The sequence below is a fragment of the Rhinoderma darwinii genome, chromosome 8, assembly GCF_050947455.1.
Source record: "Rhinoderma darwinii isolate aRhiDar2 chromosome 8, aRhiDar2.hap1, whole genome shotgun sequence".
Taxonomy (NCBI): domain Eukaryota; kingdom Metazoa; phylum Chordata; class Amphibia; order Anura; family Rhinodermatidae; genus Rhinoderma; species Rhinoderma darwinii.
In genome coordinates, this window is record NC_134694.1 from 66,683,879 (window position 1) to 66,755,967 (window position 72,089).

A 72,089-nucleotide genomic window follows, 5' to 3' on the forward strand; every position below is an offset into this window, starting at 1 on the left:
GGGCACGAACACGCCGACTGCGGGCTCGCACGGGCCGCTCCTGGGCTGGAGAGGCAACCGGCCGTTCTGACTGGCCTGGTGCGGGCTCCTGGGGTGTCGGCTCGGGGCTGAGTGGCAGGATATTGGGAGCAGGGGGTTCGGCCACAGACTCCCCCACGTCAGTCTCCTCTGCTGTGTCCTCCAAATTGTCGGTGGTTCTACAGGGAGCAAAAAAAGTATGACTACAATATCTAACATTGCCCACAACAACACGTTGGCAGACAGGACCTTGGCAAACACACATTACACTCATGCAACGGCATAAACGCTTACGTGCGCATATCCATAATGTCCTTCAGGAACATCAGCTGCTTAGTATATATGTAGGGCCGTTTGCGAGATGCCCCATCTCCGCTGCGTCCCTTGTCACCCATCTCTCGCCTGAATTGATCACGGCAGCTCCGCCACCGTGTCTTGATATCTTGGACTGTTGGATGTAACAAAAACAAAACACGCCATCAGAACTATCACCTCTCACTTCAAAATGAAGGGCCCTGCAATGGCAATGCGGTGGGACGTGGGGAAGCACCTGCTCCACCAAAGTTTCTCGTGCTAATGAGCGCAATACACATACAGGGCCCAGGTTTTCGATAGGCATGACAGGCATTGACAGAAAATGCCAGGTACTCACCCAACCGAGTGCGGTCCCGGGTTCGGCCAGTCTCCCACTCTTGCCCAAAGAGGTTTTTGGCCACCAACTCCCATGCGTCCTCCTTCACCGTCCTGTTATGATACTCCTCACATCTGGTATCCCATATCGCGGGATGCTCCTGGACAAAAAGGATGAGGCGCTCCACATCCATCCCGCGCGGCATGGCTGTAGTATGGCTGTGAAACGCTCAAAACTATCCGCACACAACTCTCCTGGCACTGGCTAGACTTGCCCCCTCGCACTTGAAAGGCAGGCACTTCCTGGTTTGGAGTAGCTTTGTGTAGCTTTATAGACTAATTAGAATGGACATAACAGCTCTTGCGTGTTTTTCGCGCATGCAACGCAGGACCGTCCGTGTGGCATGCGTTGTTTTCACGCACCCATTGAAGTCAATGGGTGCGTGTTGCGTGAAAAACGCAAGAATATAGAACATGTCGTGAGTTTTACGCAACGCACTCACGCAGCGCAAAATTCACGCATCGTCTAAACAGCCCCATAGACTATTATAGGTGCGTACGACACGCGTGAAAAGCACGCGCGTCGCACGCGCGTATAATACGCTCGTGTAAATGAGGCCTTAGATACAGGGCCCCATCAGTAAGTATCCTTGTACTAAACCTCAGAGGAAAATTTGGCATTTCTGGGGCCCCAAGAAAAGTTATGTCTCGGGGCTCTAATCAAAGACACCTGTAGAGAGTTCCTCACAGAATGCCCCCTGTATATTTTTTGATAACCAGCCAGATATAACATAGCAGCAGCAGCAGCCTAACATTACCAGGGTGAGATGACACACTGTTTTTGGCCTTTTCCAGCCTAAGGGTATGTGCACACACACTAATTACGTCCGTAATTGACGGACGTATTTCGGCCGCAAGTAGTGGACCGAACACATTGCAGGGAGCCGGGCTCCTAGCATCATACTTATGTACGATGCTAGGAGTCCCTGCCTCGCTGCAGGACAACTGTTCCGTACTGAAAACATGATTACAGTACGGGACAGTTGTCCTGCAGCGAGGCAGGGACTCCTAGCATCGTACATAAGTATGATGCTAGGAGCCCGGCTCCCTGCACTGTGTTCGGTCCGGTACTTGCGGCCGAAATACGTCCATCAATTACGGACGTAATTAGTGTGTGTGCACATACCCTAAGGCCTCATTTACACGAGCGTGTGCGTTTTTCGCGCGCAAAAGGCACTTGACAGCTCCGTGTGTCATCCGTGTATGATGCGCGGCTGCGTGATTTTCGCGCAGCCGCCATCATAGAGATGAGGCTAGTCGACGTCAGTCACTGTCCATGGTGCTGAAAGAGTTAACTGATCGGCAGTAACTCTTTCAGCACCCTCGACAGTGCATTCCGATCACCATATCGAGTAACCTGTTTAAAAAAAAAGAGGTTCGAGAACTTCCCGGCCGTTGCCTTGGTGACGCGTCCTTGGTGACGCGCCTCTCTTGACATCTGGCCCCACCTCCCTGGATGACGCGGCAGTCCATGTGACCACTGCAGCCTGTGCTTGGCTTGTGATTGGCTGCAGCTGTCACTTGGACTGAATTGTCATCCCGGGAGGTCAGACTGGAGGAAGAAGCCGGGAGTTATCGGTAAGTCAGAACTTTTTTTTTTTTTTTACACGTTCACGTATATTGGAATTGGAAGTCACTGTCCAGGGTGCTGAACCATTTTAACTCTTTCAGCACCCTGCACAGTGACTGTCTCCTGCCGGGTTCGGTCAAAACGAGTTCGGCCGAACCCGGTAAAGGTCGGTTCGCTCATGTGTAAGACACTCCGTTCGGATGTTTGTAAACAGAAAAGCACATGGTGCTTTTCTGTTTACATTCAGTTTGACAGCTCTTGCGCGAATCACGCAGTTCGCACGGAAGTGCTTCCGGTCGACCTTCGTGGTTTTCACGCACCCATTGACTTCAATGGGTGCGTGATGCGCGAAAAACTCAGAATTTTAGAACATGTCGTGAGTTTTACGCAACGCACTCGCGCTGCGCAAAATTCACGCATCGTCTGCACTGCCCCATAGAGTAATATAGGTGCGTACGACACGCGTGAAAAGCACGCGCGTCGCACGCGCGTATATTACGCTCGTGTAAATGAGGCCTAATAATACCAGCCTACGTCTGCCCCAGTACCCGACCATCACGTCTGCCCCAGTACCCGACCTTCGCTACAGACGTACCCAGCTCTTCCTGGTTATCCTGGTGGCGGTGGGTATCGGGGTAATAATGGGGGTTAGTGTTAGCCTCTGCAGCGGCTAACACTAAGCCCTGCCTTAGTAATGGAAGCTGTCAATCAGCCAGCGGCCATTACTAAGGCGGTAGTAGTTTGAGGATGAAGTTTAAAAGAAAATACAGTGACATAGAAAAAATATATTTTATTGAAATAAAAAACCCCCACACAACAATTTTATTGAAAATAAAAAAAATCCGTCATCGAAGTAGTCCTCGAATCCCACGTAGTACATCAACTGAACCTGTCAAAAAACACAAACACACAAAAAAACAATTAGTAACACAGGTGGCAGGCTTAGATACAGGACCCCAGCAAGCAGTAATAATGTTACACTTACCCAGGTCTTCGGTACAGCGGATGTCACGACACCATCCAGCATCGTTACGTCATGATGCGAGAAGACGTCAGGACGGTAAGGAGGGTAAGTATAGTGGTATTACTATAGTAACAGGGGCCCGTGTATTTTATGACATAGGCCCATTTCTATAAATGCGGTGCGGGGGCTGCGACCCCTGTAGTGGCAGTCGCCCGGGAATCCGGGGTACCGGGCCTTGGGCCCCGGAAGTCCGGTGCTAGCGACGACCCTGCGAGAAACCGTTAATTTATTCACCTACGATGCAGTTTTTTAGTCCGCAGAATGTCAATTTAGGGTATGTTCACATGGCAGCGTCCGTAACGGCCGAAATTACGGGGCTGTTTCCAGGAGAAAACAGCCCCGTCATTTCAGCCGTAACGGCGTGTGCAGGCGCTTGAACGCCGCGTCCATTACGGTCGTAACTGGAGCTGGTTTTCCATGGAGTCCATGGAAAATGGCTCCATTTACGTCTGAAGAAGTGACATGACACTTCTTTGGCGCGGGCGTCTATTTACGCGCCGTTTTTTGACAGCGACGCATTTTTGGACGTAATTTGAGGCGTAAAACGCCCAAATAACGTCCGTAAATAAGCCGTGTGAACATACCCTTATGCTGTGGAATCGCTTGCTCTTCTGTTGCAGGTTTTCCCTATTGGAGGTAAAACCCGCAACAAAGAGCCATGTGTTGTGACTTTTGTAGTGGAAATGCTGCGATTCTGCTTCAATTGAGAAAAAAAAAAGTTTTTTTTAATTTCAAATTCATAAAATCTTCTACTTACACACTGCTGTAGTCAAAGCGACGCTATCCTCTGTTCTGAGCACAGCCTGGCCTCCGTTTATCCCTTGTGACTTCTGCAGCCAATCAAGGGTTGCAGCGGTCACATGAACTACAGCATTATCCCAGGCGGCTGGGCAGCTGTCAGAACAGGGGAACGTGTTGCCTTGACAACGCCCGGGTGATGACTTAAAACTGCACCACATTTTGGTGGGGTTTTCGGGCATAATTCCCTGCGTTTTCCAGGACGAATACGCTGTGTACCTCTATGCAACGTATCCGCCATGTTCACAATTGTGATATTTACATCAGTTCACACTGCTGCTGTTTTCCCCACAATGGTTTTTCTACTGCACTTTGTGAACAGATTTTAAATTCCATTCACTACAGTGTGACATTTGACCTCCAATATCCACTACATGTGAACATGCTGATACATCTTGGTTTCTCAAGCCAGGATCCAATCCCATTTTTTGCAATATTCAGTTTTGAATATGCCCTAAGACTGGGACTCCACAATGACTTATCGCATGTGACGTCTTTCAATACGATCTGTCAATCGCACTGCAAAATCGCATGTGATAAGCATGTTCGATTTCATGCAAAAATTCCATGCAATTTAGAGCCGGAGCCTTCTTTTTAGAGGTAAAAATTGTAAAATTGCATTTCAATACCACATAAAATCGCAATCGATGTTAATGAAACCCTATGCGGAAAAAGATTACATCCAATGTGTGATAACCACAAACAATCCAACAATGACAAAATAGATTCATGAAATCACATGTATACATGCAATTTCTTGTAACCCTATGGGAATACATTACTGTGATAATCGTGCATGATTTATCACTGTGGATCCCTGGTCTAAGGCCCCATGCTCACGGCCGTGCCCGTAAAAAGCAAAAGATAGGACATGTCCTATCTTTTGCGGTACACTTCTACGGACCAGACACCTTCCCGCAAATATAAGGGAAGGCGTCCGCGGTCAATAGAAGTGAATGTGTCCGTAATGGCAGACCTCAGCTACGGACAATTTTTACGGTCGTGTGCATGGGGCCTAAAAAAGTTATGTTAACATCCAGAAATAGGAGGTGACTGGCAGAAGGAGGGTGTGCCTCACAAGACAGTGAATGATTTGAGCTGATTGTGATAAGGATGAGGAGATCTTCTTTGCTCCAATTGTTCTTTTTCAATAGAGACCTATGAATACCCACAGTACTGGTGGTGACTTCTAGAGAGCTCTCATACAGAGGCCTATGCTGGTGCGGGCAGCCACATTAACACAATGATTATCCACGGTCAATGAGCAGGAACTTAACAGATCTGTTTCGAGAGAGCACAGGTACGTACAAAGTCATCATGTGTGAAAAGCAAGTGAAAGCTTTAAGGATATGTTCACACGCAGTAGCAAAATACGTCTGAAATTACGTATTTTCAGACGTTTTTGTAACTACTCACGTTTTTGCTGTGTATTTTATGGACGTTATTGGAGCTGTTTTTCAAAGGAGTCAATGAAAAACTGCTCCAAAAACGTCCCAAGAAGTGACCTACACTTCTTTGACGCGGGTGTTTTTTTACACGCCGTCTTTTGACAGCGAAGCGTAAAATTACACCTCGTGGGAACAGAACATCGTAAAACCCATTGAAAGCAATTGGCAGATGTTTGTAGGCGTATTAGAGCCGTTTTTTTCAGGCGTAATTCGAGGCGTAAAACGCCCGAATTACGTCTGAAAATAGGCCGTGTGAACATACGCTAAGTGTTTAATTGTATTAATTTAGAGTGTGTGTGTGTGTATATATATATATATATATATAATATATTCACACAGACACACACACATCTATGAGCTTGGTGTTTCACTTGCATGCTGCATAGATAATACAGCAAGACTTACATTTTACATTCTAGTTCCTTTACTTGATTTAAACAATCGCAATGCCCTGCGCCATACCACCTCATGCTGGAACACCACATTGACTTTTTAAGATTTAAATCCCTTCTTAAATGTCCTTTAAACTAAGATTGTGCGATGAACGAAGTGCACCGTGCACAAAATGTCTAATGCTAAAATTTGCAGGGTTTTTTCCACGCCATTATACAGTCAGGTGCTGCTCATGCAAAACCTCTACTCAGACTTTTGCTGTCATTTACTTGTATATATTGCATATGTGTATCACTCAAGGGCTTATTCAGACGAACGTATAATACGTCCGTGCAACGTGCGTGATTTTCACGCGCGTCGCACGGACCTATGTTAGTCAATGGGGCCGTTCAGACTGTTCGTGATTTTCACGCAGCGTATGTCCGCTGCGTAAAACTCGCGACATGTCCTATATTTGCCCGTTTGAAGTCAATGGGTGCTTGAAAACCGCGCACGGCACACGGAAGCACTTCCGTTTGCCGCGCGTGATGCGCGCTACAGTAGTCAAAACTATGAATGAAAACCGAAAAGCACCACGTGCTTTTCTGTTTACAAACATAAAAACAGAGTGTCCTAATGATGGCGGCTGCGCGAAAATCACGCATCATATGCTGCTGACACACACAGCTTTTATGGACCTTTTGTGCGTGCAAAACGCAGATGCTCGTGTGAATCCGGCCTCAGTTGGAATCCGCGACAAAAAATGTCCGAAACCGCCTGATGGTTTTTTTGCGGCGCTCAATGGCCGCAGGTAAAAAATGGCTTGAAAATTGTGGCACTAAGTTACAGACAGGTCAAAATCTGCCTCAAAATTCCTGTAGGATTTTTGAGGCCGAATTTTTATTTATTTTTTTCGTTTTTTTTCTGCCTGCAAAAAAATGTGTGAACGGGGCCTAAGGCCCCATTCATATCGTGTTTGTGCTATCTGCCGAGCGTATCGTTTTTTTTTTTTTGTTTTTTTTTATAAAAGCGTAGACCATTGAAAGTGTATACAAACATGTACCATTTTCTGTTTACGTCTGTTTTTTTATAGCGTGTACGTTTATAGTATACTCATACGTCGTTACCCGTTTTTTCCATTTTTTACCTAAAACAATGTATACTATTTATTTTTTTTTTTTAAAGTGAACACTGTTAGAAAAAAACAAACGGATAGATTTACTGTATGTAAACGGATACAAACGTATAGCATTGAGATCAATGCATAAAAAAGTTGTTCCATATCTCTTTTTTAAGTACAAAATAGCGTAGCAGACTACGCATTTCAGTACTTTTAAAAAAACTGTATCCCAACGTACACCATGACAAACATAGACCAAACTGATGCTTTTTTTGGTCTACGTTTAACCCATTATAGTCTATGTATACGCCGAGCTATACGTTTCAATACATTTTTAGTGTTTAAAAACCATATACCCTCGGCAGATAGCACAAACACGATGTGAATTTTACGTGTTTTTTTTTGTTGTTTTTTAAGCCAAATCCAAGATCGTAACCTAGACAGAAGAAATGTATAAAGGAAGGCCTTAAAGGTCTGTGCTCCTGGAGCCAATTCTGGTTTTGGCTTAAAAAATGCAGGCAAAATCTGTAGCAAGTCTGAGCTGTGAGAACCCAGCAAGCTTCAGGTTAGGGCCTGTTCACATCACCGTTCATTTCCGTTCCGGGGTTCCGTTGGAGGGTTCCGTCGGGTGGACCCCGCAACGGAAAGTGAAACTGACAGCACAGCTTCCGTTTCAGTCAGCATTGATCTCAATGGTGACGGAAACATCGCTAATTCTTTCCGTTCGTCACCATTCCGGCTGGTTTCCGGTTTTCCGACGGAATCAATAGCGTAGTCGACCAGTGATGTGAACAGGCCCTTACGGCTTTGTTCACATCTGCGTCAGGGCTCCGTACCGTCTGAGCTCTCCGTCGGAACGGAGCCCTGACTGAGACAAACTGAAACCATTGGCACCGGATCTGTCACCATTGAAATCAATGGTGATGGAAACGGAAACCTTTGGTTTCAGTTTGTGTCAGTCAGGGCTCCGTTCCGACGGAGAGCTCAGACGGAACGGAGCCCTGACGCAGATGTGAACAAAGCCTAACATGACGCTTGCTGGGTTCTCAGAGTTCACAGGAATGAAGCCCTGATGCAGATGTGAACATAGCCTTAGACGTGGCCAGAGCACAGGGACAAGGAACCCCTTTGCCAGCCGACGGGTCTGTTGATGACTGTTCCGCAGGAGAAATGGCACAGTAATAACAAACTCTGTTATTTTGACAAACTCAGCTGTTTACTTCCTCTGTAGGCAACAAGCTTACAGTTCCAATATACTCACAGCCAAACACTTGCCGGTAGTCACACGGGAGGTATAATACTTGTACTCACCTATTCTTTCCACTAGTGATTTAGAACTGATGCTTCGGCAGTACTCCAGGTGTTTGTTTACATGTGAGCAGCATGTGACCGTCTGAGCCAATCAGAGGGCTCAGTGGTCATATACTGTATTCCCAGCATGAACGTTCAGCGATGATGCCAGGAATATGAAGCCCTCTGATTGTCTGCAGCAGTTACGTGCAGTCCGCATGTAAACAAACACCGGGAGGACCACCTGAGCGTTGCATTAGGAGCTTTCCCGATGCATACGCCAAACATAGTGCTCTTAACTGAATGGTAACAGAGCCTAACGTTACATACGTACTATTTTAACAAAGATAAGAATGTTCGTAGTATGTAAAACTGAGAAAATTTATCCGAATAAGTTCAGCTTTAAAAATAAATTTTCAATTCTAAGAAGGGGAACAGTTGTCCATAGCAAGCAATCCGAATTCATCTTTCATTTTCTAGTCTTCACTATACATATGAAAGCTGAAATTTGATTGGTTGCTCTTAGCGACTGCTTCATTATTTATTTGCGCCATTCTTGACATAAGGCCCAAGTTAGCCTCTTTAAAGTGATATTTGTATTATTTTCTCTAGGTTGATATGTCACCTGACCAAAGACAACACTCGCGTTTCCTGCAGATTCTAATTAATATGACATCAGGAGCAATGGGTGAGTGACGAGGAGGAGAGCATACAGAAATTATTATCCACCAGTCACAAAGAGGCAAGAAAGAAGTATTAGTCAGTCTAATTAATATCAAAGCAAATGTGGGATTACAACATGGGTAAAAGGGACAATTACCCCAGGGCCACAACCATTTAAGGCTCCTCGCCAAACGAATACCACTCTAAACTTCAACCCTGGTGGCTTGTGTCAATCTAATCTCACTGCACCAGATTCTTTAGGCTATAAAGCACTTATGTAACCCCTGTATGGAATTATTTTCTGGCTACTAGATGATAGTATTAGGCTGCAAAACAAGCAGTTGCTCGTTTGTATCATCGGGGGACACAGAAAAACCATGGGTATAATGCCCTGCCACTAGGAAGCTGACACTAAGGAAAAGAGTTAGCTCCTCCAATGCATGCTGTACCCCACCTACTGGCACTGAGCTGATCATTTTTAACTTAGTTTCAGTAGGAGGCAGACACAGATCTGGGTTATCCAGGTCTGTTTCTACCTACATTTTATTCTTTTAGTTTTTCCTTTCTTACACTTTTAGGGCTTATTTACACGAGCGTTATATACGTCCGTGCAATGCGCGTGATTTTCATGCGCCTCGCAAGGACCTATATTAGTCTATGGGGCAGTGCAGACTGTCAGTGATTTTTTGCGCAGCGTGAGTCCGCTGCGTAAAACTCACGACAGCTCCTATATTTCTGCGTTGTTCGCACAACACGCACCCATTGAAGTCATTGGGTGCGTGAAAATCACACGGAAGCACTTCCGTGGGACGCGCGTGATTCGCGCAACAGCAGTCAAAAGTATGCCTGGAAACCGAAAAGCATCACGTGCTTTTCTGTTTACAAACATCCAAACGGAGTGTCATAATGATGGCAGCTGCGCGAAAATCACGCAGCCACGCATCCTATGTGATGACACACAGAGCTGTTAAGTGCCTTTTGCGCACGCAAAACGCTGCGTTTTTTGCGTGCGCAAAAACGCACACGCTCGTGTAAATCCCCTCTAAGGTTGGGAAAAGAGAGAGTGTTGGGCCTCCCTGTCTCCCCTCACAGGGGAACAGGTCGAGGAAGTCACTCTACTCCCTTGTTCGTCGACAGCCGGGCCAAAAAGAGGAACAGGTCGGTTCAGTTGCCCTGTTGCTTGAGGCCAAGATGTCCCTGTGAAATTCACCGCTGCCTGCCTGCCTACTAGAGCGTGATGTGTTGCAGCAAATCAGTACTGTCTCCAGCAGACTACCGGTGGTTCTGGATCGTTGATTAGGAAAATTCCCCCCACCTGATGGAACGTAGTTACTTAAACTGGTTCTGACTAGGGAATGCCCCTCCTGGGAACCAGTCCCAGTCCCACCTCTGTTCTGCCCCTCGTTTTAAATTTTGTCCTGGGATGTCAGAACCCAGAGACAAGGGGTCCCGCCAAATGTGATCGTCCCCTACTTTCATACCAGTTAGATTTACTAACTACAGACTGCCCGAGAACCTCCCTTAACCTAGGTTTGTGTTGTCCCAATGTCCAGAATAGGCCCTCTCCTTGTCAAAGTGGGTTACGGAGCTAACCATGATTTTTCAATCCATGGTTATGGCTATGGGGCGCTCTCCCTATTCAACAGGTCTCCTCTGGTCCTCTGTATGGAACTCGATGTGAGTCTGAGTTACCAATAGGAAAGTCGCATTGAGGCAGGTTTATCAAAATTTCTCTAGGTCCCTACCGTCTAGGTCCGCCTAGTAATCCCCTATGCACCTGACTGCATTAAATACCAGAGCACCTTTCTCGGATATTGCCTTTTCCCTGTGAGTGTGTTTTTTTTTCTCGGATGAGAGCTGGCACTCCGTTTTGGATTCTGAATCCACTTTAGCGCAATCTTCAAAAGATGGAAGACATGGGCACTACAAATCAAAGGTACAGAGACCTTTGTCTCTCTAGAAGAGGGGTCCTCTAAGTGTTTCTCTAAACGCTTCAGCAATCATTCTGATTTTGAAGAGGTACTGAAAGCATCCTGACAAACTGTTTAAAAAATCAAAACGTTTAGACATCCTCTATCCTTTCCCTGATGACCTGGTATCCAAATGGACTACTCCCTCTACTGTGGATCTACTTGTGTCTTGACTTTCCAAGTCTAAAGCCCTGAAGGTACCCACAGACAGACTCCTAGAGGCAAGTCTGGTCGTGAAGTAGCGGGTGCAGCCCTCTGCCCATCAGTCACATCCACTTAGATCTCCAAGGCTGTATCCACAAGGACCTTGCTAAATGGATTGCCCATGCTGGAAAATATTTCAGTTTAGTTTCCTCAAAGTTGGCTATGTTTTCCTCTCAAGCTGCTGGCAACATCGTAGCTATCTGCAGATTTCTTAAGCTGAAGACCTGGAGTGCAGATGCAGCTTCAAAGAAGTTCCTTTCCAGTTTCCCCTTCACCAGTATGCCCCTGTTTGGCAGTAGGCTGGATGAAATTATATCTGAAACTACAGGTGGTTAGAGTTCTCTTCTTCCGCAGTCCAAGCCCAGGACCGGGCTGGTAGTTTTTTCCCTTTTGGCAATTCTCAACTTCCCGTGTGGAGGAACCGTCCTCTTCCTAAGATAAGAGGAGACCATTCTTGAAGCCCTGTCCCTCTTGGCAACCTCACATTCATTCTGGTCACTACTCAACCAAGTTTAGGGCACACAAACCCCCATTGCCTAAAGGGGCGATCCCACCCTAAGTAGTCCTTTTTCTTTCGGGAAATGTGGTTCTCCGAGGTGGAGGATAGATGGGTCAAGGATCTTGTATCAACAGGATACAACATAGTCTCCTCTATTTCCTCCAGTCGCTTCTTCAAGTCCCATCCTCCCTCTCTTGCTTCACCTTTCGTCCTGGCCTTGAGTTTCCCCTTTGAGAGAGAGGTTTACAGGTTTCTATTCCAACCTGTTCATAGTGCCAACAAGGAAGGTTCAGTTCACCCAATCCTGGTTCTGAAGTGCATCATCCATCATGTCCATCTGTGCTTCTTTCAAATGGACTCTTTGGTCAGTCATTGCTTCTTAACAACTGGACCAGTTTCTTTTAGGCCTCATTTACACGAGCGTATTATACGCGCGTGCGACGCGTGTGCTTTTCACGCGTGTCGTACGCACCTATAATAGTCTATGGGGCTGTTTAGACGATGCGTGAATTTTGCGCTGCGTGAGTGCGTTGCGTAAAACTCACGACATGTTCTATATTCTTGCGTTTTTCACGCAACACGCACCCATTGACTTCAATGGGTGCGTGAAAACAATGCATGCCACACGGACGGTCCTGCGTTGCATGCGCGAAAATCACGCAAGAGCTGTCAAAAGGATGAATGTAAACAGAAAAGCACCACGTGCTTTTCTGGTTACAAACATCCAAACGGAGTGTCAAATTAGAGATGAGCGCACCGAACTTCACCGGGTTCGGCCGAACTCGTTTTGACCGAACCCGGCAAAAAATGTTCGGGTACGCGACGTCAGGAGACAGTCACTGCCCACGGTGCTCAAAGACTTAAACTGTTTCAGCACCATGGACAGTGACTTTCGATCACAATATACATATACGTGTAAAAAAAAACAGAAGTTCGGACTTACCGATAAGTCCCGGCTCCTTCCTCCAGTCCGACCTCCCGGGATGACAATTCAGGCCAAGTGACAGCTGCAGCCAATCACAGGCCAAGCACAGGCTGCAGCCAATCACAGGCTGCAGCGGTCTCATGGCCTGCCGCGTCATCCTGGGAGGTGGGGCCGGATTACAAGAGAGGGACGCGTCACCAAGGCAACGGCCGGGAGACCGGACTGGAGGAAGCAGGCAGTTCATGGTAAGTTTGAACGTCTTTTTTTATTCACAGGTTGGTGTATATTGTGATCGGCATTCACTGTCGAGGGTGCTGAAAGAGTTACTGCCGATCAGTTAGCTCTTTCAGCACCTTGGACAGTGACGGGTGTCGACTACCTCATCTCTATGATGGCGGCTGCGTGAAAATCACGCAGCCGCGCATCATACACGGATGACACACGGAGCTGTCAAATGCCTTTTGCGCGCGCAAAACGCAGCGTTTTTTGCGCGCGCAAAACGCACACGCTCGTGTAAATCCGGCCTTAAGCTGTGATTGCTGACTGGTTAAGGTGTTGGACTTGAAATCCAATGGGGTCTTCCGTCACAAGTTCAGATCTTATTTTCGCCAGTGTCATGGTACTTCTCCAGTCCAAAGGGGTCACTGTCATCCCATTTTTATACATTTTCATCAAAGAACCTTGTCCGTCTCCGGATCACACTCAAGACTCTGAGTATCTAAACCAAGCAAATCAATCAGTCCAAATTGTGCATTTTTCATTTACAGCACATTTGCTTTCTGGGAACTCCTATTCAGTACACATTTTCCATATGACAAACGAGCTGCCCTCCAATCAAGAGTATGGGCTTCTGACAACTGTGCTCCTTCTCAAGCCAGTTCTGCATGAAAATCCTGAGTAGAATGGTGGCTGTCATAGAAGCAATTTTGTTTGCCTAATTTCACTACAGACCCTTGCAATTCGCCATCCTGTCCAGCTGGGTTAAATCTCCCCAGTATCTGGATCGGACCTGCCACCTGTCAGGGCTGGTGCACCTGTCCCTTTCTTGGTGGCTCCCCCCTCCCTTGATAGCCCAGGGTCACTCTTTCTTCCCGGTTCATTGTGTGATTCTGACCATAGACGGCAGTCTGCTGGGCTGGGGGGATTCTCTATTACCTAGTTTAGGGTTGATGGAACACACAGGAAAAGCCGATTGCCCATCAACATACTGCAGTTCAGTGCGATCTTCCTCTCTCTAACTCGTTAGTAACATCTTCTGGTGGGGCACCCGATCTGGGTACAGACAGACAATACATCAATCATCAGGACAGCAAGGCAACCATGAAAGAAGCATCCTAAATTCTTTCTTTGGCAGAACAGGCCTCGGCAGTCCACATCCCTGTAGTCCACTATCTCATTTGGGAACAGCTGGATCCCGGCGAATGGTTTCTTTAACCCAACCGATTTGTTTATCTCTTCAGACATCGACCTCCGGGTGGAATCACAAGGTCAGAAATTTATCGCCAGAAATTGCAATCCTACGGCAGTCGAGACTGCTGTCTTTGTGATCCCATGGACTCTGTACGCCCTTCCCTTTTTACCCCACTTCTGCGGGTGGTCAGAAAGATCGAGGAGGAAGCACTTCACGTCATTCTAGTGGCTTCGGACTTGCCCAGGCATTCCTGGTACGCGGATGTAATCAACCTCATGGCAGACAGTCCATGGCATCTACTCATCCAGACCTGTTTTTTCAAGTTCTACTTCTTTTCTACTGAATTTACAGCCACTGCGCTTAACCACATGACTATTGAGGCTGCCGTCCTGAGAGCAAAAGCTTCTTTCGGAAGAGGTTATTTAGACCATGATAAAGCAGCTTAAGAATGCCTCTTTCCACATTTACCACCAAACATGGAAAACTTCTTTTCAGTGGTGTGAATGGAGATGGATATCTCCCATGCCTTTTTTCCCCCCCTACAGTTCCCTCCTTTCTACAGTCCAGCCTAGACTTGGGACTAGCTCTTCGATCCATGAAGGGTCAGGTACCCATCTTCCCCATTCTCTTTCAGCAGCTTTTGGCCTAAAAACCTCATGTAAAAGTTTTCCTTCAAGAGGATGTCCATTTGTGGGCCCTCCATACAGGACCCTGGCACTGCCTTTGAATTTTAATCTGGTATTGGGTGATCTACAGCTTTCTTCATTTGTACCTAGTAGGGGTGTTTCATATAATGGAAGTTGGCCTTTTTAATCGCAGTGATCTCTATCAGGTAAGTTTCCTAGTTTGCGGCTCTTCCATGTCGCTCTCCGTTCTTAATTCTCCACCAGAGCAATGTAGTCCTGCGCTCGGTACCTTCCTTCCTGACAAAGATTATATCTGCCTTCCACCCTTAACGAGGAGATTGTTACCAGTCTTCCGTCCCTTTCCTTCCCATGCTAGGAAAAGGGTCTCTCTTTACAAGCAGGACATGGTATGGGCTATCCGCTTGTATCTTTTCTGTCACTTCTTCCGGCAATCAGACACCTTCATTGTCATCCTAGACGGTTGACATAAGGGGCTACCAGCTTCCAATACAACCGTAGCTTGTTGAATATGCTCTGCTGTTTTCTGAGGCATATCATGCGAAAGGAATTTTTTGTATTCACCGTAAAATCTTTCTCGTTGTAGTTCATTAGTGGACACCGCTCCGTCCCATATTTTGTTTCTGAGGTTCAGATTACCTGTTCAGTGTTTTTTCATTAAAGGGGTTTTCCACGACCGGACAGCTGCATCTGGTGCCCGATGTTTTAAATGGTATGCATAAGTTGGAGCCGGAAGCACATGGCTCCGACCACTGCACAGCAGCCATTCTGCAGCTCTGCTTCTATTCATTTAAATAGGAGCAGAGACGCAGTGCTGTACTGTAAAATAAAAAAATAGGACATCTCCTATTTTTTGCGGGTCATTTCTACGACACCTTCCCGTAAATATACGGGAAGGTGTCCGTGAGCAATAGAAATGAATGGGTCCGCAGTTATGGATCAAAATTACGGCCGTGTGCATGGGGCCTTACTGATTAGCAATAGTTTTTCTGTGGTTCTTCCTCATTTAATTCAAAGGAGAATACGTTTTCAAATGTAAATATGTGGTTGTTTTTTTTTTTTATAGAAACCGTACTAGAAACCTTTTCCTAGAATTGCTCCTTTAACTAAACCCACTGCATCAAAGCAATATAATGCTATGTGTTAAGGCCTCATGCACATGGCAGTATTTATGGATCCCTTAATAGGGCACCCATAAAGCAGTCTGTGCAGGGAAATCTTTGTATTGTTGCCTGCTTAGGCATATAATTTTTGACATTGTAAGCACCATCCCAAATATCTAATAGCCCCTTCTTCTTTATTTTAACGTTATAATAAAAAAATAAGCCAATGTATTTTATATTTTTTCCCAACCAATGCACTGACCAAGTTTATTGAATTACAGGGATGTGTGCAAATGTTTTTATATAACTTTTTTCTTTTCCCAGACTAGAAAAAAAAGCAATAAAAATTTTTGGGAATTGCAGTACTGACATATACCAATAGGAGTCACAAGAGCACAGAATTTTAAAACCATATAACACAGATATATATATACCTTGTAATATGACCAAAGCAATTGCACCTCAGACACCATTTTTTAAAGGGAATGTGTCATCAGAAAATCACCTATTGGTTTAAATCAAGTTTTTATATTAAACATACTTTAAGAGTTTATGGGTATTTTTCTTTAAAAAAATGTATTTTTTTAATTATTAATGTCATTATCTATATTAAAAAATAATCCTAAAATCTTACCATTTTCACTCTGGGACTCATAATAGACTGACACTTCCTGGTCTGTAGAGATCACTTCTCAGCAGTCCTCTCATTAACAGGCGGGATTAGAATGACAAGTATCCGCTATCATACCTGTCTGGGTCGGCTCCAGGTTTATGTGGGCCCCTTTGTGGGGGAACTCACGGCAGCAGTAAAACGTCAGTTTGTGCCCCCATGTAAAAGGTAGTGCCACGCACAGCCCCCCCTGGTAGGTAGTGCCACGCACCGCCCCCCCTGTTGATTCCGCTCCTGGGCATGGGCTCCCTGTAGGAGTGGGATCGTCGGCAACACTCTGGCTGGGGATTCTGCTCTTGGAGGAGCCCTGACGGCAGTGTATGCACCCGGTGGCCTAGTGGGTCCTCGTGATGGATACAGTTGAACCCAATGCTGAAGCAGAGAACAGTCCGCTCCCTGCTTCAGCATTAGTACAGAGTGAAGGAGCAGAGGGAGCTCCTTTTCGTCCAGGACTCTCCAGGCAGAGCGCTACTTTAAGCGCTGAGCCCGGGGAAGAACTTGACGTCAGCGTCCATATATGGACAGTGGCATCAGGGGCTCCTTCTGGAGTGGTATCCACGGCCAGAGCGTTGCCGACGCACTGGCTGGGATTCCGCTCGTACAGGGAACCCCTGACATCACTGTCCATATATGGAAAGTGATGTCAGGGGCTCCCTCTGAAACGGAATCCGCGGCCACAGCGTGGCCGATGCTCCGGCTGGGGATTCCGCTTCTAGAGGGAGTCCCAATGACGTCAAGGTGGGTGTGGCACTATCTACAGGGGAGACTGTGGCGCTATCTATATATGGGCACTGTGTGGGGCAACTAATGGGGCATTATACTGCATGGTGGCAGCTAACATGGCATTATACTGTACGGTGGCATCTGTGTGGGCATTATGCTGCATGGGGACATCTGCGTAGGCGTTATGCTGTATGGGGGCATCTGTGTGGGCATTATACTGTATTGTACTGTGTGGGAGGTACTATGGGAGCATGATACTGTGTGGACTAAACCGGGTGTGCATGGGTGGGGATTGTGTGGGATAAGAGGTGTGGCTTAAGGAAAACAAAACTGCCCCATACATGCGCTCATCGGTTATCCCTCTTTGCGATACTTGAAAGTTGGGAGGTATGTGTATATATAGATAACACAGGATCCACAATTGACAATATGGACACCACGCCCTTCCTGCACAATGACCTCTGCACAGATAATGCCTAGAAAACTCTCCCATAGAAGTCAATGGGTCAGCTCAAAGCTATTGTTTCCTATGGTCCATGAGACTGCTGTAAAGCAGATCTCTAAATTTTGTTCACGGCAGCTCAGGCAAGATGGCTAACCCAATAATCGTTTACAGAAAACAGAATTAAAGAAATCTACAATTTAAAAAACAAAACAGATTAAAAAAAAAAAAAAAAAAAAAGATTTTCACTATCTGACCCATCTGTTTTTAATAAAAAAAAAAAAAAAATGATTTAAATAATTGATACATTCCCTTCAACCTCCTCTGAGTTGTTACTTGATTAATCAGAGGGCTGAATTTCCAGTCTCTTTTCTAAGCTTTTAACACTTTGCTATTAATAAACTTTATATGTGGTGTTTTCCTAAAAAGCAGAGGTTACCTTTTCTGGTCCCCAAAACTGTCGAACAGATTTTTTACTTTGAGTACTTGAATATTATATATATCTCCTTTGCAAAAATCCTACAATTTCAATATTTGGTCAAAATTCAAAATCTGAGCTTTACCCAGACCCCTGATCCTCTTTCCCTTCCAGTAGCCTTACTTATCTCTATGCCCAGTGGCGTAACTACCGCCGTAGCAACAGTAGCGGCTGCTACGGGGCCCGCGGCATGAGGGGGCCTGTGTCACCCGCCGGCACGGGCCCCCACCATGGCTGGAGGCTCCGCTAGCAGCCGCTATAGCTGCTACAGCGCGACACCTCTTAACACTACGGCAGAGCAGGGAGGTATCTCCCCGCTCTGCCATTAAACAAGACATGTATCCCCTATCCACAGTACAGGGGATACATGTGTGATCGTTGGCAGCGATAGGGAGAACGGGGGACTGAAAGCCCCCTGAAGTTCTCCATCACAAACCTCGGACTTCCGGCGTCTGTGCAGCTCCGTAGAAATGAATGGAGCGCCGGTCGCGCTTGTGCGCATGCGTGACCAGCGCTCCTTTCATTTTTATTGAGCTGCGCAGACGCCGGAAGTCCAAGGTTAGTCATGGAGAACTTCGGGGGACTTTCGGTCCCCTGTTCTCCCTATCGCTGCCAGCGATCACACATGTATCCCCTATCCTGTGGATAGGGGATACATGTCTTTTGTCTTTTCACACTGTAGGTCGCATTTTTTTGGGGGGTTGGGGCTGTAAGGCGTTCGCTACAGGGGGGGCTGTAAGGCGTTCGCTACAGGGGGGGCTGTAAGGCGTTCGCTACAGGGGGGGCTGTAAGGCGTTCGCTACAGGGGGGGCTGTAAGGCGTTCGCTACAGGGGGGGCTGTAAGGCGTTCGCTACAGGGGGGGCTGTAAGGCGTTCGCTACAGGGGGGGCTGTAAGGCGTTCGCTACAGGGGGGGCTGTAAGGCGTTCGCTACAGGGGGGGCTGTAAAGCGTTCGCTACAGGGGGGGCTGTAAGGCGTTCGCTACAGGGGGGGCTGTAAGGCGTTCGCTACAGGGGGGGCTGTAAGGCGTTCGCTACAGGGGGGGCTGTAAGGCGTTCGCTACGGGGGGGCTGTAAGGCGTTCGCTACAGGGGGGGGCTGTAAAGCGTTCGCTACAGGGGGGGCTGTAAGGCGTTCGCTACAGGGGGGGCTGTAAGGCGTTCGCTACGGGGGGGGCTGTAAGCCGTTCCCTACGGGGGGGGCTGTAAGGCGTTCCCTACAGGGGGGGGGGGCTGTAAGGCGTTCCCTAGAGGGGGGGGGGGCTGTAAGGCGTTCCCTACAGGAGGGGGGCTGTACGGCGTTCCCTGTAGATAGCGCCGTACAGCCCCCCTGTAGATAACTCCATACGGAGTCCCCCCCTGTAGATAACTCCATACGGAGTCCCCCCCTGTAGATAACTCCATACGGAGTCCCCCCCCCCCTGTAGATAACGCCATACGGAGTCCCCCCCCCCGTCCCCCCTGTAGATAACGCCATACGGAGTCCCCCCCCCCCCGTCCCCCCTGTAGATAACGCCATACCGAGTCCCCCCCCCGTCCCCCCTGTAGATAACGCCATACGGAGTCCCCCCGTCCCCCCTGTAGATAACGCCATACGGAGTCGTCGTCCCCCCCCCCTGTAGATAACGCCATACAGAGTCCCGTCGTCCCCCTGTAGATAACTCCATACAGAGTCCCCCCCCCCCCTGTAGATAACTCCATACAGAGTCCCCCCCCCCTGTAGATAACGCCATACAGAGTCCCCCCTCCCCCCCTGTAGATAACGCCATACAGAGTCGTCGTCCCCCTGTAGATAACGCCATACAGAGTCGTCGTCCCCCTGTAGATAACGCCATACAGAGTCGTCGTCCCCCCTGTAGATAACTCCATACAGAGTCCCCCCGTCCCCCCTGTAGATAACGCCATACGGAGTCGTCGTCCCCCCCCCCTGTAGATAACGCCATACAGAGTCCCGTCGTCCCCCTGTAGATAACTCCATACAGAGTCCCCCCCCCCCCCCTGTAGATAACTCCATACAGAGTCCCCCCCCCCCTGTAGATAACGCCATACAGAGTCCCCCCTCCCCCCCTGTAGATAACGCCATACAGAGTCGTCGTCCCCCTGTAGATAACGCCATACAGAGTCGTCGTCCCCCTGTAGATAACGCCATACAGAGTCGTCGTCCCCCCTGTAGATAACTCCATACAGAGTCCCCCCCCCCCCCCTGTAGATAACTCCATACAGAGTCCCCCCCCCCCCCCTGTAGATAACGCCATACAGAGTGGGCTGTATGGCGTTATCTACAGGGGGGGCTGTAAAAAAGTCACTATCTACAAGGGGGGTGGTTGTGTGACACCCAGGGGAGGGGGGGGCCCCAGTTAAAAGTTTGCTATGGGGTCCAGTCTTTCCTAGTTACGCCCCTGTCTATGCCCACATTGTTTCCCGACGCAACGCTTTGAAATGCGTAGCCTTCCAGCAGGCCACAAGGCATCGTCTTATTTCACGCTATTCATTATATTACATGTCTTAACCTCCACACACTCCTTGACAAAATCTTGCATATATCCCTAACGTAAACCAAAAGTAAAAGACCATATTGCAGCTGCCCTAAAGTAAAGGATGTATCACTTGATGCGGGTATTCAGGTCGTTTGCAATATAGCATGTTTCCTTTAACTTTTATTTTTATATATATATATATATATATATATATATATATATATATATAATAATCTTGTATCTTCACTATTCTTGCTGATTTCCTTGTATGCTGTAGGTGGCGTCGCATGTGTGCTCAGTGGACAGCCCTTTGACACAGCCAAGGTTAAGATGCAGACTTTCCCATTTATGTATCGAGGTTTCATAGACTGTGCAGTGCGAATATACCACAAGGAAGGATTGCGTGGGATGTATCATGGGACCGTCCCTGCTTTGTTGGCAAATGTGTCAGAAAATGCCGTGCTGTTTGCAAGTTATGGGGTTTGTCAAAGTCTTGTGTGTCATGTCCTGGGAATGCAAGATCCATCACAGCTAAGGTGTGTACACGGTTAACTTTTCCTTTTAATACAGTTTCTTAATGGGGTCATTACTTTTTGTTTGCTTACAAAGCTCTTCTGCTATGGTGATAGGCATCGTAACAGCCTTGTGAGGATACCATTAAAATCTAGTACATAGCTTAATGACAAAACACAAGGTTTTGCTGCAGACCCTGTTTTTCTATGCAAATTGTCCAATAGATCTGAATGGGCACACTTGAGTCTCCAAGTTTAGCAATAGAGTAGACAAGACAAATGGATATTATAAAATCTAAATAAATGTTATTGTATATGAGGCATTTTGACACCGTACCGTATTTTTCTTTAAATTTATTTTTATCAGGTGCCACCATGCTACAGACTGCATTTTGCCCAGGAAACCATGAAGTGCAGCAAGGGACACCAACAGTGACTCCGTTGACTTATAATGGGTTCCGTCTGGTTTTATGATGGTGTCCAGTTTTGATGGAAAAAATCAGGCTGTGTTCAGCTCTATTCTTTTCCGCAAGTATGAAGAAATCTGCGATGGAGGATCTGAATGGAGCCTCCAACGCAGATGTGAACGTTCGCCTTAGGCTGGCCACACACTTAGGTTGGACTGACCGCTATTCCTCCCGACTCACCCATACTCATGCACGGTTGGCTCGGCCAAGTGTGCATGTGTTTGCAATGGGGAGAATAGAGAAAGCCGCTACTAGACTTCTCTAACTACAAACCAACAGAAGAATCAGGCATGTTGAAGTTAAACCTGTCCGACCCTCCTCTCACTGGCTATCTGCCATGGGGGAGAGTCAGGACTGTGCCATACACCTTCTTGCCAAAATCTGAGAGGCTCGGCCGACATACATCTAATGTGTATGGTCGGCTTTAGTCTCTTTGAACCAACTTCTCCACAAAGCACTAGCTTCTTTCTTTCCTCCTTTTGTTCAAGTAATATGTTAAAATAAAATGCCGATATTGCAGCACACGTTTTAATGGGGTATTCCGGTTTGAGCAAACAAATGTTATTATTTCTATAATGAAAAGTTATAACATTTTTAAATATACTTTCTGTAACAATTCCTTAAAGGGAATGTGTTGCTAGAAAATTATTTTTTTTAGTTAAACTGTTCGTATATAAATGATTAAACATTGTTCTAATTTTTTTTTTATTTTTTCATGAGTCAGGAAAGATTATAAATTCGATTCTAATTTATAACATTTTCCTGTGCTGGTCACTAGAGGGAGCAATTCCAAAAGTTGCAGCATTGGCATGTGGTAAAGCAACCACATTGCTTTATGCTGCAAAATTTGAGAAGACCCACTCGCTCTAGCGTCCTCAAACAATCCCCCCTCCTTTATCCTGGCTAGTGCCAGGAGAAAGGAGGGGGTTGAATGTACAAACCTCCTACACTGTGTGTCGCCATTTTTTGGGCGAATACAGAGTGTAGTAGGCTTGCATACAGTGGTAATCACACAGTAAAACACGAACAAACACAGACATAACTTACCTGCTCCTGCCGCCGCCGCTCCCTCCGCTCCTAGTGCTTGCTTCAGAACACATGTCCGGAAGCCGCGACCCGAAGTAGGAATCTTACTGTCCAGCCGCGGCTTCCGGTCCACAAGAAAATTGCGCCGGATGTCGCTCGGCCGAAGACCTTCCATTTGGACTTTGTGGGAGCGGCGCATGCGCCGTTCCCACACAGATGGCGTACACCATAGTGAATGCGAACGCCTCCCGTTCGTATTCTCTATGGGGATGTATGTGCCGTATTCCATCTCTGTATGTGTCGTTAATCGACACATACAGAAATGAAAAAAAAATGGCAACCCCCATAGAGAAGAAAAAGTTAGAAAATAAAAAAATTTAAAACACAAACGCACAAATAAATTTTTTATTTTTTTGAATAAAACACTAAAAGCAAACAGATATATAAAAAAAATTTTCACGACACCCTTCCTTTTTACGTTTTTTTTCATTTTTTATTATTTTATGTTTTTGGTTTAACAATGAAGAATCCTATTGAATTTTTTTTCGAGTGGCTATGATTCTGTCCTGGCCATGTGATGATGATCAAACAGGTGCAGGACTGATTACAGTTACAGAATGTGTGTCAGAGCTGTGTCTTCTAACAATCCCATTTATTTGGTAAAACTAGAATACTCCTTTTAAGAACTGACCGTTTTAAGGGGTTTTATCATCATGATGATTTATTACCTATCCACAGCAAAGGTGATAAATGTCTGATCGGTGGGGTTCTGACTTTTGGGGGCCTCACCAATCCTGAGAACAGAGTCCCCGCAGTGCCCTCTATAAATGTAGCGGGACTGTGCATGCCTGGCCACCACTCCATTTACTTTCTATGGGGCTGCCGAAGATAGAGTACGGTTCTTTAAAGATGGTGTATGACGGTCTATACCACTTCTATATTCTTCCAAAATTGTTTCCTCTAGAGACTACCACAAGGCTACTGCAGGCTCTTTGGCTTCGGTCTTCTCCTCACTGGTCCTTTGTCCAACAGAACTGGTGAAGTGCCGAATGCAAACACAATACGAAATGCGGATTTCTGGATACAAGGACATACCATTTAAGAGGTCTGTGTATTTCGTTTTAATTGTAGAGCATTCCCTCTAAAATAGCATATAAGGAGTAAACCAGGAATAAAGTTCCCACGCAAAGTTGCCCCGTTTAGAAGTTGTTTCCTGCAATTTCCTAGCATTCACTAATTATGATGGTTAAATATTGGGCATACCCCAATCTGATATACATATACTCATCCTAAAACATATTCATTAGTCATGCGCAAAGTCAGTACATGCTCTCTTCACCAGAACGGTGGTTTACATTTGTCACTTTTTACAATTATGATTGATAAGTTGCTAAAAAAAAAATAATATAATTTTTAGCATACAAATACATTGAAATCATCTGTTTTGGACAAGTTTTTTGTAATGTGTGTAGGCATCTTAACTGGGTGTGCCCATATTTGGTATATGGAAATTCGATACGGAAACCCATTATGAGCGAGCTGCTAATAGTGTGTCAGACACATCCCACCCATGTATTACAAAGATGCTGTTAATCTGAATGGCTGTCATGTAAATCTACATTTCCCCTACAGTGGTCGTTACAGTAGAAAATAATGACTGGCACTGGCTTTCCCTGGTGATGAAAGCTTATCGTGAGACAACACCTTTTAAATTTTTGATTCTGGCCAAGCTGGATGACAACACTAAATCTGCCATTTTCAGCACCCACAGGGGTGGTCTTGTCATAGAGTGGTGAGTGGGAAAGCTGCCCAGTTATGCAGCGATATGGGAGTGGGGGATGTCTTGCTGCATAACTTAGCTGGTTTGCCAACTAAAGGACATATTTACAGGTAAACTCATTTTACACAGTGCACAGGTACTCTAACTACAAAGTGAGAGCAACGTGGGGAATTCATTAACCTTCCTACGGCAGTTTTCTGGCATAGAAAATTCGCAATTGAGTCCAAAAGTTGCGATTTGCGTCAAAAGTATACTTGCCTCACTGCTCTTCTTCTCCCCTCTGGCTCCTTCAGCCGATCGTGGCTCATACAATGTACTGACGACATGCAGTGTCAGGACGTTGTATGTGGCGCAGCACTGATAACATTTAGTAGTGCGGCACATATCGAGTCCTGAGGCTGTTTGGCATGATGAGAGGACAAGGAGTGGAGAAGGGGAGCGGTGAGGTGGGCATCCATCTTTCTGTATTTTATGTCCGATGGGGGGGGGGGGGGGGTAGAAAGGCCGCAGTCATTGCAACATAAGCGTGCTGCACGGCAAGCAGAAAGATGCAACAAATTTATTAAGAGGCGTGGGCCCCTTAATAAATCTGTTGTATCTTACTCCAGTGAAGCAGATAGCTGAGAAACACCAGTCTTCGTAAATTTGCTATGTTAACCCCTTAAAACACCATGCTGCAACTGTACGTCATGGTTTGCCCTGCCTTAAGGCACCATGATGTACAGTTACATCAGTTTTGTTCTGTCACCATGTCAAAAGACATGGTGACAGAACAGTGATATCAGCTGTCAAAGACAGCCAATAGTTACTATCACGCGGTGGGGGACCAATCACGGCGCCACCGGCGATCACTGTGATCAGTCAGTCAGTAGTGACCTGAGCAATCGCAGCATTGTTACACGCCAAAAAGAGCCGGGGAGCAAATTTGCTAGCCGATCGGCTGTTGGCAACTGGAGGTATAACAATGGCCTCCTGTCTGCCAAGTCCGAAAGCCTGTTGGCGGTGCCTAAAGGCTCTGGTCGCAAACTGAAGATGGCGGCGGGCTCAGAAGCTAAGGCTGCGGCATCAGCCGCGGGTGTCAGCTGTATATTACAGCTGACACCTGCTGTATCGGCAGAAAATGGACCTAGCTCTCAGCCCACCTATTAACCCTTTAGATGCTGCAATCAATCGCAGCATATTAGTGGTTTCTAACTGATCGGCATTGCCGCGGCATGTGATCGCGGGGATGCCTATCATTGCTATGGCAACCGGAGGCCAACATGTATGGAAGCCCATTAGGCCCTGCCCAGAGGCGGAGCCTAATAGGCTTGCTATCAGTGAATAACTGGCAACTCTAATGCATTGCACTATAGTGGGAAGGGCAATGTATTCGGGTAAAGATCAGAGGTGCAAATGTTGTGTAAAGTGTAAAAATAAGTTATAAGTTAAAAAAATAAAAACTGCTTTTTTTCCTATGTCATTTATTATAGGAAAAAAAAGAAACCATTTTTCCCGCACGGTGAAGACCGTGAAAAAAAAAAACACGCCAGAAACACAATTTTTTTTTTTTTGTCATCACCCCTCCAAAAACATAGAATAAAAAGTCAGATGTACCCCAAAATAGTATCAATAAAAACTACAACCCGTCCCGCAAAAAACAAGCCCTTACACAGCCTTGTCGATGGAAAAATAAAAACGCTGCAAAACATAGAAACCTCAACCCGCAAAATAAAGTAAAAAGTTCATTTATAACCCACGGTGAAAACTGTAAAAATAATTTAAAAAAAATGTGGTCACCTTGCTTGACAAAAAATGGAATAAAAAGTGATTAAGGGTTCCGGCGCTGGGATGTGAGGACGGAGTTAAGTGAGCTCCTGAAGCCCTGATCCCCTGACCCTCCATCGCCACACACCCACAGGATTTAACTGCCTCGGCATTCAGCTGAGGGCTCAGTGAGAGGAACCGGAGGGTTTATGGAGAGATATCATCTTTGGCGCGGCAGCAGAGAGGTTTCCCATCCGGCTGGACACGGCACACGAGGTGAGGCGCAATCCAAGATGGCGGCGCCACTGCAGCCATCACTCCCACAGAGCCGGCCTCAAAGCCCATTACTCCCTGGGGAGGTGATAATGCCGTCGGTAGTTACTGACTCACCGCTGGCCTACAGGAAGTTGGTGATAGAGGTTGCTACTCAGCTGGCCCCTGATATTCGGGATTCCTTAATAGCCACAGTAACAACGACGCTCCAGAAACGTCAAAATGAGGTAACATTTCATGGCACCCGACTGGATGAGCTGGAACAGTGTGTTGGCCACATGGAAGATGAATCTGCAGGGGCCCATACCTGCATTAGAGGTCTGATGCGAGATCACGCCAAGCTCAGGGATCGTTTGGAAGATCTCGAAAACCGTTCTAGAAGGAATAATTTACGTATTGTCGGTCTACCTGAGCACATTAGACCACCGCTTCTCCAGGAGATTTGTGAGACGCAGCTGCCAGAAGCGTTGGGTCGGACTAGATCATGCAGAGTGGAAAGGGCACATCGAGTGGACCCTCCGGGTCCGATAGCCAAAGCAAAAGGAGAGTCGCAAGCCAGACCACGACAGATGATCATGCGCTACTTGGATTACAATGATAAAGAGGAACTTTTGCTCACTTTCAGAAATCTTAATACTCCTCTACATATAAGGGGAGCAAAAATGATCCTGTTTGCAGATTATTCCGCAGAGGTCACGTGGCGTAGGAGATCCTTTGGAGGGAATTGCACTTCCCTCTACAAACGCAAAATCAAATTTCAGCTACAATATCCGGCTACCCTGAGGATCACGCAGATGGATGGCTCAATCAAGGTATTTCACACGCCTGAGGAAGCGGCAATCTACGTGGACAAGATCCCTGGTTCTCGGAGCCCTAGAGTGTCGGGAGCGGACACTACGAGTCAAGGATCTGGAGGGGATGGTCCTCCATCAGCTTCTCCTCCATGGGACTGTACTTGGTCTGACATAGCTCGTTCTCCCTCACCCAAGCAACAACGGGCAGAATCGTCCAAGACTTTACATCGACAACGCTTGGACAAGCTGATTTGAAACCATCCCGGACTGATAAGTATATCATGTGTGATGAAAGACTGCATTTGATTGTGCCTTACATACATGTGGTCACTGGTTTGGTTGACCTTTACTTGAAGAGGTTCCTGCTTTATTAGACATAGGCATTTGTTCCTCTACTGTTTAGTTTGACCAACTTGTCTTGGAATCTGTTATCTACATCTAGAACATGCAGGTGGAGGGGGGATGGGTCACAGATCATAAAAAAGTGAAGTCATGTATGCCGTACTGATGCTTGTTTCACTGGGATTGATGTGGACATTCCTGGTTGGGTATTTTGTTCTTATGGGTTATGTCAATTTTCTTGCGTTGATTATTCATGTTATTGTAATGTTGGGAGCAAACTGGAGCAGATACTACCGAGCGGCTACCAAGGTAGTGGGGCATTCTTGCCTAGCCATAGATCTTTATGACCGGTCATTATTGAACCTTTTGGTGACACTTAGTTTATGCAGCTGACCTCTTGGAATGTAAAGGGGCTTCGATCCCCTAATAAGAGAATGATGGTACTCTGCCACTTAAAAAAACTTCATACAGATATCGCTCTGCCACAGGAGCCTCATTTAGAGGAGTGACTTCCACCCAATGAAAAAATTGTGGGTGGGCTGAGCATGTGGCCGTAAGGCAGGGGTACTTATTTTGATAACTTAAAACCCTGGTACTTGAGGTAACACATACAGATTCGGACACGGAAGAACGTCTGCTCCATGTTTCTCTAAGCACACCTTGCTGTGTATTAAGCATTTATAATGTGTATGGACCGAACAACGATAATGTGTCATTATTTAACCGCTTTGGAAGGGTCCTTATTGTCAGATACTGTTCAGCACAAAGTAGTGGGAGGGGATTTTAATTCTGTTCTTGACCACAGAGAGGATAGGCGCTCACACAACACACGACCCGAAGTCCATTCCTACAAAGGGCCCAAGAAAACATGACTGAGTGTTAGGACCTTTGCTGGAAAGCATGCACTTAATAGATCCTTGGAGAATAGGTAACCCTGATGCCAGAGAATTTATTCATTACTCCCACGCTCAACAGTCTTGGTCCAGGATAGAATATTTCATGTCCAACGTTACAACCGAGGTTTGGGTCCGCTGATATCGGAGATATAGTGATCTCCGATCATGCCCCGGTACGGATATCTTTTCAGGAAACCTATCCCAGAGGGTCAGATTTTATATGGCGATTCCCGGCCCATTTAGTATCTGATGACACTTTTGTAAGACTGTTGCGGGGATTGTGGTTTGGAATACACCTCAATGAATTCAGGATGATCCCTCACTTTTCTGGGATACGGCCAAGGCTGTGCTGAGGGGGAGGATACTTGCATACTCAGTGAGCAAAAAAAGGGAAATAACGCAAACCTTTTTAATTCCTCTAGTGCTGCATTGAGGACAGCTTATACAGCATACTTGACACATACTACATTAGAGGCTGGACAGGCTTGGATTCAGGCTAAACAATCCTTCGATAAATGGGTTTCTCAGAAAGAAATGTCACAACTGTGATTTTTAAGCTATTCTACACTGGTTTGGTAATAAAGCGGGAAAGTTACTGGCAACTGTGGCTCGGGGAAAACGTCCAACACATAGCGAAATTGCGAGATCATAACGGATGAGATACATGTGATCATTTTCATATTAATGCTGTTGTGGCTAGTTTTTATGAGGAACTGTACACCGATGAATCTTCCCCTCATTTAGATGACACACTGTTAGACCAGGCCACCTTACCGGTCATCTCCGCGGAACAGTAACAATTCCTAAACGCCAAGGTTACGAAGGAGGAGGTAGATGGGGCTATTAGGAACTTGAAAAATGCAAAGGTGCCTGGCCCAGACGGTTTGACTGGAGAATTTTTTTAAAGCAATGAGGGAACAGGTAACTGAGACTTTGGTCTCTTTATTTAACCATGCTTTGGGAGAGGAGGGATTACCACCATCTGCAGACATGTCTTATGTGAAATTATTGTTAAAACCTGGAAAGGACCCCCTATTGCCAGGGTCGTATAGGCCCATATCACTTATTAATGTAGATGCCAAGCTCCTTTCTAAAATTATTGCGGATAGGCTAGCGACTATAATGCCACATCTCATAGCCCCGGAACAAGTGGGCTTTATTAAAGGTAGGTTGGCGGTCACTAATATCAGGACGGTCCTTGCAGTGTAGAGTACAGCATTGTCCATTTCCTAAGGAACATCCAGCATTCCTTTTAGATGCAGAGAAAGCTTTTGACAATGTCAGATGGAAATCGTTGGATGCTGTCTTGGATAAGATTGGGATAACTGGGGCTTTCAGGGCTTTATTACACCACGTTTACAAGTTCCCTAAGGCTAGAAATTCCACCCCAGATTTTTTATCTCAAAGATTCAGTTCATACAAAGGTACTAGGCAGGGATGTCCGCTGTCGTGTCTATTGTTCAATCTGGCTTTGGAGCCTCTGGCACGCTACTTGGTGTCGTCCAATCTGTATAGGGGTATAAAGATAGGGAAGATGGAGGTCAAGGAAACGTTATTTGCAGATGACCTACTTTTATTTCTCTCAAATCCCCTACAGGATGTTCTGCATATTTTCCAGTCATTGCATGATTTTGGGAGCTATTCAGGTTACAAAGTTAACACGTCAAAATGTCAGTTATTGGATTTCGGGATGCAGGGTTCCAAATTTAGGCGGTCCCTAGCCACTCCTAGATGTTGAGATTGCGAAGTCTAATATAACCTACTTTGGTAACAAGATGGGCCGGGTACCTAACTCCCTTTATGATCTAAATTATTCTCCTCTGATTCATGAGATCCAAGCTGATCTTCTGAGATGGCACAGCTTACCTCTTTCACTCTTGGGAAGATGTTGCTTGGTCAAAATGTCGGGGGTTTGCGAAATTGCTTTATCCACTACAGACCATCCCTCTTCTGGTTAAGCACTGAGATATTAATCTACTCAATTCATCCTTTACGAAATTTATTTGGGGGGCAAGAAACCGAGACTAGCGCTCACAAAACTCATGATGCGGAAGGCTTAGAGAGGGGTCAATTTTCCCAACATCAGGGGGTATAACCTTGCATGTTTGAGCAGACACCTGCTAGATTGGAAACCTGACACGGGGTTTAATTCTAACACTACATTGGGGAGGCAGCTAGCAGAACCTTGGAATCTCATGGCTCTGGTGCACACAACATTTGCATTTCTCCCGAAGACCGTTAAGAAGTAGTCTCTGTTACGAGATACCATCATTGCCTGGAAAATATTGCGCAAACATTATAATCTTTCTTACCGTATCTTAAAACATATGCCCTTATGGCAGCACCCAGAGTTTGAAGCGGGAAGATCTCACAAATTATTGTCAAAGTGGAGAGAGGGAGGGATAGCAACTTTGGGGGATATGTTCCATGAACAGGAAAAGAGGTGGTTGTCCCTGCAGGAGCTTCAGACCAGATATAATTTTGTACAGCATCAGCATTTACAATATTTGCAAATACTAACTCACTGTAAAACTAAACTTGTAGATATAGCTAATGAGGTTCCATCTAACATGTTTGACTCGTGGTTCTCAGGCACTCACAGACGCTCCATTTCACAACTATATAGTACTCTCAGACCGTTACTACTGAAGATGTCCCCTGCACAGGCCTTTGGGAGATGGGAACAACTGTTTAGCTTGCCAGGTATTGAAAAGCATATTGAAATGGGACTGGTAGATTTCAGGGCTCATGTCCACAACGAGAATTGGAGGGAAACCCAATTGAAGATCCTCCATCAAGCAATATATGCATTCATTTTAACCCCTTCCGTCTCCCAACCAGATAGGAAAACATCCTGTCCTAGGTGCAATACCCCAAGAACGGACATGTATCATGGCCTTTGGGCCTGCGCAAATATTCAGCAATTTTGGAGGGAGATGGCATCCTTATTGCAGAAATTGGGCAAATTTAAAGGGATTGTGGGACCAATGGAGGTCTTATTCCATGTACAACATGATGGAGAACTGGAAGAGGTGGAAGTGACACATCTTTCCCCCATAGCTCATGCCACACTTATGGTGGCAAAGAGATGTATACTCCAGAATTGGCTGATAGCAGATGTACCAAACCAGAGTATGGTTGTTCAGGGGTTGTGTAGATTGTTCTACCTAGATCGAACCAGCATCTTACAACATAAAGACACACGGGGAAAGAAATTCTTTGAGAAATGGAAGCTATTTCTTACAAATCACTTCACTAGTTCGGAACGAAGGGACATCATCGGCCCATTCACAGGATCGCCTTGGTATTTGATTGAGGACCTCAAGGGCACTTTAGGGGCACTGAAGGTTTCAAGAACATAATATCTATATTTTTCCATGTCATCAACTAACTGCTTGGGTAGGTGTACTGTTCCACTAGGCTCCAGTTTTCGTTCGTTAGTTAAATGATTTACTGTAATTCTGTATACAGGGATACCTAGCAATAGCAATAACCAGGTTTACATGCCAACAGGAATGACAACTGGATAGTTGCCTCACTGACTTAACATTCATGATTATGCTTACACTGTCAGGCTGTATTTATTCATTTATTATCACCCGAGATTAGTATTCCTGTCTTTGTATTATTGTATGATTATATGATTGACTGTATTTTCGAAAATATCCAATAAAAATAAATGGGGCCGCAATACTCCCGTGGATTTTTGGGGGAATTGCACCCGCAAAAGCACGTTCGTGTGCATGAGGCCTTAGGGCATTTTAAGGGGTGTAATAAGCATTTTGACCCCACAGGTGTTTTTACATTTGAAATGAATTTGATGGTGCAAAGTGAAAGTTGCAATTTTCCACTGATATGCCATTTTAGTGCCCAATATGTTGTGCCCAGTTTGTGTCACTGGACTGGTTTTCAGTCCGTGCATGGCCCGGGAGCCCGCACCGCGGAAAGAACGGGCAAGCCTTATAACGGCCGCGTTCTGCGGTCCTGGCTCATTGAAAATAGTGGCCGTGGCCGGCCAACCCAGAAATCATGGCCGTGCACATGGCTACGGTCGTGTGCATGAGGACTAAGGGGTGTAGTCTCAAAGTTCTAAGCCTTGTAACGCCCATGAAAAATAAAAGCATGTTCAAAAAACGATGCAAACATAAAGTAGACCTAAGGGAAATGTTAACCAGTGACTATTTTGTGTGGTGTTACTATCAGTCTTACAAGCAGATACATTTAAATTGATAAAAATGCTAAGTTTTACACATTTCCTACATTTTGGTGTTTAACACAAATAAACACTGAATGTATCAACCAAAGTTTACCACTGACTTAAAGAGAACCTTTCATCTGCTCATACCATGTCATGGGCACTGCTGCACAAATCCTGTCTCACTTAAAAAAAAAAAAAAAAAATTCTAGCCTCCTCCGTTATTTAGATATCGGTGCTGTTATATTTGGCGCCCGATATGTAAGTCACCCCCTGAACTGTCAATGGGGCATGTAAATGGCATGGGGGGTGTGTTACTTATCGCTGTGACACTGTCCAATCAGCTATGGACAGTGGCTTGTGCTGTGTAATCTCTCTCGTAAGATCAGTCTTGTCGTCCTTGTCAACCGAGGGCTGAAGAGTGAGAGCGTGCACAACACAGACGCCGGTGCCGACAATACTTCCACCGCCACAGAACAGAAGAAGAAGAATTTACCTTCTGTTCTGTGGCGGCGGAACTGTGTGTGCACATGCATTTTACTCTCTCCAGCTCGTGTCAGACAGTGATCGCGCAGCACAAGCCGCTGTGACACTGTCCACCTGATTGGACAGTGTCACAGCGATAAGTAACACGCCCCCATGCCATTTACACGCCCCATTGATGGTTCAGGGAGTTATTTACATACCAGGCACCAAATATAACAACACCAATATCTAAATAACGGAGGAAGATAGAATTGTTTTTTTTTTTAACGTGAGACCGGGTTTATGCTGCAGTGCCTATTACATGGTGCACTCAGCTGCACATGTATGGGCAGGTGAAAGATTCTCTTTAAAGTACAATTACCAGAAAACAAACTCTCAATCTATGTAAAAAATAAAATCATACCAAAGTTATTGCCACTTAAAGTGACGCATTTCAGATTTGAAAGAAATTGGCCTGGTCCATAAGGCCAAAACAGGCTTAGTCATTAAGGGGTTAAGCATCAATAAACTCTATCCCACCAGGTGTCACCAGTCCCATACTATGGCGCTAGGGCTGTTCCATACCTACTTTCGATAGTACATGTGACTTTTCACTGTTTTTATATTAACTTTTAGCACACCATGGTCCATTGTTTGTAATATCCTGAAAACGGAAGGTGTTTGTGGCCTTTTCCGTGGACTCAGTAGCACGTGGCTGCGGGAAATTCCGGGGTACTTCTTCTTTTTTGGCGGCTATGAGCTGAGCAGCAGAATTCTAAATCAAAGTTCCAGAAATCAACCAGGTAAGGGTGAAGAACCCTGTAGGCTCCGATACCCATGAAACATGATATGACATCGCTGTGTTTATTCACAGGTGCACTAGTGGTTTCAGTGAGTGGTGGTGTGGGCGGGGCCTGTTTTTGGCTTTCTGTATATCCAGTGGATTCTGTGAAGTCAAGAATTCAAGTTTTGTCCACAGCATCTCCCTCTGGAGGTTTCTTGATCTCCTTACTGCACATATTGAAGACAGAAGGTGAGCTCTCATATTTCTGGGGTATGTTGTACTTGCCTGTATATCCAAAAATGAGAAATCTAAGGTATCCTTTTTTACTTTTACTTTACATAGTCTGCATCTCTTTAGCAGAATCCAGAATCCTAGTATTCTATAGCTTGCTGATGAATTTTCAGCAACTGCAAAGAAATTAAATATTTCCCATAGGCCCGCATTTTACTTTGGATCACTATTACAGAACTAATGATACATACAGTAGATTGTGCCAAATGTCTTTTATACAGCAGCTGGTGATTCGATCTTGCATATGATATCTTGTCTCTAGTTACCATTTGAAATGCATACCGTACCCAGTCTGTTGTGACATAATGCCTTATGTTTTACCCAGTCTCTGGTGGGTGGACTACTCCTTAATGCCCCTGGCTATATACATGTATGACTAGCATTTTCCCAGGGCAGTTTATTGGACGTACTTCTTTTCTCGGGGTCCCTACACTGATCTTCACTGCTGTAATTTAATGCAGATAAGAGATGAGTACAGCTCTGTAGTCAGCAGGAAAACGCTTAATGCAGAAGTTCCTGCAGAATCACAAAATAGATTAGACCGGTATAAAGTACATAAAGCGTATATCTTACTAACCCTGCATTCCTAACAGTCTACCATTTATGTATACAGGGATCGTCACTCTGTACAGTGGACTGATGCCAACTGTTATCAGGGCATTCCCCTCCAATGCAGCTCTTTTCTTGGCCTATGAAATGACAAAGAGGACTCTTACAAAATGCTCATTTACACAGAACTGAGTGAGGAAGCCAGTGTTACCGCGGCCCTTCCATTGTTTTTCTATGTACTTCTTGTGTCATCTGTGTTCTTTGGGGATGACTTGTTAATCTGACACCCTGCTATTTACTTGTATTAGCTTGTTAAATACTGTTCTCTATCTCTTCACGGTTGTTTTATCCCCTTTTATTTGTGTATGTGTGTATATATATAATATACTGTATAATAAACTTAAATGCAAAATACTATGTGAATGTTATATGGGACTGTAAAGTTATGTTAAATCACTGGGTGCCATAGAAATCTGGTATGCCTTCCTTTACATTACGGACTACTATCCATGTTTTGAAGTCTAGGTTGAACATATTGGGGATATTCATGAAAACGGTCTTAACCGCAAACTTGCAGATCCCAACCAATCACAGTGCAGCTTTCATTTTCCAAAAGCACTATAAAAAATTAAAGCTGTCCTGTGATTGGTTGCTGTGGGTAATACAGACCGTTTTACTATTAGACCACTTTCATGAATATTCCCCATGGTGTGTCTAGAATTAAATTTTAAAGTGTATCCAAACGTTCGACATGTCATAGTTGTACCTCCCAACCGTCCCGGATTCAGCGGGACAGTCCCGGATTCTGGGCGGTGTACCGCTGTCCCGGGCGGCCGGGAGTATGTCCCGCTGTCAAACTAATTCTGAAGCAGGGAACCATCAGCTATTAGTTCATAGCGGAGGAGCAGAGGGCGCTCCTCCGCTCGCCGAGGGCTCCCCGGGCACAGTGCTACTGTAAGCGCTGTGCTCGGGGAAGCCATTGACGGTACTGTCCATTTATGAGTGGAATCCCCAGTCAGAGTTGGCAACAGGGATTCCGCTCATATATGGACAGTACTGTCAATGGCTTCCCCGAGCACAGAGCTTAAAGTAGCGTTGTGTCGGGGAGCAGGGTTGCCAACTGTCTCTGACTGGGGTGACCTCCGTCACAGACACACAGACCGTCGGTGCTGGGATCAGTAACGTGTGAGTCACCTGGTCGTGACCATGTGCAGAGACCAGGCAGGGGGGTGCGGGTGGATTGAGTGTCCGACTCACTAGTCACAGCCCCGCTTGTAGCTTTCCCGTGCTTAATTAGCGTGGGAAAGCTACAAGTGTGGCTGTGACTGGTGGGTCTCCCAGTCACTTCCAGTGCATGCGGCAGCCAGTCTGACTGAGTCTCTGACCAGTTACCACCCCCACGCAGCAGACCGATGGTGCCGGCAGGAAAGAGTGGAACAGTGCACGCTGTTATTGAATTGACCATCAATTACTACTTTTTTGTTGACCCTGATAGCTTCTATAGTGTAGTGGTTAGCTGAGGTTAGAAAGGTCCCTGGTTCAAAACCTGGCAGGGTTTATTTTTTTAAATATTAATATTTTAATTGTATTAGGCGAAGTTCACACTAGCATTAATATACGTTTACCTCTCTTCCGTCAGAGGAATAGAGGATTGATACATTAAATGGAAAGCAACGGTTCCTTTAGAATTACCATTGATTTCAATGGTAATTCTTTTGTATCAGTTGCTTTCCGTTTGTCTCCGTTCGCTAGGTTTCCGTTCTTTTGAACAGAAATAAAAGTTCTGCAGACTGCACTTTTTGTTTCCCTTAAAAAAAAAAAAAAGGAAACCTAACGGAAAGCAACTGATACAAAAGAATTACCATTGAAATCAATGGTAATTCTAACGGAACCGTTGCTTTTCGTTTACTGTATCGATCCTCTCTTCCTCTGACGGAAGAGAGGTAAACGTATAGAAACACTAGTGTGAAAGAAGCCTTACTTTAATTGTTTTTCAATTCAACTTCAGTTGTGCCCATACTCTTCTTTTTTACTATCCCACTCGTGTGATCACTTATAAAAGTTATACTTTTTATTATCACTGAGGCCCCATGCACACGACCGTGCCCGTAATTACAATCTGTGATTATGGCCACGGACGGCTGCGGACAGTCATCCACATTTGTGGACGGTGTTCCCATTATAAAGTATAGGACCATGGCCCATAAAATAAAAAAATAGGACATGTCCTATTTTTTACGGAAGGTTTCTACGGCCATAGAAAAGAATGGGTCAGTAATTACGGACGAAATCGACGGTCGTGTGCATTGGGCCTTACTCTTGATTTTGTCCATAAAACTTTTGGTCTGTCCGTGATTTTTAGCTCAGTTGTCCAGAAATGTCGTCATCGGCGAGCAGAGGAGCTCCCCCCGCTCTGAACAAATTCTGAAGCAGGGAGCTGATACTGTCCTGCTTCAGAATTAGTGGCTACTCCTTGAGCGGAATCCCCGTGATCTGGCCGGGGATTCCGCTCCTAGAGGAAACCCCTAAGGTCACTGTCCATATATGGACATTGATGTCAGTGGGTCCCCGGCCAGAGTCTGCAACGGGGATTCGCTCAAGGAGTATCTACTGATGTCACTGTCCATATATGGACAGTAACATCAAGGCTTCCCTCTAGGAAAGGAATCCCCGGCCTAAGCTCTGGCTGGGGATTCTTCTTCTAGAGGGAGTCTCCATGGTGATGTCTACAAGGTGGGGGTAGCGCTATCTACAGAGGGGTGGTACTATCAACATGGAAACTGTGGCACTATATAGGGACACTATCTACATGGGCACTGTGGCACTATCGAGAAGGCACTTGCACTTTTATATATTGGCTCTGGCACTAGGGGCAGCTTTGGAGATATTATACTGTTTAAGGGCAGCTAGGGGGGCATTATACTGTATGGGGAGGCTTTTGGGGCATTATGCTGTAGGGGGGCTTTAAGCAGTATGGGGGCATTATACTGTATGGGGGAATTTGTTTGGGCATTATACAGCATCGGAGAATCTATGTGGGCATTATACTGTATGGGGGCATTTGTGTTGGCAGCAAGAGGGCAATATACTGTGGCACTACCTACATGGGCACTGTCACTATCTACAAGGGCACTGGGACTAGGGGCAGCTAAGGGGGTATTATACTGTATGGGGGTAGCTATGGGGGCATTATGCTATATGGGGAAACTATGGGGGGCGTTACGCTTTATGGGGAAATTTGTTTGGACATTATACTGCATGGGGGCATCTGCATGGGCATTCTACTGCATGGAAGAATGTGTAGGCATTATACTGTTTGGGGCCATCTGTGTTGGCTTTATACTGTGTGGGTGCATCTATGGGGCATTATACTGTATGGTGGCAGCTATGGGGGCATTATACTGTATGGTGGCAGCTAGAGGGCATTATACTGTGTAGGGGCAGCTATTTTGTATTATACTGTGTTGGAGGCACTATGGGAGCATGATACTGTGTGAGCTGAATCAGGTGTGATTGGGTGGGATTAGAGGCGTGGCTTAAAATAAAAAAATTGTCCCTCTTTGTGTATGCATAGTGACATGTCAGAAGTTTGGATTGGTGGGGGTCTGAGCATGGAGACCCCCACCAATCGCTAGAATGAAGCAGCTTCGTGTTTTTCGGCTTTTTTCCAGAAATAAATGTATCGTATACGAACTCAATACAAAGTCTATTAGCCCCGTACTCCAATACATCGGCTTTCCGGAAAAAGCCAAAGAAACTAAGCAGCTGAGCACTTCAGCTGCTTTGTTCTAGCGATTTTGGTGGGGGGGGGGGGGGGTCTACGTGCTCGGACCCACACCAATCCAAATTTCTGACATGTCACTATGACATGTCAGAAGTTTGTCGAACGTTTAGCTACGCTTTAAGATTACCTGAGGTACTAGCGATTGCCTACTAAATAGTCAGTCATTAGTTGAATATTTCCTGTCAACTGGCTATATATTTGTAGTCTACATACCCTCAATCCTACAGAAGAGGCCATGTAGAAAAATAAATTCTCAGATTTCTGACTTAAGTCAGAATTCTGAGATCAAGACAAAATACAGAGATAATGTTAGAAGGGGAACAAAGAGGCTCTGGCGCATTCCAATGTAAAGGCATACAATGGCATATGTCGCCCATTGGCCCCAATGTTGAAAAGAAAATCTATACTGCGCTGTATGCTTTTTTGCGGTAACATATGGTATAGGAAAGAGTTAATGTTAGCCGATGAAAAGGCTAACACTAACCCCCATTATTACCTCGGTACCCACCGCCACCAGGAGTGCTTTGAAGAGCTGGGTACGATCCAGTACCCAGCCATCTGTACTGGGGTGGCTGCAGGCTGGTATTATCAGGCTGGGAAAGCCCAAAAACAGTGGGCCTACACTGGTAATGCTAGCCTGCTGCTGCTATGTTGTATCTATCTCGTTCTGAAAAAACCCCTGCATCGTCCATTGCAATGTGCTGCCAGGGGGCATTGGGTACAGGCAGAGGTTGAAGCGGGCAAGCCGGCTTGGAGTGAGTAACTTTGTTAGAAGCACACACTGTGCAAGAAGAGACAAAGTCCAGAACATCTTTAGGTAGCGTGGGCCACCAGAAGTGACGAGCAATCAGGTCTTGGGTCTTATGGACACCAGCGTGCCCAGCTAGTTTAGTACTGTGTCCCCAGCCGAGAATTCTTCTCCTGTCTGCCAACCGAACAAAAGACCTCCCTGGAGGGATGTCTCTAATCTGCAGAGGATTAGCAGTGACAATGCAGGATGGGTCTATGATAGTCTGAAGGGCCTCCACCGTGTCTTCCATCTCAAACGATCTGGACAGGGCATTGGCCCTCACATTCTTGTCAGCGGGAAGGTAGTGGAGCAGAAATTAGAAACGGTGAAGAACAAAGACCACCTGGCTTGACGAGGATTCAGTCGTTGAACGGACTGAAGGTAAGTAACGTTTTTGGTCGGTGTAGATAAAGATGGGGTGAGCTGAGCCCTCTAGAAGATGTCTCCACTCCTCCAGAGCCAATTTGATGGCCAGTAGCTCCCGATCTCCAATAGAGTAATTGCGCTCAGCAGAAGAAAAAAGTCTCGTAGTAGCCACATACTACTGCCTTTCCTTTAGAGCTCCTCTGGAACAGAACTGCACCTGCACCAACAGAGGAAGCGTCCACCTCCTATGAGAACTGCCGAGAGATGTCAGGATGATGGAGAATCGAAGCTGAAGTGAAGGCTTTCTTGAGGCTAATGAATGTGGACTCTGCCTCTGGAGTCCATACCTTGGCATTCACACCCTTCTTGGTAAGGGTTGAGATGGGAGCCGTCAGAGATGAAAAGTTTGGAATAAACTGCCGGTAGAAATTGGCGAATCCCAGGAACCGTTGTATGGCCCTTAGGCCTTGAGGACGTGGCCATTCCAGGACAGACTTTAGTTTCTCAAGATCCATCTTAAGACCTTGATCTGAGATGATGTAGCCCAGGAAGGGCAAATACTTATTTTCAAAGATGCACTTCTCCAACTTGGCATATAAGCGATTCTCTTTTAGTCGCAGAAGAACCTGACGGACATGCCTCCGATGGGTCATCAGATCTGGGGAGAAAATCAAAATATCATCGAGATAAACTACAACACACATATAGAGGAGATCTCGGAAAACATCATTGACTATTTCCTGAAATACTGCGGGAGCATTACACAGTCCGAAGGGCATCACCAGGTATTCGTAGTGCCCATCGCGGGTGTTAAATGCCTTCCATTCGTCACCCCGGCGAATCCGGATTAGGTTATAAGCCCCCGCAGATCTAGCTTTTTGGGCTCCTTGTATGCGATCAAGTAGCTCGGATATAAGTGTCAATGGGTATTTGTTCTTGACCGTGATCTGCTTGAGACCACGGTAGTCAATGCAGGGTCGAAGAGATTCCTCCAGCCGGGGAGGAAGATTTTCGTATAAAACCCCTCTCCAAATTCTCCTTGATATAGGCTGACATAGATAACGTCTCTGGCAAGGAGAGCGATATACCCGTCCATGGGGAAGAGAAGCATTAGTTCAATGGGACAGTCATAATTCCGATGTGGAGGCAACGTCTCAGCTTCTCGTTTTCAGAAGACATCCGCAAAACTGGCATACTGAGAAGGTAGACCGGAGAGTGATTGAGGCAGAGGGGGCATAACAGGACGGACTTGTGACCGGCAATGGCTATGGCATCTGGAACCCCATTGAAGAACTTCTCCGGAACTCCAGTCAAGAACCAGGGCGTGTAGGCGGAGCCATGGCAGACTCCGCAGGATAGGATTGATAGCCTTAGGTCGTACCAGGAAGGTGATGTGCTCTGAGTGAAGAGCTCTGACCTGTAGTGTCAACGGCTCCGTGATGAGCATAATCTGATCGGGCAGTGGTAGACCATTCACAGAGGCAACAGCCAGGGGTCTCTCCAGATGGACTGTGGGTAGACTTAAACGATCCACTAGATTCTGCTGGAAGAAATTAGCAGCCGCTCCAGAGTCAAGATAGGCGGAGGAAGGATGTGACGTCTCTCCGAAGACGATGGCCACAGGAATTTGATCATTTGGGAGAGGTTTTAACATTTGGAGACGTTCCATCTAGAGTTGCCTCTCCAACTAACCCTAGGTACTGGAGTTTCCCAGTTTCTGTGGCATTGGTGCACAAAATGACCCTTAAGGCCATTAAGGAGCGTCTGCCCTGCTTCTCCTGTTCAGATAACCAAACTCTGTCTAGCTGCATGGGTTCTTCAGGTAGCGCACAAGGGGAAGGCAATAGTGGTCTCTGGACCGAGGGTGTTGGTCTGTGGATCCGTCTTTCCTGTCGAACCTCTTGAGTGCGCTCCCGGATTCTCATATCAACCCGTGTGGCTAACAGGATGAGGGCATCCAAGGTAGAAGAAAGGTCGCGGGCTGCCAGTTCGTCCTTGATGTGAGAGGACAGTCCCTGCCAGAAGGTCACCACCAGTGTCTCATTGTTCCATGCCAGCTCGGCTGCTAGGGTACGGAAGGATATGGCATACTGCCCTACTGTGGAGCCCTTTTGCTTGAGGGTCAACAGAGTAGCTGCGGCAGAGGATGTTCGACCCGGCTCCTCGAACATGGCACAAAAGGACTGCAGGAACAAGGCTAGGTCCGAGGATACAGGTCCTTGTTGCTCCAAGATTGGGTTCGCCCATGCGAGGGCCTTGCCAGCAAGAAGGGAGTTGATAAATACTACTTTGGCCTCCTCTGAGGGGAAGAGATGAGCCCGTAGCCTAAAATGAACCGTGCATTGGTTAATAAATCCTCTACATGCTCTGGGAACACCGTCGTAGCGAGGAGGAAAAGGCAGAGGAACTATGGATCCGGAACAAACAGGAGGAGCAACGGGCAGTGGCACAGCAACAGCCTCAGGAGGAAGAACTGGAGGTGGAACAGTGAGGAGATCCAGACTGACCAGGATAGAATTCACAGCCTCAAGGAGTTGATCCTGACGTGTGCGTAGGTCATGCATCTCCATCTGTATCTTCTGGACTGCGGTCTTGGGCTGGCCAGCGGATTCCATGGCCTGAGCGTACTGTCACGGTCACAGGGTATGTGGACCCACTAGGCCGCTCCGCCGTAGCGGAGAGGCAGCTGACCAGGTCAGTCTATATAAAAGTCAATATTAGATAGTAACGCTTGGGTACCTGAACTAGTCCAGACAGTGGCTGTGGCTTCAACACGGATGGGGGCCGGTGCAGCGGGCAGCGCCAGACGTGGCTGACAGTATCGGATGTGGCAGAAGACACTGGCCGTTGATGATGATGATGATGATTTCCTGATGTGCACCCTACGGGACACAGCGGAACGGAGCGGAAGTGAGCGCTGGCGTCTCCTAAGAAGGAGATGGGAACCAGCGCTCACTGATCCATGGCTGCGGGCGTCGGGAGGTGAGCTTACCCGACGGCCCATGGCCCTGGACGCTACAGTAACACATGTTGTAGACTTAGTATTACACATGAGCCCTGTATCTGTCTGTTGGACCCTGTATCTAAGCCTACCACATGTTAGGCTTAGAACAGGGCCCTAGCAGAGAGTAATCTTATATAGTATAAGATTACTGTCTACTGGGGCACTGTAGCTAAGCCTACTTTATGGTAGGCTTAGATACAGGGCCCCTCAGACAGGATCACACATGGGCCATGTATCTAAGTCTACCATGCGGTTTCCGCGTCAAAATCAAATGTGAACTGGGCCTAAGCATTTAATTTGGAAACTGCTGCATTTGAAGATGTGCTTTTTTATTTTCTTTAAAATGCCAGAAAAAAAACCTTTAGGCCTACTTCACACACACTTTTTGTGTCGCGTTCTTTTGGCCCAAAAAAAAAACACATTCAGAAAAACAAGTTTTGTAGTAAAACGGTACATGTGTTTGTTTTTTTATGGCGTCTATAGAGGGTGTTTTTTGCGAAGTGTGTTTTACTACCTGCGTATTTCAGGTGACGTCTCTCAGATTGCAAATCATGTGATTAAAAAAAATCATGTGATTTCTTCTTTACCACACATGCTTTTTGTTTCTGGAAAAAATGGCAAAGCCCGGCTTAAAGTGGTTTTGGAAAAATGACACTGACCCAAAAATGCAAGTTAAAATAAAAAAAATTAAGCCACCTAAAAAAACTTCCCCATTGACGTCAATCTAACATCTGGCCTCAGCATTTTCCTAAAAATGCTGTGTGTGAATCCACCCTAGCACAGTTAGGTTTATTCACACATTACAGTCATGTTGCGCTTTTGGCTGTTATTTTTTCCTAAATCGCAAAATAACCATGGAGGTATTTTTTAGATGATTTTTTTTAAAAATCACCACAAAAACCACAACGTGACTGACGTGTGAATAAGCCCTTATACTCTAGAGTTGGTGTTCGTAACAACGAGACACTGAGGCTGGGTTCACACACCCTATTTAGGGACGTAATTTGGGCGTTTTAACCTCGAATTACGTCCGAAAATACGGCTCCAATGCGCCGGCAAACATCTGCCCATTCTTTTGAATGGGCTTTACGATGTACTGTGCCGACGGTCATTTTTTTTATGCGCCGCTGTCAATAGACGGTGCATAAAAAAGGCGCCCGCGTCAAAGAAGTGCCTGTCACTTCTTGGGACGTAATTGGAGTCGTTTTCCATTGACGCCATGGAAAAACAGCTCCAATTACGTCCGTAATGGACGCTGCGAAAAACGCCTGCAACATGCCATTACGTCTGAAATTCAGGAGCGGTTTTCTCCTGAAAACAGCTCCGTAATTTCAGCCGTAATGGACGCCGCCGTGTGAACATACCCTTAGGGTATGTTCACACGCTGAGCCAAAAACGTCTGAAAATACGGAGCTGTTTTCAAGGGAAAACAGCACCTGATTTTCAGAAGTTTTTTGAGCAACTCACGGTTTTCGCGCCGTTTTCGCGGCGTCTTCTCCGCCGTTTTTGGAGCTGTTTTCAATAGAGTCTATGAGAAAACGGCTCCAAAAACGTGCCAAGTAGTGTCCTGCACTTCTTTTGACGAGGCTGTATTTTTACGCGTCGTGTTTTGACAGCGACGCGTAAAATGACAGGTCGTCGGCACAGTACATCGCAAACCCATTGAAAGTAATGGGCAGATGTTTGCCGACGTATTGGAGCCGTTTTTTCAGCCGTAATTCGAGGCGTAAAACGCCTCCATTACGTCTGAAAATAGGTCGTGTGAACCCAGCCTCACATTAATCGACTTCTCTCAGAATTCTCTTGGAATTCTGACACTTTTTTTTTAATTTCACTTTTATCTAAATGCAATACAGTTCCGTTTTCTGCCGTATAGCATGCACACGTTCTTGTGCATGAGGCCCTATGTGATTTTCTCTCATTTTTCTAACCTGTATCTCTTATTTTCTATATAGCTTGTACTGGATGAATCTCCCTCTTCTACAGATCTTTCCCGTCCTTTCTTTGCAGCTTGGCTTGAGTGTTCTTTCCTGTCACCTGTCACAGCTGTTGACATTCTTATTTCCATCTTTGGTGCTGGGCTGGCACCCACCGAGTCTAAAGATAGAGCCACGTGTCTGGCCTCCACAGTGCCGTCCACTCTCAGCTTAGTCTGCTCTTCCACTGCTGCAGTCTCCATTCTAAAGGTATAACTTGGTTCTTATTTGCACCATTCTTTTTTGTTCGGTGTCTGTCCTAATGTCAACTGTCTTCTTGTAACTGATCAGTACTTTCCTTGTCTTATTATAATTCTATGTGAAACTTTAAAAGAACCTCTCGTAACTTTGTTAGTACTTATAGATCCAGAGTTGACACCTCAATTCAATATTCAAAGCAAAACCGAATAGATCACTATAGCAAACTATATATATATATATATATATATATATATATATATATATATATATATATATATATATAATATTTTTTTTTCAGCTATCTCTAACGTACAACCTGACTGATCCTGACATTTCATTTTACAGCTGGATCCTTCTTTTCTCTATTCGTTACCTTCTTCTTTATATCAGACTTTCCTCATCCTCTCTCTCTAGTATAGCCGTCTAGATACATATTCCTGACATCATGAGCTGTCAGGGGATTAGTCTGAATAATACACAGGACACATTGGATAGGTATTTGTTATGTTATAACAAGGGATGTGGCCAACGATTCCTCCCTGACGACAACAATGCAGGTCAGTGTCTTTATGTTCAATGTATGTACAGTATGTAGAATGCAGGTGGGACATGTACATGTAGTGGATAGTAATGTTGGATTATTCATTAATGAGACAGGAAAATATAATTTTTTTTTCTTTTCTGTAGACACTTGTCTCTTTCATCCGGGATACCCTATTTTTCATGACGCTTTGAAGGTCAGTGCAAAGTTTTTTTTACCTGTTATACAATACCTATGCTTGTGTGAATTGTCTCTGTTAGCCGCCTTCATTATGGGTTTCTCCTCTCAGGGCTGGTCTTGCTGTAGGAAACGCACAACAGACTTCTCTGAATTTCTAGCTATAAAGGTACGGTATCCGATTTTCTGAATTTATGGCACACCTTCTATATCACAGGCGTGGTTATTTAAGAGGATTCTATGGGATGATATGTCTAAAATAACAGCACAAGTATTGCTCTAATGTAATACTAATAATCTTTATATAGTGCCGACACATTCCGCAGCACTTTACAATTCAGAGGGAACATGTACAGACAAAATCTGACATTACAAAGTGACAAAACTAATTTAGAATTCACCGAGGAGTGAGGACCCTGCTCACAAGAGCTTACAATCGATGTAATAATAAAAACTCTGTTAAATTCACTTCCCAAGAGCCGGGATTTTTGGGAGCAAGGCTGCAGTGGGAGGGCTGCCAATGGTATGAATGAGAAACAGGACATGTAGGGTGATACATACTGGTGTTCCTGTCACCTCCGCTACGAAGATAAAATGTAGTTCCTTCGATTTGAGAGCACTCATGTGCTTTGTTATCTAAGACATGGAAAAGTAGGAAGAATGGTCTAATTCTGCTGAGAAAAGGGATGTTTTATTTACTCATGGCATTTGTGAATAAAATATTTTCTCACTGGAGTGGGGGGCTGCTGTCCTTCCTTTGTTTGCTAAGTTCTCCGAGCTTGCACCTTTTTACTACGTGGTCCGCAGCTGCTTCCCTGGTTTTTCGTTATCTTTGTGTCCACTACAGGGCTGCACCAAGGGTTTTCACAGCAATGAGAAATCAGCTGAACCTTTAAAACCTGATGTTTCTGGAAATAAAAATGCATCTGGCAGCCCAGGATCTAAATCATGTGCAGAAATCATTGTACAAGGTCCCAAATCTGCAGAAAAGATGCAAAAGGAGAGACCAAGGTAATACCATAACTTGTCATGTATTTCTGACAAATCCAAATGTATGCTAGCAAAAGTGGGAGAGAGATGGATGGGAGTGTGACTGCAAGATCAGATGGACCAGGGTTTGTTTGTAGTCTGTAGTCATGGAGGACGTTCTTCTGGTCTTTTCTACTTCTGGATAGTACATTCATGCATTTGCTGTATCGCTTTAGAAAGTATCTGACTGCATGTGAGCAGCAAGTTGGGTAACTCTAGTTATAGTGGCATAAATCTTTATTTAATGTGATGGACATATTAATTTGTCACAATGAGTAGCTGTAGTTTTCTTTGCCTGTTTAGAGTGTAGTTGTAGTATAACGCCTTTAGGACCTATCTATTTTGGGCCTTAAAGGGGTTGTCCTGTTTCAGCAAATTAATGTTATCTTTTATATGATTTAAAGTTTATATAATTTTCCAAAATACTTTCTGTATTTCTCACGGTTTTCAAGATCTGGTTGTTGTTGTTATTCAGTAGGAACATGTAAAGGATCTGCCAGACACAGCTTCTGTGTCGACGCCCGTGAGTAATCAGTCTGCACTTGCTCCTAAGTCTCAGAGAGTGACACGATCTTTTACCAGTCAGGCTGGGAGGCTGAGGAGTGGGAGAGCCTATCACAGCCTGGCCAGACGGAGCTAGCTCCCGCCCTCTGTCTATTTATACCTGCATTTCCTGCTCCTCCTTTGCCTGTGATTCTTTTCTGTTTCCTGGCTCTGCTGCTCCTGCTATAATTATTGACCTTGCTTCATTTTTGACCCTGGCTTTACTGACTACGCTCCTGCTCTGCGATTTGTACCTCGTGCATTCCTGGTTTGACTCGGCTCGTTCACTACTCTTGTTGCTCACTGTGTTGCCGTGGGCAACTGCCCCATTTCCCTTAGCTTCTGTGTACCCTTGTCTGTTTGTCTGTCGTGCACTTATTGAGCGTAGGGACCGTCGCCCAGTTGTACGCCGTCGCCTAGGACGGGCCGTTGCAAGTAGGCAGGGACTGAGTGGCGGGTAGATTAGGGCTCACCTGTCTGTCTCCCTACCCCGTCATTACAGAACATTTATTTTTTTACTGCCAGTGGATACAATTCTGTCCATGGACATGTGATGGACACAGAGGTGCACGGCTTGTTACAGCACGTTTATCAGAGCTGTGTCTATTAACTATCCCCGCACCTGTGTGTCCATCACCTGACCAGGGATAGAACTTTATCTTCTGGAAGTTAACCATGATTGTTCCTACTGGATAACAAGAAACAGATCTTGAAAGCTTTGAGGGATTAATACAGAAAGATTATACAATTTTCCAATATCAATTTGACAAAAAATAACGTTCATTTGCTGAAAGTAAACCTCCACTTTAAATATTAATGGCATATCCATTGGATATGCCATAAATATTTGATGCAGGTCCCAGCTCCTCCTATCGCCAAAACGGGAGTCACTGGACCCCCGTCCTGGCTGCTGGTGTATCAAGGCAAAGAATGAATGGAGAGGTGGGCCATACATGTGCGCGGCTCTTTCTAGTCAATTCTATGGAAGTTACGGAAACAGCCGAGCAAGTGGAACATAGGACTGAATGGAGAGGCCACCTTTCTATTAATTCTCCACCAGGAGGAGGCGGTCCCCTCATCAAATGGGATGCAAATCAGGCGACCCCCCCCCCCCATTCTGGAGATTGGTGGGGGTCCCAGAAATTAGACACACATCTATCGGCCATTTACAGCATATCCCATGGAGGCATCTTATCTAGGCTTATTCTACTGATTCATGGAAATAAAATAAAAACGAGAGGTATTCTTAAAAGAACAAAATGAGGTTGGTCGTTTTTGTTTGCCAATTGCTTAAATATCTTCTATTAACCACACACGCTGTAATGTAGAATTTGTATTCTAGCAGCTATTAGACTGTACAGAAGGACCAATGTAGTAGTGTAAAATACTGTTCTACAGTGTAGACCTCAGCTCAATTTTTATTTGCTTCCAGGACACCGGAGCAGATGAATCCTCTTGTGCTCAAAGTGTCTCAATCACTTGAACAAGAATTAAAAAAGCTCACATTGGAATCAAATACAGAATCGGAAAACAAAGGTCAGTGGTCATCATTAGAAACACTTTGCGTCCGGCTTCGCAGTTGATGACATTTTTGTCTTTTTTCAGTAGACAATTCAGAAGTGTTATTAGGGACAAGATGTAAACACTCAGGATGTAAAGAGGTGAGTAGTCATAGGCCTATATTACTATATAAAATATTGTATGGGTGATGTACAAAGGATATACTGTGCACTTCTTATACAGGTCTATCAAGGGCCAGAGAGTGAAGGAGGAACTTGTGTGTATCATCCCGGGGCGCCAGTGTTTCATGAAGGGTGAGAAATATTCTTAAAATGAAAACTTTTTTTTATGTTCAATTACTTAACTTTTTATCCCACTGGTCTTGTTTGCACAGTCTGGATGATTGTAGCTTTCCTGTATGAAAATTAGACCCATCACCTCAGAGTGCATCATAAAATGAAGTGGATCAGTGTGAATCCACATTAGATTGTGAAAATCGAACTATCTGAGCGACTTCTAGCAAGGCATGGACATTGGTGCTAGACTTGCCATGGCCAGTATTTAAAAAAACTGCCAACTTCGTGGTGTTTTATCGTGCAACTATACCGAAAATGGTGTGATCAAGGTAAAACATCTGGCACAAAGGGTTCCTCTGGACGTAATTAAAACTCATCGACGAGAAGGATCAGAAGAGGATGTCAAGAATCGTTCTGATGAACAGGTGGTGCACAGTGAAGCAAATTGCAGTCTAAGGATATGTTCACACGCAGTGACCAAAAATGTCTGAAAATACGGAGCTGTTTTCAGGCAAAAACAGCTCCTGATTTTCAGGCGTTTTTGTTGCAACAGTACGGCGTATTTTACGGACGTTTTTGGAGCTGTTTTTCAATGGAGTCTATGAAAAACGCCTCCAAAAACATCCCAAGAAGTGTCCTGCACTTCTTTTGACGAGCCGTCATTTTATGCACCGTATTTTGACAGCGATGCGTAAAATAAAGGTTCGTGGGAACAGAACACCATAAAACCTTTTGAAAGCAATGGGCAGATGTTTGTAGGCGTAATGGAGCCGTTTTTTCAGGTGTAATTCGAGGCGTAAAACGTCCGAATTACGTCTGAAAACAGTGCGTGTGAACATACCCTAATACCCCGCTGCTGCTCCAACTAACATGTCCAAACGCACAAATCCTCATTTCGTAGCACGGATGGATTATAACAGCAGGCAACCGGTTTAAGCGTCATTGATGTCTAAGAGCAACTGATAAGCATGACTCCAGTTGGCAAAAGAGCGCACAAATTGGATTACTGAGCAGTGGAAAAACATTGTCTAGTCAGATGAGGTTTAGAATTTTGCCCAAGCAGCACGAATTAATGAACTCTTCCTGTCCAGTGTCCACAGTACAGGCTGGTGGAAGAGGAATAATGGTATGGGCATTGGTTTCTTGGCACACCTTGGGTCCTCTGATACCTGTGGATGGACGTTTGAACAGTAGGGCTTATCTAAGCATTGTGGCCAACCAAGTTCATCCCTTCATAGCAGATGTTGACCCTATGGCAGAAAGTCCCCTTCAGCAGGACAATGCACCATCCCACAAGTGCATTATAGTCATGGATTGGTTCCAGGAACATGACATGGAGTTTTCCTTGCTTACCTGGCCTTCACAGTGCCCAGATCTTAATCCTATAGAGCATCTCGGTACCTCCATCTGATTTGCGAAAACTGCGAGCAGCTATCCTGTCCGCATGGGCCAATATTCCTGCAGAACAAATGCAACACCTGGTGGAATCTCTGCCACGACAAATTGCTGCGGTTCTGAAGGCCAAAGGTGGACCAACGCGCTACTAGATGGGTGACTCTCTAATAAAGTGGCTGCACCATTCAGTGTATATATTCATAGCCTTAGAACCACATTCACCGTATACATAAACAAAATGGATTGTTGGTATTTTCTCCGTAAAATATATTTATAGACCGATATTATGAGTCTACATGCAATAGTTCTTTATTATTAATTCCATGACAACAAGGCTTTTATTGCGGAGCATCACATTCAAATTCTCCTTGAAGACATTTCTGCTCCCAATGATTCTGTATTGGCGTAATTCATGTTGCAGGCTTTTAATAATCTTGCAGTGGACTTGTTGTTTTTTTGTTTGTTTTTTAATAAAAATTATTGATTTATTAAAAAAAGAAAATTGCCTTCAAATGTTTACATAGCCTTTAAGGAATATATATTTGCTAAATTCCATATACTTTTGGTCAGTGAGAAGCTATGGATTTGGTTTGTCCATTTATGGTGGTCAAACTATTTTTTGTGTGGTTCTCTGCCTTGGGAATCCACTTTCCAATTTCACTTATTGTTTCTGCTCATGTTATTATTTGTGCCCCCTTTTCTGTAGATACATTACTGTGAGGCACTGAGTATCTCCTATTGTATTACTAAAACATGACTGTCAATCATGGCTTCTTTACAGGATGAAGTACTGGTCGTGCTGCGCCATTAAAACAAGTGACTTCAATGAGTTTCTGGACCAGAAAGGATGCAGCACAGGGACACATCTGTGGGTACAGCCACCTGAGAAGCAAGTAAGACGTGAATGTAATATGTATGAACCCTTGCTTCCTAACTGATAAGTCTCTATTCACACTGGCATATAGAGGGTCCATATTTTGGATGGAAAGAATGGTCTGAAGTGCGGTTCTTGCCTCCAAAAAATTCTGTAACCATGGCAGACCCAATAAAAGTCAATAGGGTCTGTAAATATTCGTCTACTTATAAACATGTCCAGCATAGCTGTCATGGCTTTGTTATTAATGGAAGTCATGACACTAGTGTGAACAGAGCCTAGCCCTTTCTGCCAAAACTATTTATTACAAATAGGATTTTTATTGGAATTTATTTGGACTGTATTGTTTATATAAATTTAATTGAAGATTTGCATTTTTTTTTCTAGATGGTAGTGAATTTCAATACATATCTATTTATTATCTTTAATTTAATAATGTTTTGGCATCAAAAATGTCATTTGTACAACTCTTTTTTTTTTTTTTTTTTTTTTTTTTTTTTTTGTTTCTGTTGTGCCACAGAAATCTTACATCATCTGCGACAGATTTTTGGACACTTAAAGGAAAATTTACAATGATGTGCTACCTGAAAAGCAGTGGATTCTAGGGCTTACCCATCCTTCATATACTCCATTATTCAGCAGCAATAACTGACCTAATGCAACGATATATAGATTGTGATACTGCAACTACCTAGCCACAACACTTCTAAACTCTCGTAACTGACTGGCAAATCATAAAATTACTTAAAAGGGTTTTCACACGAGGGACATTTGACATAGCCACAGGATATGTCATAAATGTCAGATAGATGCGGGTCCCACCTCTGGGACCCACACCTATCTTTAGAATGGGGCCCCCTAAACCCTGTTCTAGCTTTGTCTGCTATCACTGACTACCGGCCACTTCCTGACTTTATGGTCGGGAGTTCCGAAAACAGTGTAGCTCGCTGAGCTACGCTGTTTCTTTACCTCCCATAGTAGTGAATAGCAGTTACGGAAGCAGCGTAGCATTCGAGCAACACTGTATCCGTAACTGACATTCAGTTCTATGGGGCTTACGAAAACCGCGTAGCTCAGCGAGCTATGCTGTTTTCACCTTCATGGTCGGAAATCAGCCGACACACAAAGCGGTAGAATGGGGTTTAGGGGCCATGTTCTAGAGATAGGTGCGGGTCACAGAGGTGGAACCAGCATCTATCTGACATTTGACATATCCAGTGGATGTCATTAATGTCCCTAGTGGGAAAACCCCTTTAAATATGATACAAAGCACATCTCTCATGACAGATTTTCTATTTTAAAAAAATAAAAAATTCTGGTGCTGAATCATCGATATCAAGACTTAGTATGCAGTCCTCAGAGAAATAAGACGTACATCATATTCGTCTTAATATCACATACAATGCGATCATTAATCATTCTACTTCCTGTGCCATTGTTCCTGGATCATTTGCTATAATAGCTGGCTGTATGGATCTGTAATATGGCACCCATAGCCTGCCATGGGCTCATATGGTACGTCCGATGCAGAGGCACACAGAGGTATTCTTATGGATTTATATGAAATCTGTGAAGAAAAAATTTGTAGCATATTTCATTGCATGCCATATTACGGGAGTCTTCTCTCTTAGAAGCGTTGCCTATGGCACCCTAATGCTTTGTACATCAGTAAATTAAAAAAAAAATCTTCTTAAATCATTGCTTGAAAGAGGTACAAGTTGGTTTTTGTCTTGTAAATGCAATATCTATAGAACCCAATGCTTTACATTTATGCTCATTGTTGAGCAGATGCACTTGTTTAATGGAACCGATTATGATAGAGCATTCAGCAGAAATATAACTTGAGTTATGGAATTAATCTTGTACAACTTTTATAAGTACATGGCATTTTATTATACAAGCTCTCTATGGAATATGAATGGGGATCTTTGCTATGGTGAATATAAGAGCAGGGTTATAAATAATTTTTCTCACTCTTATGTTTCTTTTTAGAAAGTGTCATGTCGGTATGACTGGCACCAAACCAGCAATCTCGTTGTCCTCACCGTTTATGCCAAAACAGCTCTACCAGATTTAACAAAGGTTCTAGCCAATCGTACCCAGGTAAGGGATTGTAACTGGAACACTGGATAACTTCATAATATATATACAGAGAGGATAGAAGAAGACAGATATGTGAAGGGAAAACTGTAGGTTTACATTGTTCATTAGGGAGGGTTTTTTTTTAGACTTTTTAATGAATAGTTTTATTTCCACCCATGTTAATCATTGCTTCATGTTCATGCTGATGCCGGCCAATCCTGCAGCTAGACTTTCCTGGTATTTTTTATTTCTAATGTTTAGCTTTTAAGGGCACAAGGGGCAAGAATGGCAGTGGATCATTGGTTGCTTAGAACGGTGTAGGCGAGTTGATAAAGCCAGAAGAGGAGAGCAGAAGTTTTCTTCAGAGTGAGAACTATTTGACTATGAAATAAATAAACCACCATCTCTCTCCTCACAGTTGGACATTCAAGTCGCTTTTCAAGGCAAGAAGGAATTCAGAAAACAGTTGGAGTTGTGGGGTGTAAGTATGACCTTTATATGGTTGATTTGACATTCTATTGGTTCTTGTATGCCAGCCAGGGGCGCACATACCATTGGTGCAACCAGGGCTGGATTTGGGTTGGATGGTGCCCTGTGTGGGATTCTCAATTGCTGCCCTCCACAAACCAAAAATAAACCACATATATAGACACACACATACTGGAACGTAAATACTGTACATAGTGGGACACGTTTAGACAAACAGGCAAATTATATATATATATATATATATATATATATATGACATTCACATACATACCCATGTATGCACAGTGCAGATAATGTAGTAGATGTCACCTGCAGTCCTATATAACACACAGTGATAACTATACCCACACATATATGGACACACAGAGGCATACATATGTACACACTAACAGAGACCTATATACCCACACATACTGAAACATATACACACACAAACTGTCTTTGTCCTTTCTGACAGTCTCACAGGCTTCTTGCAGGACGGGCTGTGGGTCGGAGCTTCCTCCTCTGCTCTTGCTCCTCGGCTCTTGTTTCCTCCATGTGTGTAACGAGGAGCAGAGGACGGAGCAGAGGCCAGGGGTGCCCCCCTACATGCTGGGAGGGTACATTGCCCTGTGCACTCAAACTGGTCACACACCCCTAAGGCCCGCCCTAGGTGCAACTCCTGCAGTTGCACAGGGGCAAAATAGGTAAGTGGCAAGCAGCCTTCTTCTGTATAATAGATTCAATGTAAATGCCTGGGCTAACTTTATAGATAACAATTACTGATGGATTGTTAGAGACACGAAGGGGCTGATCTATGATCAAACATTGGAGAGCAGAGGGCCCATAAACTGTTTTTGCACGAGGGCCTTCAGCTGTTTGTGTCCGCCCTGGACACCATCACATATAATGGTGTATATCTGCTGTTCTGCTGAAACATTTTCTATCTGCTCCACAGGTTATTGACACAAGAAGTTGCTTTGTAAATCTGCTGCCCACTAAAGTAGAGATCACACTTAAGAAATCTGACCCTGTGACATGGGCCCGACTGGAGCTTTCAGTGGCAGCTTCACAGATCACAAATGAAACAGAACCAAAAGAGCCAGCAGCAGCCCCCAAAGTGGATATTGATGAAGATTCTGATGATGACCTCAGCTGGTCAGAAGATGAGGAGCTTTGTGATTGAGACGATTACCATATAACTGACCCTTGTTAAATCAAATTCTATTTCATTTTTTTTCTAGCTAAAAATAACCTTTTACCCCATGTACATGTCATTTTCCTCTCTTCCATGTCACATATCCCCTCTCGGTGCTACATTTTACATGTCAGTCCTGCACACTGTGTATCTAATGCACATTGTTTGTCATCATGTCTCTTCTAATGAGGACACTTTTTTTTTGTTTTTTTTTTTTGTTTTCCTCTTTAGTAAAGTTTTTGCTACATTATTACATTTTCTATCTATGTTTGTCTTTTAATATTAGTAGTTACTTCTAAGCACTGGACTTGAGCTATAGATGAATATCACAAACTTATTGTAGTCCATTAAAAAGTATAGAATCACACCCTGGCTGCTACATAATGAGATTACATTACTGCTGCCTGGGTCAAAGTTTATTCCAGCTGCAGAAGGTAATCTCATTGTTACTGCAACAAAATTACATAACTTTTCGAAACTGGTATTGTGTGTAGTCAGGGCATCAGGGGCCTGGCCATATGGCTGGAAAAAAAGGGTCCCGTCTGACTGGTGGCACCCGCCCCCCCTCCGCAGACCTTTTGTAACTGCCTCCTCTCCTGGCAGTCTGTCAGGAGAGGGAGAACAGTAAGGCTGGGTTCACATGACCATGTTACGTCCGTAATGGACGGACGTATTTCGGCCGCAAGTCCCGGACCGAACACAGTGCAGGGAGCCGGGCTCCTAGCATTATAGTTATGTACGATGCTAGGAGTCCCTGCCTCTCCGTGGAACTACTGTCCCATACTGTAATCATGTTTTCAGTACGGGACGGTAGTTCCACGGAGAGGCAGGGACTCTTAGCGTCGTACATAACTATGATGCTAGGCGCCCGGCTCCCTGCACTGAGTTCGGTCCGGGACTTATGGCCGAAATACGTCCGTCCATTACGGACGTAACATGGTCGTGTGAACGCAGCCTTATAGTAATAATAAAACACTATTTTTATTAATAGTATTTTTTATTCAAATATCTATCTAAATCCATCTTCTAGTTCTAGGCTGGGGCTACACGACACTTTTGGCCACAACACCGTTCCCATGGCCAAAAATCGCTCTGTCCACTAGCCTACATCGCAAGTCAAATGATTGCGACCACATTAACTGTCATTACTTGCCATGTAGGCTATGGAACGTAGTGATCATTGGCCGTGCGACCTGTGTCGCGGCCAAAGTCGCCGTGTAGCTCCAGCCTAAAACTATACTATATATCAATATAAATGAGATGGATAGAAAAACAAGACCAAACACACGTAGGTAATAGAAGAACAATTTGCTTTTAAATTGGCACATGCCTAAAATTCTCCTATTTTCGGTGCAGATTGCGCACTGAAAATTTACTACAAATTACAATATAACTCATGTGAATGGGGTTTACCTTCTTTTGAAGGATGGAATAGCGATGTAGACTCTTCTATTCCATCCTGAGAGATCCCGCAAAAAACACTTATACCTCTCCTGACAACACTATATAGACGGAGATGTCAAGAAGCTTCCCAATGCTGGAGTCTCCAGGCAGAGCATCGCAATCAGGGCTTATTCAGACGAACGGGATATACGTCCGTGCAACGCGCGTGATTTTCACGCGTGTCGCACGGACCTATATTAGTCTATGGGGCCTTGCAGACAGTTGCGTGATTTTTACGCAGCGTGAGTCCGCTGCGAAAAACTCACGACATGTCCGTTCTTTGTGCGGATTTTGCGCATCACGCACCCATTGAAGTCAATGGGTGCGTGAAAATCAAGCGCACCACACGGAAGCACTTCCGTGGGACGAGCACGATTCGCGCAACAGCTGTCAAACTATGAATGTAAACAGAAAAGCACCACGTGCTTTTCAGTTTACAAACATCCAAACGGAGTGTCATAATGATGGCGGCTGCGCGAAAATCACGCAGCCCCGCATCATACGGGGCTGACACACGGAGCTGTTAAGTGACTTTTGCGCACGCAAAATGCAGCGTTTTTTGCGTGCGCAAAACGCACACGCTCGTGTGAATCCAGCCTCACTCTGACCTTGGACTTTGGTCCTGGGGAAGCTCCTGACATTACTGTCCATACATGGACATCAGAAACCGCGCCGGAGTCCCTGGGCAGAGGACTAGTAGAAGCTCTGCCTGGGGACTCCAGCCCTCGGAAAGCTACTAACGTCACTGTCCATTTATGGTTACTTCAGGAGTTTCCCCAGGGCCATTCCCCAGACGACATATCCCACTGTATGCCATACAGAGGGATGAGTTTTAGCTGAATTGAACAAAATCCAGGACATTAGCTGGTCATGTGCCTGACCCATGGCTTCGGTCACTGTAATTGACATCCGTACGAAAATCAGTTAACGTACAAACGTGAGCGCACCACTTTCCATTGCTCAACCCTCGGTAATGGAGGGGGGCCCAGACTGCTTGGCTGAATGGGGCCCAGAAATTCCTGATGGCGGCCCTGGTGTAGTCCTTTTCTTACATAAATGCTTAAATTGGCTTGTAATAACATTTTAACACACTTTTAAATCCATTCGAGAGGAAGAGGGGGAAAAAAAAAACCTTCACTTGGGGGCAATGCACATGCCATTACCCTGTAAGGTGACAAACAGTCTATAGTGGTCTGTATTGCCAACTCATCGGCACTCTATGTGCTGCCGTTTGGTGCCTCCGGGAAGCCGTGTATTCTGCACTAGAAGCAATGATTCTAGAAGGGAATATATCCATAAGCCATCATTTACACGAGCGTAATATACGCGCGTGCTTTTCACGCGTGTTGTACGCACCTATATTACTCTATGTGGCAGTGCAGGCAGTCCGTGGGTTTTGCGCAGCGTGAGTGCGCTGCGTAAAACTCATGACATGTTCTATATTTCAGAGTTTTTCGCGCATCACGCACCCATTGATGTCAATGAGTGCGTGAAAACCACGCAGGTCGCACGGAAGCACTTCCGTGCGAACTGCGTGGTTCACGCAACAGCTGTCAAACTCTGAATGTAAACAGAAAAGCACCACGTGCTTTTCTGTTTACAAACATCCAAACGGAGTGTCAAAATGATGACGGCTGCGAGAAAATATCGCAGCCGCGCATCATACACTAATGACACTCGCAGCTGTTAAGTGACTTTTGTTCACGCAAAACGCCGCGTTTTTGGCGTGCGCAAAACGCACACACGTGTAAATCAGGCCTAATGGTGTGAAATGCCACCTTTTGTTTTTTCTTACAAAGTATAAAAACCTCAGTGTGCTTCTGTATAAAATTGGATGTACCGTATGGACCAGAGTTTCCCAACCTTTTCAGGCTCGAGGCACCCCAGGAAAAAAAAAAAATTCTCAGGGCACCCCTACCAAAAATTGTTTACAAAACGACAAAAAATGGCTAAAACAAGCACTACACTCTTAGGCCTGATTTACACGAGCGTGTGCGTTTTGCGCACGCAAAAAACGTGGTGTTTTGCGTGCGCAAAAGGCACTTAACAGCTGCGTGTGTCATCAGTGTATGATGTGCAGCTGCGAGATTTTCGCGCAGCCTCCATCATTTTGACAATCCGTTTGGATGTTTGTAAACAGAAGAGCACGTGGTGCTTTACATTCAGAGAATGACAGCTGTTGCGCGAACCACGCAGTTCGCACAGAAGTGCTTCCGTGCGACCTGCGTGGTTTTCACGCAACCATTGACTTCAATGGGTGCGTGATGCGCAAAAAACGCAGAAATATATAACCTGTCATGAGTTTTACGCAGCGGACTCACGCTGCGCAAAACTCACGGACTGTCTGCACTGCCCCATAGCCTAATATAGGTGCGTACGACACGCGTGAAAAGCACGCGCGTCGCACGTGCGTATATTACGCTCATCCTAAATGATGCCTTAGGGTATGTGCACACGATGAGAGGCTTTTACGTCTGAAAAGACAGACTGTTTTCAGGAGAAAACAGCTGCCTCGTTTCAGACGTAAAAGCTCCTCCTCGCATTATGCGAGGCGTCTGTGACACTCGTAAATCTTGAGCTGCTCTTCATTGACTTCAATGAAGAACGGTTCAAATTACGTTGCAAAGAAGTGCCCTGCAGTTCTTTGCCGAGGCAGTTAATTTACGCGTTGTCGTTTGACAGGCTGGGTTCACACGACCTATTTTCAGACGTAAACGAGGCGTATTATGCCTCGTTTTACGTCTGAAAATAGGGCTACAATCTAATGCAAACATCTGCCCATTAATTTAAATGGGTTTGCCAACGTACTGTGCAGACGACCTGTCATTGACGCGTCGTCGTTTGACAGCTGTCAAACTACGACGCGTAAATTGACTGCCTCGGCAAAGAAGTGCAGGACACTTCTTTGCAAAGTAATTTGAGCCATTCTTCATTGAAGTCAATGAAGAGCAGCTCAAGATTACAGGCATCAGACACCTCGCATAATACGAGGAGCAGCATTTACGTCTGAAACGACGCAGCTGTTTTCTCCTGAAAATAGTCTGTCTTTTCAGACGTAAAAGCCTCTCATCGTGTGCACATACCCACAGCTGTCAAACGACGACGCGTAAATTACAGGTCGTCCGCACAGTACGTCGGCAAACCCATTCAAATGAATGGGCAGATGTTTGCCGACGTATTGTAGCCCTATTTTCAGGCGTAAATCGAGGCATAATACGCCTCGTTTACGCCTGAAAATAGGTCGTGTGAACCCAGCCTTAGAGTATGTTCACGCGCAGTGTTTTCAGACGTAATTCGGGTGAACATACCATACACTCACGAAGTGACTAAAAAGTCTAAAAATATGGAGCTGTTTTCAGGCGAAAACCGCTCCTGATTTTCAGACTTTTTTGTAGCAACTTAGCAACTTTGTAGCAACTTTTCGCTGCTTATTTTACGGCCGTTTTTGGAGCCGTTTTTCAATGGCGTCAATGAAAAACACCTCCAAAAACGTCCCAAGAAGTGTCCTGCACTTCTTTTGACGAGCCGTCATTTTACGTGCCGTATTTTTACAGCGACACGTAAAATAAAGGCTCGTGAGAACAGAACATCGTAATTCCCATTGAAAGCAATGGCCAGATGTTTGTAGGCGTATTAGGGGCGTTTTTCAGGCATAATTTGAGGTGTAAAACGCCCGAATTACGACTGAAAACACTGCGTGTGAACATATCCTGAGGGTATGTTCACACACCATTTTTTTTGTAAGGCAGAAACTAAAAATATGCCTCAAAATTCCTTTAGGTACTGACAGCGTTGTTTTGACTTTTTTTTTTTTTGCTGTATTTTTTTGCCCACGTTTTTTTAAGCCGGCGAAGCCTGCATACAAAAAAATCACCAAACGAGCGACGCAGGTTTTTTCTGCCACCTATTAGTTTCAATGGGAGGTCAGAGGCGGAAACCACTCGAAGATCATCAGCCCCCACTCACAGTAAAATCACCATCAGCCCCCCACTCACAGTAAAATCACCATCGGCCCCCCACTCACAGTAAAATGACCATCAGCCCCCCACTCACAGTAAAATGACCATCAGCCCCCCACTCACAGTAATGACCATCAGCCCCCCACTCACAGTAAAATGACCATCAGCCCCCCACTCACAGTAAAATGACCATCAGCCCCCCACTCACAGTAAAATGACCCCTCAGTAAAGAGACAATAAGCCCCCTCCAGTAAAGTGACCATCAACCCCCCAGCAAAGTGACCATCAGCCTCAGTCCCCCCCCCAGTAAAATGACCATCAGCCCCCTCCAGTAAAGCCGCCATCAGCCTCAGTCCCCCCCCCCCCCCCCCAGTAAAATGACCATCACAGAGAGAAAGTGTGCTTACTCCTGGGGAAGGAATAAATAAGGAGGTATAAGAACAACAACTCCGAGCATGTCCAGGCTATTATTATGTGATATCAACGGACATTACAGGGAGGAGATATAAGAGGAGAGAACTACAACTCCCAGGTTGTTATGTGATATCAGAGAAAGTTTACAGGAGGAGGAGGTAGAAGAGAAGAGGACTACAACTTCCAGCAGGTCCAGGCTGTTATGTGATATCAGAGGATATTACAGGGAGGAAGTAAGGAGAGAACTACAACTCCCTGCATGTCCAAGCTGTTATTATGGGATATCAGAGGACATTACAGGAGGAGGTAAAAGGAGAGAACTACAACTCCCAGCATGTCAAGGATGTTATTATGGGATATCAGAGAACATTACAGGGAGGAGATATAAAAGAGGAGAGGACTACAACTTCCGGCATTCCCCTGGCTCCATTTCTCACACAATTGCAACAAACGAAAGAAAAAAAAGACTTACCCTGCCCAGCGTTAATGGCTCCTGTCCCTCCGTCAGGCTTCTAGTGGGAAGCGGTGGGCGGTACTCGTAACAGACGTAGTCTCGCGAGATTACGCTGTAAGCTGTCATTCACAGCGAGATCTCGCTGTGCTGTAAATCACAGAGACGCTACAGAAGTGGTCAGGATTCTGAATACACATCACGTCCTGGCTGGAGGTAATGTATATTCATTATCAGGACACTGCAGTAATGTTACAGTGTGTTTATGTGGCTGCACATAGCGATATAGCTATATCGCTAGCTGCAGAGTAAATGAATGGAGAGAAGTATATGACGCTGATTGGTCACTGATTGGTCAGCGTTATACACTCCTCTGTACAACGCCCACTTGGTCAAAAAGTAAAACACGCCCAGTTGTCCATTGAGAAACTCATTAACATAAAGCTAATATAGGTCATAACTCCGTCAAAAATGATAGTTTTTCTAAATAAAAAAGACTGCTGTAATCTACATTACAGCGTCGATCACATCATGTACAATATAGGCCACTTATGTGGTCACAGAGTCTCTTTAACGCTCTGCACCTGCTGTCCTTGGCTCTGAAGTAGCAGCATGCACTAATTGGTCATCTTCAGCACCTGTTCCTTTCCTATTTAAGGGCTCGTCCACACTCTGCGAAATTGCTGTGTTTTTTCCATCCGGAATTGCGGACAGAAAAAAATGCTGCAGAATATCATAGCAGCATAGTGGATGAGATTTAACAAATCTCATCCACACGCTGCGTAAAAATTCTGTGCAGAAATTGAGCTGCGGTGTGTAATTTACGGACCGCAGCATGTCATTTTCTGCTACGAAAAGTGGACAGAATTGCTGCGTCTTACAAAGGAGATGTCACCATCTCCTGGCATTGTGAAAAAGGCAGCAAAATACGCCCCATTTCTGCCGTAAAAACCACAGGAAATGGTGCATTTTTGCTGCAACGGAAAGTCTGCTATTTTCAACGGTATTACTGCAAACATTTTCTGCAGCAATTCTATTGTGTGTGGACAAGCCCTAACACTCTCACTCTGACTTTGCCAGAGCAATATGGTTGCTCCCCCTTAAACCCTTGTTCCGTGTCTGCTCTTTTTGATCAATTGTATTTTATCATCGATTATTCTTATTTGTCTCCTACCTACCGACCCTGGAACGTGACGCCTACTATTCTTCAGTACCACTGCCTTCAACTACCTCTACGTATCTGCACTTGAGACTGTACACCTAAATAGTAAGTGCGCCATTTGTCACTTCTATTCCGTTGGTTATTTGTCGGCTGTTGTATCGGGAGACTATTTCGGTTGTTCAGCGATCAGGGGATTCCTCGCCCTGAAGACCAAGCCCATATACAAGGGCTGCAGGGTGAAAAGCCAAGAGTCCCCCAGAATCTGCTCCCCAGTCGAGCCACCAGAATTCCAGTATAACACTGTGGGTTCACTATACCTCCTGCTGTCCGAAAATATTATTACTACGCTATATTGGACAAAGACCGTCACATCCACCTTTGTACAAATGCCTGAAACTTACAGCAGAAATGTGATATGAAGTGGTTGGACATATGAAATGGAAGAACTGAGGACAGGGGAATCTTTGGGCAGTTGCTTCTCCTATTATTGTAAGATCCACTATAAGGACAAGAGTATTAGCACACCTCTTAACCCCTTAATGACACGAACAAATGACATTTTTTTATTTTCGTTTTATTCATTCCCACCTTCCAAAAGCCATAACTTTATTTTTTCGTCAACATAGCCGTATGAGGGATTGCTTTTTTTGTGGGGCAAGTTGTAGTGTTTCAGAGCACCATTTAATGTACCATATAATTCACTTGGAAACTGGAAAAAAAAAATTGTGCCGTAAAATTAGCAAAAAACAGGGATTGCGCAATTTTTGGGGGTATCATTTTTACGGAGTTTATTGTGTGGTAAAACTCACATGTTCACTTTATTCTAGGGGTTGATATGATTACGGTGATATCAAATTTATGTTTTTAATGTTTTACCACTTTTAGAATTAAAAAAAACTATTTGTTAAAAAATACAAATAAAATGAATAACGTTTTTATTAGTACCGTTTGGGGTACATGTAACTTTTTGATCACTATTTATTCAATTCTTTGGGGGAGATAAGGTGACCAAAAATAAAGCAACTTTTTTTTTCACCGAGAAGGTTGAGTAACGTTATATTGTAATAGTTTGGACTTTTACAGATGCAGCAATGCCAGTTATGTTAACTTTTTTATTTAAAAAATAATAACTGGGGGGTGTGGGAAAAGGGGGGCTTTTTGAACGTTTAATATTCTTTTTTTTTTATTGGTACACTACCGAAAACTTTATTTAATTATTTTGTACATTGTTCATTAGTCCCCTTTGAGGATTTCAACCAGCCATTGTCAAATTGCTGGTTAAATACACTGCGATACTAATGTATTGCAGTGCTTTGTAATTTTAACAGGCTCCTCTCAAGCCCGGCCGGAGGCAGAGCTTAACAGAAGAAAGAAGTTAGGCTGGGGGACATCATTAGCCCCAGGCTGCCATGACAACCATCGGCACCACGTCTTTCTAACTATTTAGATGCCGCAGTCGCGATTGATCACAGTAAGGTGTTAACCCCTTCCTGACATTTGACGTAACCATACGTCTAAATCGGGTAGGGGAAGTATGGAACGGGCTCACGGCGTGAACCCGTTCCATACGATGCCGGTGCCGGCTGACATTTTAGAGCTCAAGTGCGAACCCGCTCGTTTAACTTGTTAAATGCCGTGGTCAATAGCGACCTCAGCATTTAAATTGTTAGAAAGAGGGGGGCGACCCCATCTAACAGCTCATCGCACCCCCCGCCTATGCAATCGCGGGCCGGCGATGGTTGCTATGGCTGCCTGGGGGCCTAATGAAGGCCCCCAGATCCGCCATCTTTGTGCACCTATTAAGGGCTTAATAGATGCCTGTCAGAATCACGATATACTGCAATACATTAGTATTGCAGTATATCGTGCAAGTGATCTAACGATCGCTGGTTGAAGTAAAATAAAGTTGTTGTTTTTTGTAAAAAAATGAAACCATTAATAGTTCAAAACACCCCACTTTTCCCATTTTGCCCCCTAGAGCATAGTAAAAAAAATAAACATAATTGGTACCGCCACGTCCATAAAAGTCTGAACTTTTACAATATATCATTATTTAACCCGCTTGGTGAACGCCGTAAAAAAAAAAAAATTGTAAACGCCAGAATCTCTATTTTTTGGTCCTTATCTCCCACAAAAAATGAAATAAAAAGTGATCAAAACGTCGCATGTACCCCAAAATGGTATCATTAAAAACTACAGCTTATCCCGCAAAAAATAAGCCCTCATACCACTTAATCGACGGAAAAATAAAGAAGTTATGGCTCTCGGAATTTGGCGACACAAAATAAATTTTATTTTTTACACTTAGATTTTTACTTGTAAAAGTAGTAAAATATAGAAAAAACCGATATATATTTGGTATCGCCGTAATCGTATTGACCCACAGAATAAAGCCAACATGTTTTAATTGCACAGTGAATTCCGTAAAAACGACGCGCAAAAAACAATGGAGGAATTGCTGTTTTTTTTTCATTTCCCACAAATTATTTTTTTCCTGGGGGGGGGGGGGGATGTTGTCTTTCAGGGATTGGCATAGGCCTCTTGATTCCAGTGAAGGGAGAACTTAATGCTTGAGTTTACCAAGACATTTTGGAAAATGTTATGCCTCTAACATTGTGGGAAGAGTTTGGGGAAGGCTCTTTTCTGTTCCAGGGTTACTGTGCGCCACTGGACAAAGCAAAGTATATAAATTCATGGTTGGGTGAGTTTGCTTTGGAGGAACTTGACTGGCCTGCAAAGAGCCCTGACCTCAAACCCATCGAACACCTTTGGGATGAACTAGAAGTGTCAGTTCACACGTTGTGTAAATACTGCAGTTTTTCTGCAACGGAATTTGTTGCGGAAAATCCACAGCAATTACAGTAGCAGCAAAGTGGATGAGCTAAAACAAATCTCATCCACACACTGATTAAATACTGAGCAGATAAAGCGCTCAGAAATTGACCTCCGGTGTGGAATTTTATTCCGCAACATGTATTTTGTAAATTGTATTTGTGTGAACGCTGTTTTTTTGTTGGGGGTTTTCCCCATTGAATCAATGGGGAGGTAAAACCCACAACAAATAGCAGTGGTTGCATTTTTTGCAGCGGATTCGTAGCGGTTCCGTCGCAAAAACCGCAACTCCAATGTAAAAAAAGAATAATAATACTTACCCAGAAGTCATTGTTCCTCCCTCTAGCGCGGCCTCCTGGGATGATGTTTCATCCCATGTCACTGCAGCCAAGCACAGGCTGTAGCGGCGATCACATGGGATGAAACATCATCCCCGAAGGCCGTCCTGGAAAGAGGAGAACAACTCCATATTAATGCCAATGAATTTAGAAAGGAATGCCATAAATTCTCCTATAGGTGAAATGCGTAGGTGGCCCAATACTTTTGTCCAGTGGAAAAGGTGTCCGTGATCATAAAAATTTCAATAACATATTAAACTGCTTGTCCCTAAATAAAATCTCACTGGACCAGTGAACACAGACAATATTTTTCACTCTGCCGTCCTTCTGACTTCTATCTGATACTTGTATGTTATAAAGTTTGGATAAAACCTCTTGAGTTATTATAATATACGCTCTGTAATCAGATTCAGTGGCGGGATATGTATATTCTATGAAATAGTTAATAAACTTTGTTGTCACTTGTATGGGGAATTCTAACACACACAGTGCTGAGTATACAAAGGAGGGAACTTCTATGCATCGTGAGAAGTTCAGAGGTTAGTCGGATGTTCAAGCAGCCTAGTGTTCAGGACCATGAGCTCCCCAAAGAGAGAGTTTCTCTTTAAAATACTAGTAGTAGGTGACCTCGGAGTTGGCAAAACTTCTATCATACAGAGATACGTACACAACATCTACTCTCACTGCTACAGAGCTACTATTGGTGTGGATTTTGCTCTTAAGATCTTGAACTGGGAAAAAGACACCGTAGTGAGACTTCAACTTTGGGACATCGCCGGTAAGTTTACTGAATTCTGTATATAATAATCTAGACGGTCACACTGGAATTTTAGAAATACCATTAAGTAAAACAATAATTATACTCCATAGTGGATACCACAGAGTTTTCCTTCTAACATAACGCCAATTTTTCATTATTACTGCATTTATTCAAGAAATAAGGTTCCCAACATGTGAAAAAGTAAATGCCCCTTAATATCCGTTCCTGGTATGGGAATGCAAACCATCACCTCCATCATGTATTGGATTTATATCAAACATAACTAGACGAGTGCTGGTTCACTTTAGACTTGTGTTCAGCATTTTGGTTTGAGGCCAGAGGTTACGTTAAAGTCTTATGAAAAATTCTATATATAAAGCATTTTGGATTGTAGCATTTTTAGTTCAGTGGCATGAAACACTATGCTTTGGGTATGGTGTTTTGTTTTTTTTCTGTCATTTTTGTAATAGGCTTTAAAAACACCAGAAAAAAACGCTTTTAAAGACAAAAACCCTGTGTGAAGGAGGCATAACACTTCATGGCTTGAATCTATCATACACATTTTATTTTATCTAGTGCAAAAAAAACATCACATATAACACATGAAGGCATCAATACAATATACACAATACACATCCCCTATGAGCAGCGGAGAATATTGTATTACACAACCATGATTCAATGTTGTACATTTCCCACAGGTGTAGAATACAAACGTTCATTACATTTTCACATTCCAAATCATTATCCCACATGTTCCAGAATGTTTTTCTCTTGAGATTTGTACAATCTAAGTCCCTTCTCCTTAGGTTCTCAAGTGTTCATTTTACAGAAGGGTTAGTTTACAAGTTTTTAAGAAGTTTTTCTTGGCTACCAGCGTCTCACTGTTAGGCCGGATTTACACGAGCGTGTGCGTTTTGCGCACGCAAAAAATGCGGCGTTTTGCATGCGCAAAAGGCACTTAACAGCTCCATGGGTCAGCCCCGTATGATGCGCGGCTGCGTGATTTTCGCACAGCCGCCATCATTATGACACTCCGTTTGGATGTTTGTAAACCGAAAAGCACGTGGTGCTTTTCTGTTTACATTCATAGTTTGACAGCTGTTGCGCGAATCACGCTCGTCCCACGGAAGTGCTTCCGTGTGGCATGCGTGATTTTCACGCACCCATTGACTTCAATGGGTGCGTGATGCGCGAGCAACGCACAAATATAGGACATGTCGTGAGTTTTACGCAGCGGACTCACGTTGCGCAAAAATCACGGACAGTCTGCCCGGCCCTATAGACTAACATAGGTCCGTACGACACACGTGAAAATCACGCGCGTTGCACGGACGGATATCACGTTTCTGTAAATAAGCCATTATAGTAGGGATCCTTTGTTCTCCCATTACGCTGTATTGCTTATGGAACAGTTATAGCCAATAATCTAGCTTAATCTGAGCTCTGACTATTGGTAGCTATATTTTATCTTGTTCCAGAAAAATTCAGTCTTATCGCAACTCTAAAGACAGTGCATGACATAGGCCTTCATGCATGCAGAGTTATATGTCTTAAGTCAGGTACTGCCTCCTTGATTCCTAGGCTTATGGGGTTTTATAAGATCCTAGGTCTTTTTGCTTCTTCATAGGAACATATTAAATAATTAGTGAATCAGCGCCACGTCAGCTGGGTACGGAATGGAAATGCCAAAGTTTGCAATGGGTTTAGGATCCTAAGGAAGCTGACCATTTTCAGTAAAGGTATGCGCAAACTCAAAAACTTCTGAAAATATGAAGCTGTTTTCAAGCGAAAACAGCTCCTGATTTTTAGACGTTTTTTAAGCCACTCGCGATTCTCGCTGCGTTTTCCATGGCCATTTTTGGAGCAGTTTTCAATAGTCTATGAAAAACGCGTGAAGAAGTGACCGTTTTTCCCATTAACCCCTTAATGACCGGGCCATTTTGCACGTTAATGACCAAGGATTATTTTTTGTTTTTTCACGGTCGCATTCCAAGAGTCGTAACTCTTTTTTTATTCCGTCGACATAGCCGTATGAGGGCTTGTTTTTTGCGGGACGAGTTGTATTTTGTAATTGTACCATTTTTAGATGCTTATAACATATTGATTAACTTTTATTAACTTTATTTTAGGAGAGAATGGAAAATAAGCAGCTATTCCAGCATTAATTTTCACGTTATAAATGTACGCCGTTTACTATGCAGCGTAAATAACATGTTAACTTTATTCTATGGGTCGGCACGATTACGGGGATACCAAATATGTAAAGGTGTTATATGTTTTTTCTACGTTTGCACAATAAAAACCCTTTTAGAAAAAAATTACTTGTTTTTGCATCGCCGCGTTCCAAGAGCCGTCATTTTTTTATTTTTCCGTCGATGTGGCCGTACGTGGGCTTGATTTTTGCGGGACAATGTGTAGTTTTCATTAGTACTATTTTGGGGTTCGTAGGACTTATAGATTAACTTTTATTTTATTTTTTATGGGGGGAATGGGAGAAAAGAGAGAATTTTGACGTTGTTTTTTGCGTTTTCTTTGGACGCCGTTCATCCGGCGGTTTAATTAATATGTTCATTTTATTGGTCAAGATGTTACGATCGCGGGGATACCATATATGTGTGTGTGTGATTTGTTTTGACCGTTTTACTAAATAAAACCACTTTTTGTGCCAAAAAAGTAGTTTTATTTGACTTTGACTGTAATTTTTTTTTTTTTTTCCACAAACTTTATTTAACTGTTTTACTTTTTTTTTTTTTGTCCCACCAGGGGACTTCACTATGCGATGTGCCGATCGCAAATATAATGCTTTGGTATACTTAGTACACCAAAGCATTATTGCCTGTCAGTGTAAAACTGACAGGCAACCTGTTAGGTCATGCCTCCGGCATCGCCTAACAGGCAGATGCTGAAGACAGACCTGGGGGTCTTTGTTAGACCCCCGGCTGTCATGGAAACCCGACGGCGACCCGCGATTTGTTTGCGGGGGCGCCGATCGGGTGACAGAGGGAGCTCCCCCCTCTGTCAAACACATTAAATGCCGCTGTCACTATTGACAGCGGCATTTAATGGGTTCAACTGCCGGAATCGGCGCGCGCTTCGATTCCGGCAGTTGCAGCAGGAGCCAGGCTGTGTATAACAGCCGTGCTCCTGCCGCTGATCGCGTGGGTAAACTGTCAGTACCCGCGCGATCACAGGACGGATATATCCGTCCTCCTGCGCGAACTAGCAGCTGCTGAGGACGGATATATCCGTCCTTCGGCGTTAAGGGGTTAAAATCGATGGGCAGATGTTTGGAGACGTTCTGCTTCCGATTTTTCAGCCGTTTTTCGGGACGTAAACGGCTGAAAACACTTCGTGTGAACATACCCTAAGGGCTTATTTGGACGAACGTGTAATACGTCCGTGCAACGCGCGTGATTTTCACGCGTCTCGCACGGACCTATGTTAGTCTATGGGCCCGTGCAGACTGTCAGTGATTTTCACACAGCGTGTGTCCGCTGCGTAAAACTCACGACATGTCCGTTATTTGTGCGTTGTTCATGCATCACGCACCCATTGAAGTCAATGGGTGCATGAAAATCACGCGCAGCACACGGAAGCACTTCCGTGTGACGCGCATGATTCACGCAACAGCAGTAAAAACTATGAATGAAAACAGAAAAGCACCACGTGCTTTTCTGTTTACAAACATGCAAACAGAGTGTCATAATAATGGCGGCTGCGCGAAAATCACGCAGCCACGCATCATACGCAGCTGACACACGGAGCTGTTAAGTACCTTTTGCGTCGCGTTTTTTGCGCACGCAAAAGGCACACGCTCGTGTAAATCCGGCCTTAGTGGGTTCTTCTGATAATAGAGAGCAGTAGCTCTCTCTGTTTTCCTAATTCCTTCCTTATTTTCTGCATCACCTGTGTATGATTCAGTTGGTATATACTTTTTTGTTCTTATGCAAACCATATTCCTAAATATAGAAATTCATTATTTGCCACTGATAATCCCATTTTTTTAATTATCCATATACCGGTAATTATTTGTTTACTGGATTCAGAGTAAATTTGCTGCTCCGGATCCTTTTCTAGCCAAACTGACACCTCATCAGCCGAAGCTCAGCTTATTATAGAAGAAAACCTTCTCGCCGAAAAAATATTCCGCAAAATCCTCAGCGGAATTATTCCTACCGTCGGTAGGAAGATTCCTCCTCTCATTCACTTCAATGGAAAGTTCGGGCAGAATCCACCCTAAGTTCGGGCAGGGTGCTTCTTTTTCCCGCTAGCTGAAAAAAATCAGCTAGTGGGAAACAGAAGTGTCCGACTACCATTAAAATGAACGGGAGGCAGAATTTTTCACTGATCTGTCATATATGACGGCCAATGCCAATGACGGCCAATGCTAAAAAGCCAAGGTCTGAACATGTAGGACCCCTAGATAATGGTAATGGGGAGTTGGTCACAGGGGATCAAGAGAAGGCAGAGTTACTAAATGGGTTCTTTAGCTCTGTATATACAACTGAAGAAAGAGCAGCTGATGTAGCCGGTGCCAGTGCTGTTAATATATCAGTTGATATACTGAATTGGATGAATGTAGATATGGTCCAAGCTAAATTAAATAAAATAAATGTGCACAAGGCCCCGGGACCAGATGGGTTACACCCTAGAATTCTTAAAGAGCTTAGTTCAGTTATTTCTGTCCCTCTTTTCATAATATTCAGAGAATCTCTAGTGACTGGTATAGTGCCAAGGGACTGGCACAGCGCAAATGTGGTGCCTATTTTCAAAAAGGGCTCTAGGTCTTCCCCGGGTAATTATAGACCAGTAAGCTTAACATCCATCGTGGGGAAAATGTTTGAGGGGCTATTGAGGGACTATATACAGGATTATGTGACAAAAAATAGTATTATAAGTGACAGCCAGCACGGTTTTACTAAGGACAGAAGTTGTCAAACTAACCTGATTTGTTTTTATGAAGAGGTGAGCAGAAGTCTAGACAGAGGGGCCGTTGTGGATTTAGTGTTTTTGGACTTTGCAAAGGCATTTGACACTGTCCCCCATAGACGCCTAATGGGTAAATTAAGGACTATAGGTTTAGAAAATATAGTTTGTAATTGGATTGAGAATTGGCTCAAGGACCGTATCCAGAGAGTTGTGGTCAATGATTCCTACTCTGAATGGTCCCCGGTAATAAGTGGTGTACCCCAGGGTTCAGTGCTGGGACCACTATTATTCAACTTATTTATTAATGATATAGAGGATGGGATTAATAGCACTATTTCTATTTTTGCAGATGACACCAAGCTATGTAATATAGTTCAGTCTATGGAAGATGTTCATGTATTGCAAGCGGATTTAAGCAAACTAAGTGTTTGGGCGTCCACTTGGCAGATGAAGTTTAATGTAGATAAATGTAAAGTTATGCATCTGGGTACCAACAACCAGCATGCATCATATGTCCTAGGGGGAGCTACACTGGCGGATTCACTTGTTGAGAAGGATCTGGGTGTACTTGTAAATCATAAACTAAATAACAGCATGCAGTGTCAATCAGCTGCTTCAAAGGCCAGCAGGATATTGTCTTGTATTAAAAGAGGCATGGACTCACGGGACAGGGATGTAATATTGCCACTTTACAAAGCATTAGTGAGGCCTCATCTAGAATATGCAGTTCAGTTCTGGCTCCAGTTCATAGAAAGCATGCCCTGGAGTTGGAAAAAATACAAAGAAGAGCAACGAAGCTAATTAGGGGCATGGAGAGTTTAAGTTATGAGGAAAGATTAAAAGAATTAAACCTATTTAGCCTTGAAAAAAGATTACTAAGGGGGGACATGATTAACTTATATAAATATATTAATGGC

The 72,089-nt window shown here is 44.6% G+C and overlaps 3 protein-coding genes across 4 annotated transcripts in view; all 3 read left to right on the top strand.

The window, feature by feature from the left end:
• Positions 1–5,120: 5,120 nt before the first annotated feature.
• Positions 5,121–35,071, top strand: LOC142658696 (mitochondrial ornithine transporter 1-like). 2 transcript variants are annotated; one of them, XM_075834300.1, is made up of 7 exons: positions 5,121–5,400; positions 8,943–9,018; positions 20,815–21,073; positions 23,507–23,647; positions 33,670–33,836; positions 33,908–34,066; positions 34,722–35,071. In XM_075834300.1, the coding sequence occupies exons 2-7, from the start codon at positions 8,949–8,951 to the stop codon at positions 34,847–34,849; spliced, it is 924 nt and encodes a 307-aa protein (XP_075690415.1). In that variant the 5' UTR covers positions 5,121–5,400; positions 8,943–8,948; the 3' UTR covers positions 34,850–35,071. The 2 variants fall into 2 exon arrangements, with proteins under 2 accessions (XP_075690415.1, XP_075690414.1); XM_075834299.1 differs by lacking the exon at positions 5,121–5,400 and adding an exon at positions 8,494–8,636.
• A 10,055-nt stretch (positions 35,072–45,126) lies between these two features.
• On the top strand, positions 45,127–55,065 carry ITGB1BP2 (integrin subunit beta 1 binding protein 2). Its single transcript, XM_075834301.1, has 11 exons — positions 45,127–45,335; positions 45,466–45,515; positions 45,609–45,665; positions 46,344–46,507; positions 48,501–48,604; positions 48,674–48,729; positions 48,812–48,882; positions 51,041–51,152; positions 53,126–53,236; positions 53,634–53,696; positions 54,642–55,065. The coding sequence occupies exons 1-11, from the start codon at positions 45,224–45,226 to the stop codon at positions 54,867–54,869; spliced, it is 1,128 nt and encodes a 375-aa protein (XP_075690416.1). The 5' UTR covers positions 45,127–45,223; the 3' UTR covers positions 54,870–55,065.
• A 10,991-nt stretch (positions 55,066–66,056) lies between these two features.
• The window catches only part of LOC142659984 (ras-related protein Rab-38-like), a 7,295-nt gene continuing 1,262 nt past the window's right edge, over positions 66,057–72,089 (top strand). The window contains exon 1 of the mRNA XM_075836631.1: positions 66,057–66,258. Coding sequence (XP_075692746.1) covers positions 66,057–66,258 — 202 coding nt within the window. The remainder of the gene's footprint in view (positions 66,259–72,089) is intronic.

Coding starts and splice junctions, on each gene's coding strand:
- LOC142658696 (XM_075834299.1), top strand. Junction 9,019..20,814: donor TATGACATCAGGAGCAATGG/GTGAGTGACGAG, acceptor TGTATGCTGTAG/GTGGCGTCGCATGTGTGCTC. Junction 21,074..23,506: donor CAAGATCCATCACAGCTAAG/GTGTGTACACGG, acceptor TGTTTCCTCTAG/AGACTACCACAAGGCTACTG.
- ITGB1BP2 (XM_075834301.1), top strand. CDS start 45,224: ATGAGCTGTCAGGGGATTAGTCTGAATAATACACAGGACACATTGGAT. Junction 48,730..48,811: donor AACACTCAGGATGTAAAGAG/GTGAGTAGTCAT, acceptor CTTCTTATACAG/GTCTATCAAGGGCCAGAGAG. Junction 51,153..53,125: donor TACAGCCACCTGAGAAGCAA/GTAAGACGTGAA, acceptor GTTTCTTTTTAG/AAAGTGTCATGTCGGTATGA.